Source organism: Megalobrama amblycephala, linkage group LG17 (assembly GCF_018812025.1).
Source record: "Megalobrama amblycephala isolate DHTTF-2021 linkage group LG17, ASM1881202v1, whole genome shotgun sequence".
NCBI classification, from domain to species: domain Eukaryota; kingdom Metazoa; phylum Chordata; class Actinopteri; order Cypriniformes; family Xenocyprididae; genus Megalobrama; species Megalobrama amblycephala.
In genome coordinates this window covers 25674729-25746817 of record NC_063060.1, presented here as the reverse complement: position 1 = coordinate 25746817, position 72089 = coordinate 25674729, and the positions used below count along the sequence as shown (strand labels likewise).

Below are 72089 nucleotides of genomic sequence, written 5' to 3'. Positions count from 1 at the left end.
AGCCCTTAAAATGGCCGACTCCCTGGTCAGTGCCCTGACTACTGAACTAGGGAGCTGATTGAGACACAGGGAGTATTTTCAATGTAAAAGTCTTCACTACTGACTCACACACTCATAAAGACAGTCTTTGCCGCCATCTAATGGCGTAATAATGTAACTTCTGTTGCTGTTCACGGTCAGGGACTATTTTATCCGGCGGAAGGAAGGCTTTTAGTAAGAGTTTACTTCATAAAGGTGCATTGTTACATATTTCTGGCCTTAATATTTGTATTGTGTGGTAACCCTTTTATAAAAGCAATAAGGTACTCGAGGCTAGTGCTGTATCGTGAATAATTCACGGCTGAAGGGGTTGCAGGTACTCCGCCTCGTGTCGTGTCTAACAACGCCCTTCAGCCGTGACTTATTCACGGTACAGCACGGCCTCTCGTACCTTATTGATTACTTAAAATTTACCATGGTCACCAAAAGTTTCCTCCAAAATACCAGTTATACTGCTGCATCTGTATGTGTGCATGTTTATCATTAAACCACATATAAATATTTTCATAAAGAAAATTCATCTGCAATCACAGAAAGGCCAAGAATGTCCTCTTTAGCATGTCACATTATTACTTGGAAAATTATTAAATATTGTTTCAAAAGTTATAAACATGATGTTAGTTAGCAGTGACCTAGCAAGCTTTGACATTTAATATATATTTTCCACACCAAGTGTCAAGTGCAAACTGTTATGTGTAATTACAGTTGCAATCAAAATTATTCAACCCTCTTAACCTGCAAGACATTTTGCTGCTGAGAACAACATTTTATGAAAGCAATTCATCAAAGGCATCAGTGAAGTATTATACAAAGTTTATCAATACACATTGATTCCGAAAATGTGAAGTTGATGAAAAATGAAAAAAAAATAAAAAAAAAAAATCAATCTTTAAACATACGTGTACAAAATTATTCAAACCCCAAAAGTCAAATTTTGTGCAGAATCTTTTATTCTTTATAACCTCCAATAAACGCTGCCTGTAAGTGCTTAGAAGCTTCTGTCACCTACTGCAATCTTGGTCGATTCCTCACTTGAAAAAGCTTCCAGATCACTGATAGTCTTTGGTTTCCATGTTACCACTGCTTTCTACAAATTCCACCAAATATTTTCAATGATATTTAAATCTGAAGACTGTACAGGCCACTCAAGAACATTCTATGACTGATCCCTGAACCAAGCTTTAGTAGATTTGGATGTATACTTTGGGACAGCAGTCCTGCAGGAAAGTCCATTAATCATTATCAGTAGCATCAAAGGCTTTGTCATCTTTTCCAACATGGCTTGATACTTCAATGAATTCCTGATGTCCTTCATACAGATAAGATTTCTACTTCCTGCAACAGCAAAGTACCCACATAGCAATACTGGACCCCCTCCATGTTTGACCATGGAGATAGTGTTCTTCTGAATGCCACTCTTGACCAAGAAGAACATAAAAGTCTGATTTGTATATGCTTAAATTCATTTGGATATACCAGTGGAGTTGTGGAAGAATATTTTATGTAGGGATTTGACCAAACTGGAACTTTTTGGACCCATGGATCAGTGGTACGTCTGGTGCAAAAAAAGGCAAAGCTTATGAGCAGAAGAACACTATCTTCATGGTCAAACATAACTTGCTGCTGAAACTGAATTATCCTTGTTGTTGTTGCCTTGATTTCAACACATGCTCATGGCGTGAGATGCTGAAAAACAGTAAAATGCGATGAAACATTCAGTCTTCATGTTTACATAAACCAACAAATAAGAAATATCACTGCAAAATGAACTATGGACTGTATGCCAGTGACAGGCTTATGATCAATGATATTCAAATAAAACAATATATTGACTTCTAAAGCAAATTTTTGAGATGTGTGCAATCTTTATTTAGGGGTTTTCCCAGGAAATATTGATATAGACACAGTAGTTAAGCGTCAGTGTTATTGAAACTATTATCTTCCATTTCTGACCCTGTGGAGTTCTGTGTGTTCCACTGGACAGACATTGCTCAGCTGGAGGATAAACCCTGTGACAGGGGCCCATGGCTCTAGGGCCAAATCATGCAGATGAACTGATGCATCCTGAAAATGACTACATTTGTTCCAGAAATGTTAAAAATTATGCCACTAAGCAGTGGCCTTGTTCTGTGACTTTAGCAAGCTGTGACATTTAATAAACATGTATGCTCACAGATATTAATTATAATAAAAAAATATTTTAAATGAATAAAATTCAGGAGGATAGACTCCATCTAGTGATCAACAGTGGCTGAAATTCAGTGACAAACAATACAGTTTATGCATTTTACACTTTAATACTTTGGTGATCCCACAACTTTAAATATGTTCTTGCATAAATAATGACTCAAAATATTTCAACTAAAATGTATTCACAAAAATGGAATGTCTACTGAAATATTACAATCATTTACATCTTTACATCACGTTGCACTGGACAATCAAACTATTCATACAGAACAGTTACAAAAACAGTATACAATATGAAATGCAAAAACAATAAATTAAACATAACTACACACTTTGAGCTTAATTAGACCTTGTGTTATTGAAAGTAGTGCAACTGTTAAATTATTCTTTTTACCCTTTACTAACTGAAAAGTCTGTGAATGAGAAAATACCTAATATACATGTGACTGAACTGTCTTTTATTTTGTTAGACACTCTAAGGATGAGTGGAAAAGAGGGGTGTCTAGCGGCGGAGCCAGACCCAGGAGTTGACCAGCCAGAATGCAACAGTGAGGGAGTACATGACCATTTCCCGCTTGGCCCGCTCTTTATTCTCATACTCCAGTAGCTGCAGTCTTCGATTCAGCTTGATGATCTGTTCAGTAAATCAAAACACATGACTAATCATGCATGTGATCAGCTAAAGATAAAAACTGAGAAGGAACATTCCTATAATAACACTATTGTACTGTAAAATAAAAAACTAAAATTTAATATAATAATAATTTATCATTTATAATAATAATAATAATAATAATAATAATAATCTTATTTTGCAAAACATCAAATTTTCTCTTGGAAATTATGTGAGCCACACTTCCTAGGTTGGAAAATACAAAATATGGAAACATAACATGCCTGACTTGAGAACATTTTTATGAACACAAGAGTTACAGGCAAAGTAGTGAGACATGACCTGTCGTCGCAATGATGCAGCGTCCGTTAAGACAGCATCATCAGCAGTGTTCTCCAGACTAGGATCAAAAGTCACAAGAGCTGTCCGACTACACGAAAAAGAAAAGTAACACTTAATTAGAATTTTTTGTAAATTCCCTTAAAAATTAAATGAATTATGATGATTTAAAAAAACTTAAAGGTGCAGTAAGCAATTTCTGAGAAACGGTTGATATTTGAAATTAACCCAAACAAACACACCCCTCCCTTCATTGCTCCTCCCCAAAATGCACAAACATGCAAGAGTGGATGTCTCTATCATAGTTGAAGCAAAGCAAAATAATGCTTCATGAAAAATATAGCGAAGATGACGAATGAACTACAAGTAAGAACAAAAAAATGAACATACAGTACACAAGAGCACATACAAGCAAGAGTAGGTTGTTAGTCGGCAGCAGCACACCAGCTCCAGACAAACAATGACACTCAAAACTGTCCTGTTACTAACATTACAACAACAGCATATCTTGGTTCTGTGAAACATAGCAAAACCGATGTCACTCATGTATGGAGCAGAAACAAAGCAACCTCTGCGTCCATTTTCAGGCGTTCCTGCTTAGGTCTCTCCAGCGCTGAAAATCTTTTTTAATATTAAAGGGTTAGTTCACCCACAAATATAAATTCTGTCATTAATTACTCACCCTCATGTCGTTCCACACCCGTAAGACCTTCGTTCATCTTCGAAACACAAATTAAAATATTTTTGATGAAATCCAAGAAGTATATGACTCGTCCATAGACAGCAATTTAAAGGGATAGTTCACCCAAAAATGTTTCCATGATTTACTCACCTTCAAGCCATCCTAGGTGTATATGACTATCTTCTTTCAGACAAACACAATCGGAGATATATTAAAAAATATCCTTAGTACTCAAAAATGAACAAAATGAATCCATATGACTCCAGGAGGTTAATAAAGGCCTTCTGAAGCAAATCGATGCATTTGTGTAAGACAAATATCCTTATTCAAAACTTTATAATGTAAAATAACGAGCTTCCGGCGCGACAGCCATACGCATTCGACATACGTCCAAAAAGTGTTAACTTCCACAACATAGTACACAATGCCATGACGTACTACACTATGCCCTATGCTATAACGTGTAGTACATCATGTCATTGTGTAGAACGTCATGGCATTGTGTGCTACATCGCGGTAGTTAACGCTTTTTGGACGTACATCAAATAATCAAAAATATCTTAATTTGTGTTCTGAAGATGAACAAAGGTCTTACGGGTGTGGAACGACATGAGGATGAGTAATAAATGACAGAATTTTTATTTTTGGGTGAACTAACCCTTTAACTTGCCTGATTATAACCCTTCTTCTTCCAATTGTATTCCTCTGACCTTATATTCCTCTTTTGTAATGTCTCTCAGCCATCTGCCTTTCTACAGTCTATCTTCAAATCTCCCTCTTGCTCACTCTCTCTCTTCCCCCATCATGAGTGTATACGCCCTCTACTGCTGATTGGCTACAAGGGTGTTGTGCTGCTCGGTCCGATCCACTTTCAACAGCGTTTCTCAGAAATCGCTAACTGCACCTTAAATTAGCCTGCATTTGACTTTGTCCTACTATTCACACACATCTTTATTTACCTGCGGTGGCTGTCGTCCAGCACCTCAAGGACCTGTTGGTAAGCCCTGCGAGTCGTGCTCTTGATGTAGGAGAGGACACCAGTGGCACTGTTTAAGTTCTGACTACTGTCCTCAGGGCTGATGAGAGGGGGACAGGCGCGGACAGGAGCACGGGATGGAGATGGGCTTGCACTAATAAAGAGAGACATGATTGTGATAAAAAAACACAAAATGTCTAAATGTGTCAACATAACATGTCCAAAGCACAGAAATCCACAATATATATATATATATATATATATATATATATATATATATATATATATATATAGAGAGAGAGAGAGAGAGAGAGAGAGAGAGTAGTATTTTCACCACCCAAAAAAGGTTTTATGCCAGTTATTTATATCTTTTAGGGTGTCAATAGGAAATATCCGTTCACATTTCCAAACATTCATTTTGCCATTAATTGTAATAATCCAGTGAGATTTTTGAATACACAGTAAGACTGATAACAGCCAGTGCTCCACACAGTGATCTGATCTCACCATCATCGAATCCGTCTGTGATTACATGAAGAAACAGATGAAACTGAGACAAACTAAATCCAGGAGAACTGTGGCCGTATTTGATATATCAGATATGATACTCAAAAAAACACATGCTTTTAAAGAGTTTACTATCATTTCATCATTTCATATTTACAGGGTTAAGAATTCAAATGTGTCGGAAAAAGTACCAATGCTGTTAGTGAGAGGGTTAATGCATGTTTGTTTACTCACAAATCCTGTTTGTTTATCTGTCCATTGCGACGCATTGTTGAGTTCTCACTCCTACAGCGCTCCCGTCTTGACCTAAAGTGAGATCTCATCTGTGAAAAGACAACAGCTCTCAACTTCAGAAGTCACATGTCAGGATGACAGGATTATTCAAAGTTTTTCATTTTCCTGATTTATTTATTACCTCGTCTCTTGGCTGGGCAGTGGAGTTGCCTGCTGGCTCTGGCTCTGGCTCTGGCTCAAGGAAGTCCAAAGTTTGATCATTGAGGGTAAGAACCCGTGGTGGGGTCTTCAGTTCAACCGTCTCTAGAGGCGTGGACTGGATCAAATCCAGATCTCTGGGTCTCCCGAAGCGAGCATCATTGCCATCTCCTTGATCAGTTAAAAAAATGGGCATTGGTTAACTGCTGCTCTCTTTAACATTTCTTTAGATTTAATTTACTTAAAAACCACAACATAACTTTGCTAATACCTGCAATTACAATCCTTTCTGGCACATGCATCATAGTACTGTGGGATGCATCCAGAGGGAGACCAGGCGGTTCCTCTGATGAGCTGGAGGCAATCTTGAGCCTCTCTGGGATCCGCATCTGTTGACTGATGCCCTCTGTATATTCTAGCTCATAATGGATGCGGTTTATCTCTGCCATATCAGCAGAGGGAAAGAAGTCAGCCTCGCTCATTCACCTATAGACAAGCACAAAGATAATGTATCCACCCTTCTCAAGATTACTAACAATGTTTTGGTCAGGAACAAATCTATACAAGAACTTGACTGCAAAGATGCAACGGAAAGTGCATAGAAAAGGGATGGTAGAGACTGAATTGGTGGAGAAATTAAGCATACAAACAATGATGTTTCATATTTAATAGACACACAGTCAGTTGAATAGATGCATGCATATTTATAGCACGTGAATATCATTCAGTCATGTTTCGTGGTATCAAAATACTAATATTTAGTGATACAAATCACTATAAATCTCGAATATCTTCAATGATATCAAACTAAAAATCATTATTTCGAATGGGGTTGCAGATAGTCTGTACAAAAATCGCCTCGAATTATAAACAAATACGTGCGGATAAATTGAGAACCACATTTAGAAAGCTCTTTTAATATTTTACATAACACAAATTGTCTGATATCGCCAACATTATACATGTTAAGATCAATATTACGGACCTTAGTGAAACCACGCTTGCTGTTGTTTACATTTCAGACAGACACCAGTGCGTTTGTCGAACCAAAAATACTGAAAAGCAGAGCAAAAACCTTGGATATTTACCCGTTCACTCTATAACTGTCTGCACCTCAATTGCAACAAATGTATCGGATTCAAATTACAGCCTCGTCAGGCTGTAAATATTTCCATTTAACCAGTGTGTGAGCCGCGTTGGTAAGCAACATTAAATGTACAGCTGTACAATGATGTCCTCTCTGCTAACTGACATCTGCCTGGCTAATTAAAGCCCTCACTAGTTTTTAAAGAATTTCATTGTTGCAAGTGATCATAATTAACTGCATTTATTTGTTTAATTTTGTCAACACACTATCGGAAGCATATTTAATATGACTGTGATATCTTTATTTCAACAACGTTTATCGGCTAGACATTGCTGGTTTCACTCACTTCCGGTTAGCATTTTCACGTGCTGTGATGCGTCACGAATGTACGAATCCTGGGGATGTGGAAAGCTTGGTTTACAAGGAAGACGTGTCATATTTTTTAAGGAATATACCGTTTTTTGATTAATGAATCAATGGTTTGTACGCTCTGGCATGTTTTTGTGTATTAATATGTACATTTCTGTATATTATTGTATATTTGTCTGGTTAATAAAAAAATGAATGAGAAGTGCCGTAAACGGAATCATACAAAAGAAAAGGAAAGCTTGGCTTATGAATATTAAAGTGATGTGACTAAAAGATTAAGCAGGTGAGGTTACCAAGCAACGTCAGCAGATCCTAATTAATACCAATGCCTGCCCTGTGCCATAGTTTGTTATGACTGAATGTCATAATGGACAGTAAACAGTACTAAGTAAGCTTTCCGCAATTTAGATTTAAGATTATTTATTTAGTTCGTTTTTTGCATTATGTCTTTATGAATGTATAGCTAACAACTTCTGCAGCACAAATGGGCACATATTTTTCCCCATAACTGTTCATATAAAAAATGAATAAGGGTGAATACACTTCTGTTGTATTTCACAAATGTGTAGTGTTGTATTTATCATGTCAACTTGATTACTGTGTTTAGTATAATGTCACTATTAAATCCTGTTCTTAATGATCTGTTTGTTTTTATTAAACAACATCCATATTTACTTTAATTCATATGTACTAATGTCTTTCTGACATTACTGAACATGCTAGCTCCTGATATCCTTGCCAAATATAATACCTGCATTTCCACTGCCCTTGATACTCATGCCTCCCTTAAAGGACTAGTTCAGTTTCAAATTAAAATTTCCTGATAATTTACTCACCCCCATGTCATCCAAGATGTTCATGTCTTTCTTTCTTCAGTCAAAAAGAAATGAATGTTTTTGATGAAAACATTCCAGGATTATTCTCCTTATAGTGGACTTCACTGGACCCCAAACAGTTGAATGTCAAAATTACAGTTGCAGTGCAGCTTCAAAGTGTTCTACACGATCCCAGACGAGGAATAAGGGTCTTATCTAGAGAAACCATCACTCATTTTCTAAAAAAATAAAAAAAAATATATACGTTTTAACCATAAACGCTCATCTTGAACTAGCTCTCTTCTTCTTCTTCTCTATTAGAATTCCAGCAGTGTAGACACTGCTAAGTGTATTACTGCCCTCCTCAGGTCAAAGTTTGAAATAATTGTTATATACTTGCACTAGCATATTGTATATGACAATGACAATCAAACTTTGACCTGAGGAGGGCAGTAATACACTTAACAGTGTCTACACTGCTAGAATTCAAATAGAGAAGAAGAAGAAGATAACTAGTTCAAGATGAGCATTTATGGTTAAAATGTATACATTTTTTTTTTATTATTATTATTATTTTTAGAAAATGAGTGATGGTTTCGCTAGATAAGACCCTTATTCCTCGTCTGGGATCGTGTAGAAGTACACTTTGAAGCTGCACTGAAACTGTAATTTTGACATTCAACCATTTGGGGTCCAGTGAAGTCCACTATCCATGGGTTTCAAAGACGTCACTTCCGCTATGCCCGCCGCCATATTTGTGTCCGGTCACAGCTGCGCGCTCTGTTTAAGTCTATGGTGACAGCAGCTACAACTACCAGAGGAAGGCCAACAAAACACTCTCAGAAGGTTCACAACAAATTTACAATATGTCTGGGATATGTGGTGCTGTTAGCCGTTTTAACAGTCGTCAGAACTACAAATTTATTTGATTCCAAATGAGTTAGATCGGCGGAATTATTGGCTTCATTCAGAAAGGACCACGCCACTGGTAGCCAAACAGCAACGCACAACATTAATAACTGCTGGGACTGTAATTTACATAACTTTATAACGAGAACACTTTTGTAATAAAATGTTGTGAATTCTCTATGTTGTTGTTTCAGCGTGTTGTTGTGGGAAGAGGGCGTCTACTGGAGTTAAACATTGATTACATAACTTGTTCAAACTTCACTTGTGCATTCACGTCATTTTGTTCAGATAAAACTTGTAATATTAATTTTATGAAGTATAAATATCTGATTATTCTCATGAAGGATGTGTTTCGTTGAGGTAAATAACCCACAGAGCTGAAAGTAAGGCAAAACATTACTAATATGATTGGGACTGTCTTCTTATAAATTATATTATAATCGTATATACTTGTAACATAACGTTGTGAATTATTTGGGCTTATTTGCTGTGTTTCGGAGTTCCATGACGTTACTTCAAGTTCATATATGCGTGATTTTGTGCAAATACTAGTTGTAGTATTATTTTAATTTTGTATAAATATCTGAATTATTTTATATAGGATGTGTTCCGTTGAGTTAATTAACTTTCAGTTTATGAGTTTTTATTCTCTTCAACTTCAGCGTGCGCAGCTCAAACAGCAATGATTAAGTCATTAAAATGTTTACAGTAATATTAAAACTTTCATGTTTTTTTTAAAAAAAAATGAATGCATTATTTTTAATAACTAGCTCTTATATTGTTCTCGTATTATATTCAGCAACACATGGTTTGATTAATAAGGATCACGAACAATAACAGATTTTTTTCTCAAATCATCTCATTTTGATAATATTATTTGAGCTGCACGCGCTGAATGAACACCCGTAAAATGAAGCACTTTGCTAGAAGGTTAACTCAAAGGAACACATCCTATATAGGTTAATTCATATATATTTATACAAGATAGACATAAAATTACAACTTATATTTGCACAAAATCATGCACGCATGTACTTGAACTAAGTAATGTAGTCTTCTCGTGTCGTGAATTTGTTCATCCTGTAATAACACGCCGAAACACCATTTTAATACAATATTATATACAATTATAATGTTATGTAAATTACAGTCCCAGCAGTTATTAATGTTGTGCGTTGCTGTTTGGCTGCCAGTGGCGTGGTCCTTTCTGAATGAAGCCAATAATTCCGCCGATCTAACTCATTTGGAATCAAATAAATTTGTAGTTCTGACGACTGTTAAAACGGCTAACAGCACCACATATCCCAGACATATTGTAAATTTGTTGTGAACCTTCTAAGAGTGTTTTGTTGGCCTTCCTCTGGTAGTTGTAGCTGCTGTCGCCATAGACTTAAACAGAGTGCGCAGCTGTGACCGGACACAAATATGGCGGCGATAGAATACAGTGACGTCACATGAAACCCATGGATAAGGAGAATAATCCTGGAATGTTTTCATCAAAAACATTCATTTCTTTTCGACTGAAGAAAGAAAGACATGAACATCTTGGATGACATGGGGGTGAGTAAATGATCAGGAAATTTTAATTTGAAAGTGAACTAGTCCTTTAAGGGAGGCATGAGTATCAAGGGCAGTGGAAATGCAGGTATTATATTTGGCAAGGATATCAGGAGCTAGCATGTTCAGTAATGTCAGAAAGGTGAGTTTGTACATGTGGAAAACAATAAAGGATTCACAGAGTTGAGGTTACAGCAAATTAAGATGGATTTCAGCCTAAAGGGCAAGGAAGAGGCAATTCACAGTTCAATGAAAAGATGATCAGACTGACCAATTTGAGAAACAAGTATGAAACATTATATGTAAACCAGCAGTACAAACCAAGTCAAGCGTGTGACCTTTTGAGTGTAGGAAAATCCATGTAGAAATTAATACATTTGAACCCTGACACAAATTCACGGGAATGGATTCTGCGTAATCAGTATCAACATGAATTCACCAAGTAATAAAACAGGAAATAGCACAGGTAAGGGCTAACAGTTCATTCAGCTCACTGAAAAAATTAGAGAATGGTTTTGGCAGACGATTCAGGAAAATCACAAGCATTGGAATTGAACTAAAAACATATTCAAAAGTCAAAGTCTCATGAAAATCAGCAGTCTACTGAGATGTTGTTGCAGTAGGCAGCAGACAGGCCACCAACCCTAGATGTCAGACGAGGTTTAACCATATCCAGAGGGAGTTCGAAGATTTCGATGGAATAGCCATTTGGAGTTTGCCAAGTATTAGTGAGTAGAAGGAGGTCTAGGTTTTTCTCAGTTACTAACGCAAAGAGTACAGTAGCCCGAGAGAACAACCATTAAACAGCGCAATTGCCGAATCTAGGCAGTCATTGCATATAAGAGGGTTAGACAGAGACGGATCACAGGGAATAGCAATCAATGAGTTAGGATTTCTTCCACGGTGAGACACAATAACATAGTGACTGAACTCCCTGTGTCCTCCAGATCCTCTAAAATAGGAGTGCATGTGGATCACAGTGCATGAACTCTGTCCTTCTACAGTGTCTGTGACATCCACACAGTCTAGACACATTCACTCAGCCTCTATCCTGGGTTTGGTACTGGATCAACAGTGAAATTGTAGACGATAATTGCAGAAATGTCTATTATAGAGCTTTTTAAATTGTATATAATAGAACGTAAGTTAATTTTTTTTTTTTTTTGAAATCTCACTTACAGGGTAAACATATTTTATTATTATTGGTTAAAGCAGTAAAGATGTAGACTTTAAATCTAACCTCCAGCAGTGGGCGCTGTATTCTCGTCTATATGAAAGATTGATCAAAAGATTCTAATTTATCAAGTGGCCCTTGTATTTGATTAGCTGTTATGGTTTGATTTTATACCAATATGATTATTACTCAGTTGATATTCCTACCACATATAGCCTATCATGATAAGAATTTGGTGTATATTGTTTACCTACCTGATTTAAGATTCTGTCATTTTATGAAGGGTTTACTGTATGCAAATTTGCCTGGTGACAGCGGTTTATGACTGATTTGATTGATTTTGATTGTTTATACGCTATAAAAGAAGTATCATCCATAATTAAAAGTTTTTTTTTTTACAGTTTGTTAGTTGACAAATAAAACAAAACAAAACAAAGCCACCAGAATTTGTACACTCATGAATTATTTTTTTTCATTTTGTTTAATGCATTTTTTTTTTTTTTTTTTTTTTTTTTTTTACATTATTACATTCCTAAAGCCTAGTTAACAATTGAATAGTTTGTCCTCAGCTACTCACAAACTGTTGTTTGTCTAGTAAGTGCACTGCAGGCTACTAAAACGTTCTAGTTTGTTATTAAAGCAAGACGGGAATCGGGAATCATTGATAGCTAAATTATGAAAGAGGCATGATTATTTATTTTACTTTATCGCATAATTAAGCACAATGTGTTAGAGCTTATTCAAGTTTATTGTGATTTAAAAATGTGTGTAGCCTATTATCCATTATCCTTGGAGTAACTCTTATAAAACCTCAGTTTGTCCCTGTTTGTTTCATGGAGCTGGTCGTTTTGGTCAGATATACACACCGAAAACAAATGGTACGTGACGTGACAGAACGTACAGTCAGTTCTCCTGACGTCACGTCGAGCTTCCCAGCGGCAGTCAGTGCGCGAGAGCCAAAATGAAGTGAAATCTGCTGAAGAGAAGCGAAGAGAAAGCCGAGCTCCTACATCTGGACGAAACCGCTCATCTGCTCACAGAGTTCGGTAAGTTATCACAACCCCGCTCACCGGACAGAGTCAGAGACTATTCAGAAACTGTGCTATTTCATTTTTTCATGCGTGATACATAGGTTCAAGGTTGAATCAGAATTGATGCCAAATAAACTGAGTTTGGCCAAAAGATACATTCTTACTGCTGTAGATTCAAATAAAAACCTTGATTCTTTTATTCCGAAAAAAATACCAAAAATTACGCAATTTGCTAACAATCAATAAAGCTTGATAGCATATCTTGTGGCTTTAACTTTATCGTCATCTCAAAACACTTATTTACAGATACTTACAGGACCGAAAAGATAAAGATTAATGTAGGCTTTTACTCTAAAGCCTCTATTATTGCTAAACTTGTATGCTTTCTCAATGAAATAATCTTCATGGGAGTGAAATAACGCAGAGTTTATAAAACGATCACGTGTTTAGGGCTCATACATCAAATTAAAGGGTCATAAAGTTGTAGAAAATAAACAGTCTAAAATAAACTGTTAGGTGTGCTTGACTGTCGTCAAAACAGAGCTTGCTGGACATTTGTTGTTTGTTTATCTCGGGCTCTGCTTGTTTTGGTTCGCTCCTGTCATTAATATATGGGTGAGCTTTATTTTTTTAAGACTGTTGAAAGTCGTAAAACAGAAAAATTAGCTTGACAAATCGCTGGAAACCTTGGACATTAACATTTTTTAAATGTCAAAATTTGTATGAATAATATGTAAAGAAAAGTGTATCCACTCTTAAAAATAAAGGTTCTTTATCGGCATCAATAGTTCAATGAAGAACCTTTAACGTCCATGGAACCTTTTCACAAAAAGTTCTTTATACTGGAAAAAAGGTTCTTCAGATTATTAAAATATTTTTGACTCAAAGAAAAATATGAGTCTTTTAAGAACTGTTCAACCCAAAATGGGTCTCATATTTCATTGCTATAAAATAACTGACTTTTTAATCACTTTTTTAAACCAAATATTCTGTATATTTGCCCAATTAATATGAGGACACATGATTATATCTGCAGTGATTATTATATAAAAAAATTGAAAATAGTATAGCATGTCACATTGCAAGGTACTGCTTTCACTCTACTCTCGTTTGAGTTTTTGTAATGAACAACACTGATGATGATATGATCATTTGATTGGATTGGATTGGATCCAGAATTAAACCTAAGACTTCTAGTCAGAGCGTTTTTGTATATCAGCTGTCTGTGATTGTCTCTTGTTAGCTGTAAGTAGTTAAAGTCATGAACTGAATGATGTCTTGTATATGAAGGTTGTATATTCAGTTAGTGATCCTCAGGGAAGGTTGCATTCCTGGTGCAGTGCCTATGAACCAGTCTATCTTGACCACATTCCCATCTAAACTGGACATTCATCTGATGTCCTTCAAGGTCCTATGACCTGAAGGTTTAAAGGCAATGTTTTGGTCACATTCCTGTGTCCTCACGGTCTCATTCTTTCCCACCCCCTGAACATTTCTGCTTAGTGGCCTTAGAGGTCACAGACACTTCGGAGCCTAAGTCAAAAGCCAGCTATGAGAAAGCTGGACTCCTAAACATGCATTTGGTAATGAAACTGAAAGTACACTTCAGAAAGCTGTTATTGCTGTCATACAGCTGACTTCTTTTTCATGAAGTCAAGGTGAAGAAAATTCCACTATTTTAGATTAGATAGACTATTTTGCTTTTTTTTTTTTTTTTTTACTTTTTTTTTTTTTTTGAAATAATGTAAATACAATAAAATAAATCACTGCCAGTGGAGAACATTTTCAACCAATTTTGTTTTTGTAAAATTGACCATATTATTATAACTATATATATATATATATATATATATATATATATATATATATATATATATATATATATATACATCCACCAAGGCTGCATTTATTTGATCAAAAGTACAGTAACATTGTGAAATACAATTTAAAATAACTGTTTTCAATTTGAATATATTTTAATGTAATTTATTCCTGTGATGCAAAACTGAATTTTCAGCATCATTACTCCAGTCTTCAGCGTCACATGATCCTTCAGAATTCATTCTAATATGATGATTTGGTGTTCAAAAAACATTTCTGAGTATTATCATTGATGAAAACAGTTTTTGAGAAATCATGAGAAATCAAATTTGCCTTCATCTTTTGACATATAAGAGGTCTTTGTACCATTAAAACGTCCTGGGATTAGTTCACTTCAAATTAAAATTTCCTGATAATTTACTCACCCCCATGTCATCCAAGATGTTCATGTCCTTCTTTCTTCAGTCGAAAATTAATTAAGGTTTTTGATGAAAACATTCCAGGATTATTCTTCTTATAGTGGACTTCAGTGGACCCCAAACAGTTGAAGGTCAAAATTACAGTTTCAGTGCAGCTTCAAAGGGCTTTAAACGATACCAGACGAGGAATAAAGGTCTTATCTAGCGAATCGATCGTTCATTTTCTAAAAATATAAATAAAAATGTATATGCTTTATAAACACAAACGATCGCCTCGCAAGTGCTTCTTCCAGACTCCCTTCCGTATTCTTCAAAAAGCTTACGCTGTATGTCCTACACCTTCCCTATTCTACTTACGGAACGAACGCGGCGCCAGTTCCGATATACATCGTAAGCTTTTTGAAGATTACGGAAGGCGGTCTGGCGGAACCACTTGCAAGGCGATCGTTTGTGTTTATAAAGCATATAAATGTAAAAAAATTTTTAGAAAATGACTGATTGTTTTGCTAGAAAAGACCCTTATTCCTCATCTGGTATCGTTTAAAGCCCTTTGAAGCTGCACTGAAACTGTAATTTTGTCCTTCAACCTTTTGGGGGCCATTGAAGTCCACTATAAGGAGAATAATCCTGGAACTGAAGAAACTTTTCAACTGAAGAAAGAAAAACATGAACATCTTGGATGACTTGGGGGGTGAGTAAATGATCAGGACATTTTAATTTTAAAATAAACTAATCCTTTAAAATGTCTTTCTTATTATAAATAAAGCATTTATTTAATCAAGCTCCAAAAACAGCTTGTTCTTATATTGGGTGACCTGTGACGTCACACTGGCAAAAAACATTTGCATATGACCCCAGAACAAGACAGCAACGTATAGTTATGTCATCGTACCATAGGCCCCGCCCACTGGCGTTTAGTTGCTTAATGGCTGACATTTGCCAACACTCAATGTGAGCGTTGCGTTGCGTCAAAAGCAAATAGAACCGCTTGTAATCACTGACACTGGATACAGTATACAGATGCACATTCATTTTCTCAAGGAACATATTAAAATAAAATAAAAAAAATCCCTTTAATATTTTTTTAAAATATTTTTTAATAATAAAATAAATGTAAATTAAAAATTTTGAATAACAAATAAACTTTTGCTCAAAAAAAAATGGGGAATTCTGGGTGCAGGTAACACGGAGAAAGATACTGTTCATTTACATTTACTAACTCGACATTGTAACACATACTGGTTGAAAATCAGCAAAGTTGTACTGTACTCACCCTTATGTCTTTCCAAAGCTGTATGAATTTGTGTTCTACAGAGGAAAGAAAGTCTTGGAAGGACATGATAACAAAGATGACAGAATTTTCTTTTTTTTTGGTTGAACTTGCCCTCTAAGGAAGCGAATATTCACTAAGCAAGAGTGACTGCTTTATATGCTTTATATTTACACTCAGGAAAATTATTTTAAAAGCCACATTAAAACAAGATGTGCTCGTTGTACCTGTTAAACTAGTCAATTCTTTTCAAATTTATATAAACCATTCCCTTAAAATCAGCTTAAAAAAAGAATAGTCTCTTACAATCCCCAGTATGCAGCCAGACCCCCCTAAGGTGTTTAGATAAGATGAAGAAGAACCCTTGGGAGAAACGGAGGCTCAAGTGAGGTCAGGTTTTAATCAAGTTGGCATTGGTCAGGTATTAAGTTGTACACTCTCTATGCAATCAGTCTTTAGTGGTAATTCAATCTGGTTCCTCCTGCTTCTAATTTACCACTCTTGGGTGATTAGTAAGCCAGACCAACTGGCTAAGCTGCCACTTTATCAGCACAAGCTTAGAGCTTGTGAAAGTGCGATCCCTTGTTTGATTGGCTGAAAAGACAAAGTTTGCTGGGTGGCCTTGTGGTGCTGGAGGCATGTGCAGTTGTGTCCCCTGGCGGAGCCTTTAGGTCAGGGGTCTTGGACGGTGACCATCTGGACCTTTAGGAGGTGGTTTCCTAAGATGCAGCCTTTGTTTGCCCAAAACAATTGGAAGTTAATCTGGAGGAGATAAGAATAGCCTCTGTTACATTGCTGACATCAGTCAGTCTTCACGTAGTGTGTAAGGAGACATCTCTTTCTGCTTCTTTCTCTTACTTAAAAGAGGTTTTGACTGACTGGCTTCCCTTTTTTTGGAGGGGTGGAGGGGGAATAGTGTTACTTTCCAGGAGTCAAGGTTCTGATCTGGTCCTGCCCTCTTGGTATGTTGAACTACCAACTATTGCTAGGAGATTTAACTGGAAAATTTTTGATTAACGAGTCTTGATATTTTTTAGACCCTTTGGTGACACCCAATTTTAGTATTTATGTATTCACTCTGAAATGACATAAAATGGTGTTTTTTCTCCCAGAGGAAGCAAAATTTACACCAAACGCCACTGTAGCCAAATAAATTCACTGTTTAAAGTCTTTTTAAAAACAGAAACAGAAGCAGTAACATATCTTTTCTTCTGTGTCTTTCTTTGTGACAGACATCTGAGTGAAATGGATTATTGAAAAAGAAAAAAATATAGGGCAAGGACTTGGTTTTGTTCATTGGTTGTTGACTAGATGGAGCCAGGTCTGAATGTGAGCTTACAGCTGATTGTTAGAAAGAGACAGGTTTAAGCAACTAAATGATTAGAGAAGTCTGGCATTCGTCAGAGAAGTCTGTTGTTTTCACCGGCAGGTCGAGTTATGAAATTTTGATTAAATATTACGAGGTCAAAACTTTTTTTAAATGAAATATGCATGGATGAGTCATTCACAATAAGATGAATAAAATGCATTTAGAAAATGTATAGATTGCATTTTCATTTCATTGGAGTGTGAGAGTGTGCAAATCACAAATCGATCTAATGGAAAACGTTTGGTACTGTGTCTAAACAAAATCTTACTGAAAGTGAATTTTTTGAGATATCAACTTAAAATTTGGGATACAGCTTGTTTAGATTTATGGTTTTGATTTTCAAGCAGTTTTTGAGTTTAACATGTTTTATTAAATATGTATTTTATATAAAATATTGCTCATAGATAATTTTCATAAATTAAAACCTTTTTTTTTTTTTTTTTTTTTTAATTTTTGAACTTTTTAACTTCAGCAATAATCTGCCAAGGATCTCAGAGTAATGTTTTTAAATTGGTGCACAAGGGTTAATTTCATTAAAGCATTAACGTTGTGATATTCACAATGTTGCTCAATTTTGTAACATTGAAAATCATTGTGAATGGGTGTAGATATATACAACATCATCCAGCCTCACCAACTGTCTAGGATTTTGAAAAGCTTATGTTATTCAAATTCAAATTAAATTAGTTGCTCAATATTTTATCTATATTTCACGCATTTCACAGTCCAATATTCTACACACAGTGCTCTCATATCTTCATGGTTCATGGTACAGCTAAACAGCTTCCTTGGTTCCATTTTGGCCCATCACCTTTTAAGACAGCATCTGTCATTCCTCTTCCTGAAGCCCATTCATTTAACTTTAAATTCTACATTTGGCTGACATGTTTCCAAAGGACTGATTGAAAAGAGAGCCAATGATTGTTTGCTGTTTGTTGGTTACCAATAATTAAGCACTCCTTCACTCTAAAGCTCTTATCCATGGTTATACATGAAACCCCTTTGTCTCTGTGGGCCAGGAACCTGCAGGGAGGACACAAAGGTTCTGCTGAAAGCTGCTTGACATCTCCTACATAGATAACACAGCTGAATGTGACTTAGACACTTCATTGTTGATTGATTTCTTATTTTTAGTTTTCCTGTTACCACGGTAACAGTTTTACAAGGCCTCCTCCTTAGAGATATTACATATACTCTTCCTTTCTTCTAATATGTTTTGACATGACCATGTGTGTGCTGATCTTCTTTCTGTCATAACAGAAGGGGGTTGGAAGAAAATCTAATATAAACTACATTGGATATCAATAAAGTCAAGAGGGGCTGGCTTTCAGTATCCAGTATTGATCTGTGTAACACGATGATCAATCACTGAACAAAGATAAGCAAAATCAGCACACAATTAAGTTGCTTAAATTACCATTAAAATTAAAGATGGCGTTTTCTTACTGGTGTTGATTTATAGTGTCACTTTTCAATCAGTTAATCAGTTGATGCCGAATGCTTGGTGTTTATGCAGTTGTTGTTGTTTTTTTTTTTAGATGGCTTTTATTAAAAATAGTCTGGTGAATCTCACAAAACCTGTCATGAACATGCCCATGTTATAATTCATCTTAAAATTAAAAGGATGTATAATAAAAAGAAAATCCTTTGCTTAAAGAAATTGATGCTTATTTTAGTTATGTAGCATTGTGACATTATTTTCATGAAAATTTGGCACATTTTCTCCTCGATTTTCCATATATATATATATATATATATATATATATATATATATATATATATATATATATATATATATATATATATGTATTATTTTTATACATAATGTTTTCATTTGTTGTACTACCTTTAATTCATGTCTAAATTACTGTATGAGAATCACTATTAAGTATAATTAAATTACACACAAAACAAACTTGCCATATGCGATATTTTAATGAGTATTTGGGTAGAACTGTCTTAAAAATAATCTTACAATGCTAAATATCTTAATGACCCTAAAAGGCTTAATTTTCATTCGATTAAGCTTACTCAAAATTCCCTCAAAATTGTAAAAAACGTTAATCGGCAAGTCTACCTGAAGATAACACTTATATTAATTGGCTAGCTGGACACTGTCTAATGTTGATAAATTGAAAATAGCCAAATACTGTATAATGGTCTATAATACTCATTTTCAGTATGAGTATGAGTAATATAAGAAATTAATACTATTATTCAGTAAGGACACATTAAATTGATTAAAAATGGTCAGTAAAGACTCAAAAGATTACTATTTCAAATAAATGTTGTTCTTTTGAACTTTCTTTTCATCAAACAATCCTAAAAAAATTATCATGGTTTCCTCAAAAATATTTAAGCAGCACAGCTGTTTTCAATATCGATAAAAAATGCTTTGTGAGCATCATATCATCACATTAGAATGATTTATGAAGGATCACGTGACACTGACGACTGGAGTAATGATGCTGAAAATTCAGCTTTGCCATCTCAGGAATGAATTACATTTTAAAAAATATTATTACTGTTTTTACTGTTTTTTCACCAAATAAATGCAGCCTTGGTAAGCATGAGAGACTTCTTTCAAAAACATTAAAGGTGCTAAAGAGGATGTTTTGTTTTATACATTTTTGCAATATTACTTGAAACTGTCTTTACTAACTGATAAAAGACTATTTATTAGGTGCACTGAAAGGAATAATATTAATATACATCATCTGTGCATGAGGTAGGGCCTTAAAAACATCAGCCAATCGCTTACGCGATCATCGCGTAAACGATTGGCCCTCTGGCTTGTCAATCACTGCCATTACGTTCCTTGTGAGAGACGTGCGGCTGCGCGCTCCAGTAACTTTCCACACTCCACAGGCGCTGCATGCAATGTTTTTGTCAGGAGACAGGAGTAATAACTACAGATTATGAGTTACCTGCGGTGAGTCCGACATAATGAATCCACAAACACGACACAGCGAATGCCGGTGGTAAACACTCGTGTTCCAATACTCGAATTGAGCTGTGAAGGAGGGGGGTTGTTCTTACGCATGCGCTCATTTCAAAAACTCACTAACAGTCTTTGGTTTCTCAGTCGACAGAAAGATCCTCTTTAGCACCTTTAATACATTTTACCAACCCAAACACATTAATGCACATTCAAAAGAGATGGCAATCATTTCAAGGCCCTATTTTGTTGTTCCCTGTGTATTCATCATCTCTGTGATACAGTAAAGCAAAAATCTCACGTGTACAGATGGCAAGATAAAAAGATGCCTATCTAGCTGTTAAAATCCCTTCTATTGTTTGAAACGCTTGGAATAAATTCACCACAATCTCAGGCAGCAGGTGCTTCTTTCTCTAGACAAACATCTTGGTCTTTCTTAAGCAGCCTGTTCCAGTGGATTTCATCAACAGTGCATCAGTCAAGATAATTATAGCTACTTTGAGCTCAACAGGGAATGCAGATTTTTGTTTGCTAGTATAGAGCTAGTATAGAGCAGTATAGAGTATAGAGCAGATCAGAGACAAGTTTTGCACTAAGTTTCAAAAACCTGAACCTATAAATATAATATGTGGGTGATAAAAATGTTGCCTCATTGTGAAAGAAGCAGATCTCAAGGAACACAGATAAATGTTGCTTCCTCTTCTTGTGGCCATGGTTACCAGGTGAAGGTCAGAGGAAGAGGTTCAGCATTCAGCTGTCAGCTAGTGAGCAGGAGAAGCAAATTGATCGCTGCTATTATGCTGTTAGTTGATAAAAGTAACTTGAAATACTCCATTGATTCAGTAAACTGCTTTTATTAAATGGTGCTCATCATTCTGTTCTGCAGCATTTCTGAGCATTTATTGTAAAAAGATTTCTGGTGAAAAGTGAGAGGCTATAAATGTTATTACTGTGGTGCAGTGTAGTGTTTCTTGGCAGGCAGAATGTTTGAAAATCCATTTGAGTTATTATGTGTTTATATAAATGTTTCAGGACACACTGTTCGGTTTGTACAATTCCTGCTCACACACAAACCACCACTTGCTGAGACAAAAAATGACTAGATGCTTAAATTATTTTAAAAAGGAATAAGAAGTGAAGTGGGGCATAATGTTCATCCAGTTATAAGGGTGATCAGGACCCCGATGTGAAGCAGTATCACCCTAACTGCGTATTAGCCCTTTTATTATGTCATTGTACAAAATATTTGACTACAGAATGCTGCAATTGATGACCAGTCAGAATCAAGTAGTCCAGAGAGTGGTGAAATAAAGCACTTTTAGTTGTGTTTCTTTGTGTTGTTTTATATCAGTGTTGCATTTCTTAATAGGATTTTTTTTTGTCTGTTTGGCCAAAACTAGTGGAACTGCAGATTTTTTTTTTTTTTAAAGGAAAGATTTTCTATACTAAGCTATTTCCCAATAATTTGGTTAACATCTTGTTTTCTTAAAGTCCCCATGTAGTAAATAATTTTATCCCTTAAAACTCATCTTTGATCACCAAAATTACATTTTTTTTTTCCTGTGAAAAAAATTTCTTCATACCTAGCTTGAATGTAACTCTACACCCTCATTTCGTATATGCAGATCAATGACTATGCAATTAGTCCCACCTCCACTCGCTCACGCCAGCTCAGAGATCCACTTGGTTAAATTATTGAGGTAAACGCTGCACAGTGGTATCGCTCTTTACAGCATCGGACACATAGCGGTAATTGATATGATTAGCCTTTATCAAACAGCTAATAATGTGTGTTGCTAATGTTACACAAACCATATTTCTGTTTGCCATGTCAGAGTCAAACAGCTGCCTTCAAAAAGTATCCTTAAAAACGCTGCAAACAACTCAGAACGTCGGTGGAGAAAGGCATATAGTTCATCATAACATTGTAATATACATCATACACATGCCATATTGCTAAATCTACTTGATTTTCATATCAACAGAAAAATACCTGGATAACCTGGCTTCTCTCGAGACTCCCCTGCCGTTAATGATATACTAATACCCGCCGGCACCCTGACGTGATTGGTTACAACGTAGTTTGTGACGTCACAGACACCAGTGATTTCAAGCCGTGGGTTTGAGACTGTCTTTTTTTTTTACTGCAGTTTTCAGGAGAAAATACTTATCACTGGTGTTGACATGAATTTGCACATGGCTTGCCTTAAAAACACCACATATACATATAAACAACATTGATTTTCACCACAGGGGGTCTTTAAACAGTATATTTATTTGGGTTTTACATGGCTTTCACATTTTTTTTATTTTTTTTTTATTCATTTTTTTACATATTTCAAAATATTCTGAATAAAACACCCTTTCAAATTTACAATGTTCTCTTGTAAGAGTATGCAATATTTTGCTTTGTCAGGCAAAAGGACACAGTCTGTTCTTTATCTCTGCGATATTTAGACATTCCTCTAGAATATATGGTTCTGGTTCAGATGAATTACTAATATATAAACTGTGTTCTCTAGGAATATAAAATTTGGCTGCTTACCATTATTGACATTTTTTTTTAAATTTCCCACAGTCCTTTATGATTATATTGGGCTATATATAAATCTTATATAAAAGAGGAATCTTTATTCCTCCATATATTTTTGTACCTCAACGACATCTCATAATCCATTTACACTGATTATGGTTAATATTGAGCTATCACTGACTAACTGAGTTTTAATGCCTAATTTAAAGGTACGGCAGCAAAGTTCCTTGATTATTACGCCGGAATGAGAGTATAGTTCCTAGCTATATCGGCCTAGAAAATCGCAACTTTCCATTTTCCGTCGGTCTTAGTACACAATGTAACTACAGAAGAGTCAAGTTTTAAATAGGAAAAATATTGAAACTCTTTGGTCATTTTCTAGTGAGATGCTACTGGTCTAATCAGATTCAATTAACTATGCTAAGCTATGCTAAAAGTATACCGGGTACCGCCAGACCCAGAGATCGGCTGAATGGATTAGAAAATGGTAAAACTCAACTCAACTTGGAAAATGAGCCTATTTTCAAAAAAAGTGGAGTGTTTCTTTAAAAAGTCACAAGTGCTTTGTAACAAAACTTGTGCTTTGTCACAAAACTTTTCTGTGTTTTTCTGTCATGTTTTTCTGATGTGTTTTCAACACAATATTATGTGAAACAGTCCAAGGTGGTAATGACAGTGTACAAACTGACCATTCCTTGACCTTCAGTATCTGTCATAAAGTGTTCATGGTGAATCTGACCATCTGTCCATGACAGTCAAAGGCCTCCATGACCTTTTTCACTGATTTTTTTTTTTTTTTTTTTTTCGTCTGTCATAAACACGATCTGAGGTTAAAAAGTATTCTCTGCTTAAAACTGCATGCTTAATTTGTAGTTAAGTTTACCTCCGCCTTGAAGTTTGATGTTATCCATTGGTCCATGCCCCCACCTGATGGCTCTGGGAATCAGCAGTGACCCATGTCCTGTTGCAGCAGAGACCTGACTGTCTTCTGCCTGGCCGCTTGTAAACTTTTAACCTGTCCCCTTCTTAACGACAGGGCAAGAATGCATGAAACTCTTCTTTGCATTGTCTTTCCCTCCCATGTGTAATAATGACAGAGGAAGCTGGATACTGATTAATTTAATAAGTGCCAAATCATCAAAATGTTTTCTCATTACTGTGACTATAAACTCAATGATAGTAAACATAAGTTAGAGATTAGTTTAAAATGTTATTTTACAATATTCACTTTGATATAACAAAATACAAGCTTTTTAATGAGTCTATTAATTAACGAAGCATTTGGGTATCATTATTTAGCTCTGGAAAGATACATTTCAAAGAAGTGTCTGCCGCACAGTCTGGGGTTGGATTTGACAATATCACACAATTGGATCAATGTAGCTAATTTTACAAAAGATCACATCCCCTCCCCCCTCTGAATGGAGATGTCAAAGGTTGGTGACCTCTTGCTTTCATGTGCATTGATCGTTTCTCGGGAGGTGGGCTGCTCCCCTCCAAAGCCCTTCACATCAGCTAATATATCTTTGTTTGGACCTGAAAGCTGTTTTCTTACATTTTGTCACCCTGTTTTTTTTCTCCCCACATGGCAAGTTTTACTGTACAAGATAAAGCAGCACCAATAGCAAAATAAATCATGTGCAGCCTTGGACAGAAACGATTTTATTAAATGTTCTAGTTTTATTAAAATTTTAATAATAAAGAAACAACCATATATTAGTAGTGCACTAACTTTGTTTTATTCAACATTGAGATTTTAGGCTAAAATTTACATATATTTAAGGAAAAGTATATATCTCTGGGTTTTTACCTTTTAATCACTTTTTTTTTTGCCTGCAGATGTGACAAATGATTTTTTTGAATGCTAAATAACAAATATCACATGTATTCTCTCAGCTTAGAATTGACAGATTTTCTTTTAAAATAGTTTTACTTAAATTGTAACATGTCAGTCCACAGGACAGTGGCTTAAAAATGTAATCTCCACTACTCATAAGTAAAAACTGAGATTAAAAAGATTATTTGCATAATTGAAAAATGTTAGTATGTTTAAACTAACAATAATTATTTAGAGAACAAGGTCCCCTATTTAAAAGTGTTTTGTGTTAAGTAACAATATATATCTGATCATGATTTTGAGCAAGGATGTCACCAAATATTCAAAGTTGGGGTTGGGGGCAATGTAATGTTTAAGAACTGTCTGTAGTGGTTATGGCCCTGATATTGAGTACAAGGCTGTGAATGTGTGAACTGCTCCAGCATTTACAAAGAGAGCAGATTTCAGGTATGAAGTATGTCTAGAGGTAAGTGAACTGTGTTTGTACAGTTTAAAAGGAAGGAAGAGCACAGATGATTGTGTTGATGTGTTAGTGTTCTGGGATGTGGCACAGATGGATGTGCATCTCCTTGTCCTGTCATGGTTATCCTGGGCGCTGACGAGCAGGATGGCTCTTATCTGGAGCAGATGGGCCCTGGACCTCCTCCTCCTCTCCTTCAAAAGGCTAATGTCTTCAGTGCATACAGCTTATCTGCACTAGCCTCCAGTCATTTGTTAGGAAACATGTCTGGAAACAAATCTAAGAGGTTGCCAGCAGCTTGGCTGGAAGGAAGACATGTCACGATGAAGGACGAGGTGTCTGTGTGTGAGCTCTGTCCTACATAGCTGCAGTTCCAAACTTGAATAGCAACACTGATCTCAGCATTTGAGGCAGGAACTTTTAGATTAATCATAAAATAGGTACTTCTCATTATATCATATAATAATAGCATCTCTATTATTCTAAAAAAAAAAAAAAAAAAAATCACTCAGAATACAGAACCAACATAAATGTATTACAGATTTAATAAAGATACAATAAAGTAATGTAACAACATAAATCAAGATAATCAGCACATATGGACCACTTAACCCAAGTACAAAGGCTCATATGAAAAGGGGCATACCACAAGTTCCTCTGTCGAACTTGGCCACCGATGAGGGCTTGAAGGTAGAAAAAGGTGTCTTGGGTTCACCAGAAGACATGGGGAACTCTCCTTGACAAACTAACACACATTATCAAATTAGAGAGTTGAAAGGCTCTAAATGCAAGTGCTACACCCAAGACGAAACTGGCTCTACACAGAGATTATAGAATCTTACAAAGGTGTTGGGTGTAGCCCAGCCTACAGCTCTATAGATGTCTGCCAGTGAGGCCCCATTTGCTAAAGCCAAAGTGGCTGCAACGTCCCTGGTAGAGTGAGCTCTCACTCCCAGAGGGCATGGTATGCATCGGGCCTGGTAAACCAGAAGAATGGCATCCACAATCCAGTGGGCCATTCTCTGTTTAGAGACAGCCTTCCCCTTCTGCTGACCTCCAAAGCAGACAAAAAGCTGTTCAGATCATCTAAAGCTCTGTGCACAGTCCAAGCACACACTGGACACAACAGAGACAGGGCTGGGTCTCCCTCATCAGGAGGGATTGCTTGCAAGCTCACTGCTTGATCCCTGAAAGGAGTAGTGGTACCTTTGGGCACATAGCAAGGCCTGGGTCTCAGGACAACATGAGAGTCTGCCGGACCAAACTCTAGGGATGTCTTGCTAACAGAGAGGGCTTGGAGGAACCCAAGCCTCTTGACGGAGGTGAGTGCAGTCAGAAAGGTCCGTCAAGAAGGGATGAGGTTCGGTCTCAGAGGATTTAAACTCTGTGCGCCTCTCAGGAACCTAATTAGGTTGTGCTTCCCCAGAGACCTGCCACCCCCAGTGGCGTGGTTTGTTGCTTTCGCAACCATGTACACCTTAAGGGTGAAAGCGGACAAGTACTTCTCAAGCCCATGACCTTGGGGTAGCTGTGTGCCAGTGCATCCATGCCGAGGGGGCCCCAGTGGGAAGATTCATAGGAAGTAAACAGGTCTACCTGTGCTTCTCAGAATCTACTGTATATCAGCTGGGCCACCTGGGGATGGAGTGTACACTCTCCATGGAGAAAGCGAGTCTGCTGCGTGATTAAGGTCACCCGAAATGTGAGTGGCTCGCAGAGACTTCAATTCTCGGCGATGAGCAGGCAGGGCTTGGCATCTTGGGGGTCTAGAGGTAGAAGAGGACCCGTGCCTAGGCGATGTGTTTGATGGCCTCCATCTGCTTCTTTACTGCTGAGAACTCCTGTGCAAAATCCTTGAATGTGTTGCCGAATAAGCCATCCTGAGCAATGGGGGCACTGAGAAAGTGCACTTTCTCGGCATCCCGAATCTCTGCAAGGTCAAGACACAGATGGCGATCCTGCACCACAATTGTGGACATTGCCCGACTCGGTGCCTGTGACCTTCATAGCCCGTAGGGCATAGTCGGTCGCCGAGCGCAGTTCCTGGATTATCTCTGGGTTGGAACTACCCCAGTGTAGATCTTTCACTGAGTATGTTTACATGGACAACAATATTCTGATATTAACCTGATTAAGACAATAATTGTGTTCTGGCAAAGAAAGGTGCCTTCCAAGCATTGTTGCCAATTGCTTTTGTTTGAAAGTAGCTAAAACTGGTCATACTGGTGAGTCCACTAATCTATATTAATATAAATATAGACAAGTGGGCGAGTAACGGAATCTAGATAAGGTTTGTCCAAGAAGTTGCTAGATTTGTTGCTAGGCTTGAGTGTGGCTGTACATCATGCCCCGACCCCAGGGACCAATCGTCCAACCGTGAGCGCTCGGGACGGGGTGGAGGAGTCCACTCGAGCCCAATGCTTGTGCCCCCTCCAGTGTAGTACGCCAGCCTCCTTTTATGCCTGTATGTCCGTGGGACTGGCTGGCATGCTAATTCCACTCGCCAGTTTCATTGGCCTTTTCTGAATACGTCAGAGGTGTTTGGAACTCCCAAAAGCAACCCACAGTGTCAGTACATTCCACTGGCGAGTGGAATTTGCATGCCAACCAGTCCCACGGACATACAGGCATAAAAGGAGGCTGGTGTACTACACTGGAGGCGGCACGAGCATTGGGCTTGAGTGGACTCCTCCGCCCTGTCCCGAGCGCTCATGGTTGGACAATGTTGAAGTAACTGACAGATAGGGAACTTAATTTTCTTGCCTTAACAGAGTAGCGAGTGTGTTTTTCATGAGCTGTGCCTTTTCTGGAAACCTGCTGCTAACTAATTTGTTGGATAACACTTTTTTTATTATTTTGCAGGGCACACAAATGTCTGGAGTAATCATTATTCTCTCAGATCACCATGAAGCTCTTTAATTTGTTCTTATTTTATGACTTGCAAGGCCAAATCTACTATAATTGTAAGTAGAGCTGCTCTCTGCTTTTATATACCTCACATTATCAAACACATGCACAAAAACTCCACAGCATTTTTTTTAACATTCTTTGGAGGTACTGAATGAACCTGTCAAACTTGGCATTTTCTTTTGGAAATGCTTCAGAGATTCCTTCACTTTGAGAATGCGATGAACCTCATAAAAATCACACTCTGTTTCTTTTTTCCACACTCTGTTTTGATTAAACCTAAAGCTCTATCCAAATGTTTTAGCAATCTTCGACCTCTTCTGTGCTCTGCATGAAGCCTCTCACACACTCGGCTAAGACCAAGGTCACCACAACTGGCTCAGGGGAGATGGGGTGAGGGGTGGGGAGTGAAAGCTAATGGGGGCGGGCTGGCCAAAGTCATGGTGACCACAACCAATGCTGGACTCCACATTCTAGCTGAGACAGAGAGAGAAAAAACTGTTGGCTCGAATCCTCACCTGATCTCAGAAGAATACTGTCTCTACTGCATGAATAAATGGATCCTGGTCAAAACAGTGATCTTTTACCAATAAGTTCAGTCCCATATCTTTCCTTAGACCCCCACTCATTTTTATTAGAGGATCAGATAGCTACTGAAAGCATTAATTTAAAACTATTTGATACTGTTGGATATTGTGCACCTGTGTTTTACATAGACTAGTCTTATTAATGGTGCTTTCTAAGGCTTTAATAATTATTATTTTGGCTCATAACTCATCATGCTCTTAAGGACAGTTGTGCTTTTACTTGAATGATCAGATTTACAATTTTCACCTAGCAGATGATAAAACAGAAGAAAAGAAATCCTGAAGATTCATACACTTGCATAACAAGAGACCAGAATACCGTAAAGACTTAAGGTGTTGGTTCATCCAAAAATTAAAATTCTGTCTCCATATACTACCCCTCATTTTGGCTTAAATCTTTATGACTTTGTTTAATCTTCAAAACACAAATTAAGGGATATTTTTTAATGAAACCTGAGAGGTTTCTGTCCCTCCATTGAAAGTCTAACTAACTAAAACTTAGGAGATCCAAATTGCTCATAAAGGCATTATAAAATAAATCCATATTAATAAGTGGTTTAAGTCCTGTCACCAGTCCTGTGAAGAGATACAATCACTTTATATGAAGAACAGATGTAATTATTGATTTTTTTTTTTTTGTGCATCATGCACACATGTTTGCGCTTCCATGTTTATCCTATGTGATATGCTATATATGTGTGTGTGTTGATTATTGTTTAGATGTAAATAAAAGCCTATGGGCCAGATTTACTAACAGCTTGCGCCAGCGCAAACCCTCTTTTGGCATTAAAAAACTAATGTCGAGATTTACTATAGACGCAGTGCAAAAGGCATGGACTGAGTTGTTTTTGCTGAGGACCTTATTTCATATGCATTTGTTGGAGTTTCCCTTTCAGACGCAAAATTTATGGGAGGAGAGTATTTAAATGAATCAACACGATTTACTAATATTTGCGCTAGTCAAATTATTTGCGCCATTATTTAACGCCCCCAAAAAAGCATGTCTTAACCCATTTTGCAACATGGCTGCAATTGTTGCTGCTAGGAGGAGACACCCCAGAGAACAGAGAGTGCATGATAGAAGGGAGAAAATATTTTCCACTCGTATTAATTTCTTTAGGACGCCAGAGGAAGACGTTATCTGTATATTATATGTAAAAAGTTGCGCCTGTATTGACCCAATGCTAATTTGCACTTCTTTTGGTAGATTGTGTTGGTCATTATGTAAATGATTTGACTGTGTCTGTGTTTTTTGTTTCAAATTTTGTTTCAAAGATGGATGAAAGTCTCATGGTTTTGAACAACATGAGGGTGAGTACATTTTTTGAGTTTTTTTTTTTTTTTTTTTTTAATTTTGAGTGAACTATCCCTTTAACATTGAAATTAACAGTACATTTACAGTCCCATTTAGAGGGTCTCTCAGTATCAATATAGTAATTATGAATTCAATGTACTTTTGGAGTTGCTGTGTTTTGGCTGACCTCAGTAAGCATCTTGTGGCCTTGCCACTAATGATAAGTCAGAGGGCAAATATTTACCCATGAGGAACATATGCTACTGTCTTGATGGCTGCTTCTTCTCAGATAAACTCTCTGTATATTACATTAGAAGTCTTCTTTAGACCTGTTGCTGTAAGATAGTTGAAATTGTGTGCCGCACATGCAGTCGGGCAAGTGTTTGATTTCTTTAATTGCTTTCTTGCATGTCTAAAGTCTATGGCTCGATCAGTGTTCTTTATAGTTGAAGTATGTTGTTTTGGAACTATTAGTGGCACCTAGCTGTTTGAGGCATATCAAAGTAAACATTATAAACTGGTAAATTTGTCTTTCTTAAATGGGTGCATCATGATGTATTGAATCGTGCATTGTAGTGCATTGCATCGCAATGCCCCGCAATGCCCCTTTGACGGGTTCATGACCTATTTAATCTTTGAAGGTCTAAATTGAGTTTGGCTTGCACTCCTGTACCCAAAGCCGTATGTCTTTCCCATGTAACGCATCAGTCGTGGCTCCACACTGCCTAAACACCCTCTGGCTTCGCCTGCTACAGTAGCCACACCCCAAACTCAGTGTTTACACATTTTTGGGGAGATAAACCCATGAATGGCATGTAGTCAATGAATGATAAACTAGGTTAAAAGAATATATTTTAAAATTAAAAATCTTATATACTTCACCTTTAAGGAACAGTTCACACAAAAAATACAATTCTGTCATTTACTCACCCTTGTGTCGGTCCAAACCCAAAAGATTTTCATCCATCTTCGAAACACAAATAAAGATATTTTTTATGAAAACTGAAAGATTTCTGTCACATTGAAAGTCCATTCACCCAAAACATTGACAATTAAAAAAGTTCATAAAGCTCTCGTAAACAAAATCCAAATGAATTTGGTAGTTTAATCCAAAGCTTCGGAACAGACATGATTTCTTTTTATGATGAACAAATTTAATTTAGGCTTTTATTCACATATAAACATTGATCAACACACATCAAATATGGTCAACGGCAACACAAACATGCTTGCTTGACACCAATGTACAGTAAATAAATACATGCTGTTTGAAAGAGATTTCATATTCTCACATTGTGGTTTACTGTTAACAATTATTGTTTTACATTTAAAACAATGGATCCCTGCATACCAAGGGATGACTTAACTGTTTGGCTGGTATAACGTGTCTTCATAATCAATTAGAGTAACTCGAAGCACATCACAAAACAAATCTAGAGTAGTCATTTCAGATCTGATAGATTAGAGTTGATTTGAGAGGAGTCTGACTGTTAGGAAAGGGTTTGTGTCTGTGTCAGCACTGGACAATAGGTTGAACCTGCTTTTGTTACATCGCAACAACAAAAAAGAAGCAAAAGGATTTAAATTGTCGACCCTATCACCGTAGGCAACTCACTCGGCTTTATCAGCATGACACTACTGTTACCCACCACACACACACACATAGCAGTCCTGATGCGGCAGAGGCTGCCTGGGGTCAGGAAGAGGAGCATGATGGATACAGTTGAGCGCTCCGCGAGGAAGCGGGGAGGGGGTCAGGACAGGGGTCTTTCCTGAGAACATTAAAGACCCTCATTGTTCATTTGTCACTTACTTTTCCAAGGTGGCTTTGTGACTCTCAGAAGGGGAAAGCGCAGTTTCTTTGCTCTGAGTTACAAACGCTTTTATTTGAATCATTTAGTCTTTTTTGCCTGGATATTTATCTTACTCTGGTCATTGAGGAATTCAACTAGCCATGTCTAGGCATAACTTGCCATGTCAGTGGCTATGTCAGCTATCTACTCAGTGGCTAGTACTGATGTCATTATCAGTTGTTTTCACTTTGTTATAAATATTGTGACTACTCTGAGATTCTACTCTGAGCTGTTAATTTTCTTGGAAATTATTTATTTCTGTTGCAGTAATTAAAAGGCATCTATGTGTTGTTGATGACAGCAAAATATTTCATTACAGTAATATATTCATATTTTGGCATTAAGTGGCATCTAACAGAAATGTACCTTTTAGACTTCTGTCATTTTGGTTATCATCACAGCAGTCTAGTGAGAGATTTAAGAACTTTTTAAAAAAAATGTATAACTTGAAGAGTTTCAAAGAATCACAAGGAAGAACATTGAAATTATTTTTTTATGTCATTCATGCTCATTTCCCAATTTTTACATTTATTTTTGCCGACATCCAACAGCCACTTAAAGTTAATCTTTAAAAAACACTAATTATAAAAACACTAATAATTTAATTAGTTAGATGTTTTGCAAATCTCATAATGAATATCCATTTCCATTATCATACTGTACATTATAATGTTGTGATTTATGATAGTTCTCTAAACTTTGTCTCTCAGTTACATCTGGTTGAATTGGTGTCTTGACCAGCACTGCCATTCTTCACCTGAATAATGATGGATGAAGCGTTAAAGCATGAGGAATTGTGTCAGGAAACACATCTGACCTCTCTTTGGCCCTTGTCACCTGATAAGGCTTGTCTGTTTTGATAATATGTGCTTCATGTGACACAGAGCCATTAAACAAGAGCCCTTTTTATACTGTAACAAAAATGTCTGACTATAAAGGCCATTTAATCCAGAAAACAAGAGCAGGACAAACAAACCATTAGGAACCAGGAGGTGAATGTGTGAGCTCACCAAATGTTTAAGCCAAAAAGAGCACTTACAGTGGAACATAAACACTTAAATTTGTCTATTTCCAAATGTCCACCAGTTTTCAGTGCATAACAGCAAACAAATAACAAATCATACAGCAAAAAGAAATGCATTTAACCCGTTAGTTGAACTATTATTGTCCCTAGTGAATAACAGCTGTGGTCTGTGTTGTAAAATGCAGGGTTGGGTTCATCGGCAGGTCTCCGGTTTATTGGCCAGAGCAGCCTTGCTGTTCTTCACCCAGATTGAGCTCTTTGTTTGTTGTCATGGTATCAGGACACTTGATTTTCCCATGGACACCATAGATTTTGGAATAAAGATTAGGTCTTAATGTTTAATTGCTGAGAATCTACTCCTTATCTAGGAAAACTGGTCATATTCATGCACATAACTTCCAATATTGTTGTCCTCATTGGTTGTTTGAGCATGTGGCAGCAACACTTTGGCATTGAGGTGTAAAACTGTAGTTGACCTTTTCCAGTTAACCAGATGTGCAGGATTGCTCAAAGATTCACACACAATCTTTGAGAATTTATACTTGAGCAGATCATTTTGGGTGCCTTCTAAATGAAGCTTTTCCAAAGCTCCAGTGTGACTCCAATTATGGTTGATAATTATTTTCAGGTTTTGGCCAATAACTGTTAAATGGCTAATGTTAAAATTCTATTATAATTTGTCAAATTAAGTTAAACACTAAAAACTAAAATCAGTAGTTTTAAATGATACGGGTTAAATTAAGCGTGACAAAAATAATATACAGGATGAAAATTGGATATTTGTTCATTCACATGCATCATTTGTGAAAGATTGTATTTAACAGTATTCATGTTTTTAAAGTTTAACTATAAGTGGGAGTTGTATGATGGCAAATGTAAGCTAAATGTGAAAATAGAGAAAATGAACATTCACAATTAAATATTATTGATATTTTGACCAAAATTGATAAATTAAAAAATCTCTAATATAATTAATAACTGATATGGTGCTGTAAATTCATATTCTTCCAAAGTTTTCTTGCCTGTATTCTTGAATTGCACTAATAGGAGGTTTTCCAAAAGGGTCTTTGTTAATTACTGACATAAAGCATTTTGTCTAAGTGCAGGATTTAGTTGAAGGTTAAATTAAAGCCATTCACTCCGGCTGAATGTATGGCAAGGTCAACACTCTAATCAGTGCCTCGGTCACACAAAGACCATTTTTAAGTCTAATAAATGAGCCCAGCACTCCCACAATCCCACCCCGCTGCAGTCTACTGACCGTATCTCTGGGGTTGCCCTCTTGCCCCTCTCATTTTCCAGTCACTTTTATAACTGGACAGTAAACTTCCAGTGGCTTAATGATGATGACTTCTTCATCTGCCCAAATACTCCTTTTGTTGAACCTCCCAGGCCTCCACCCCCTTAAACCCTGGCTAACCTTGGCCCACCACTACCCCCGTTCACTGCTGAACTAATCCTCTCCCCAGGCTGTCACCTCCACCCCCCTTGAGCCAATCCCTAGCTGACCAGTCAGGGTTTTCTCTCTTCTACTGATTTCAGCTTTGGCTTTCAGCTTGTTGTGTTGCCTCCCCCCAAGCCTCCCTTCCCCCCCTTTGGTTCGTGTGGCCAAGTGGAGGAGGTTATCTCCACAGCCCTGGTTATGTTGGCCACACTGGAAAAGCCCCTATTTGCACTTCAGGACCCCAGCAGGAAGTCTGTGAGAGGGCTTTAATAGGCAAATGAGCGCAGGGCTTAGGGAACAACAACCTGCCAGCGGTGCGACAAGTGGCGTGAGACCCCACGCCTCATGCCCGGAATAGACCTTATGTGGTAAGAGAGGCCGAATGTGCCGGGATAGCATTGGCTTTCACGTGACAGAGACATTGTCAGGCTGTTGTAATTGGCCTGTGATAGGGTGGATTTGTTTTTTCTGACACTGAGTAGATAGCTCCTGAAGACCCTGATGGGCTGTGGCAGTTGCCACCTCGATTTCTCCCTCCTACCCAGCTGATGCTCATTTGTCACTACGTTAAAATCACGTTCTGCTCTCACCTCATGTATGTGATGCTCAGTTGGTTTTTTACAACCATGCGAGGATGAGAATTTCATCACACTTCTAAAAACCCACACTCAATAAGACAGTCAAACAGTTCTCTTTTCAAAGTTTAGATATAGCACTCACAGTCTATGCCCCAATCTATGCTTTTGTTGGTCCAACTTCAAATTTAGATTAGGTTGCTCCATTTGGATTAAGTTTGTGGCATTGGATTTGGATTGAGTGTTTCTGAGAAAGAAGCCAAAGAAACCATTTGTTGGTCCAGATTCAGATTAAGTTGCTATATTTGGATTAAGTTTGTCCAGTTGGATTTGGATTGAGCAATTCTCTGAATGAAAGCAAGGAGCAAAAGTCACACCTCTAAAACTTACATTCTGAACTCAGAACTTATGCTCTGGTTGGCCTCACACTGTGCTTTTGTTGGTCTAAATTTAGATTAAGTTAGAGCCTCTTTGGATAATGAGATTTTTTTTTAAAGACTTGGATTCTGTAAGTGGTTAGTTCTTAGTTCTACTGTGGTTCACCTCAAACTGGGCTTTTGTTGGCCCAAAAATTCACCAAGTTGTATTTGTCTCACTAGATGTAAACAATGGTGCTGTCTTTCTGGAATGAGGCAGTTTTGCTGTACCTCAAGAGAATAGAGTGCTTCTCAAAAGGAAGTAGAGAACAAGACAAAGCAGAACTCCAGAAGATGTTGAAAGAGCCACCACCACATGACTCATCTCTACTCAGGTAGCAGTGGAAAAGATACTTCCCATTGTCAGTGCCCAGGGCTGGAGACTCAAAGCAGCGCTGAAGGATGGGCGAGAGGAGGGCTAGCTCACTCACTGACTCTTTTGTTCTATCCACAAGCTCAATTGAGCAAAGGAAACCTACGCTTTGCTCTCTTTCTTCTTTTCCAGTGACCTATTAAGGTCTGATAGTGTTAAAGCCAGAAACTTGAATCAGCACTTTGGTTTCCTAGAAAATTGAACTTGTGCAGCATTTTAATATACTTTTTTTTCTTTTCTTTTTGCAATCTTGACACAAAATCTGGCTAAGAGCCTTTCAAATTTATTCACAGAAATACGTAGTTTCAGATATTGAATATGAAGCATTTGTCGATAACAAATCCTTGGGGACATTGTGTGGTCCAAATGGTATCTGAAGGAGAAACCTTGCAATTAAAATAAACAATGTTTAGACAAAGCCTCCAGATTAGCTGGAATGACAGCATAAATGACTCTGGGGGGCTAATAAAGCCCTCTGAGGGTGGGAGGTCATTGTTTAAAGCTGACTCCTATACTGCTTTAGCCCCTATCTACTAATTCTTATTAGGGTGAGAAGAAGTATATGGCTCGATTTTAGACCAACTGTTGTGTCTTTGCTACAACAAGAGTTGTGAAAACAAAATAAACTACTCATTTACTGTACAGCCAGATCAAAAATCATCTATAATTCAATCTACCACATTTCCTGCAAGGTTATTTAAATGTTTTTATTAAAAAAAAAAAAAAGTATTCCGTACCAAGCGCTTGCCTCTAATGGATTGGTTTGTTGACATGGCTGTTTTGTTGTTTGCCTGACAAATTCTTTGTGTTTTTAACTTTGACAAATGCATTACACTGGTACGGTTCTCAGCACACTCTTTGACCATTTCATCAAGTCACCTTTTTGTTCTATGGACAAGGCTGTTATCAATTATTAACAAATCCTACTACATGCTGCAGACAAAACAGGATCTCGGCTGTGTTGATTAAATCTACTGTGTATATTTACCCTTCAAAGTCATCAGATAGGGTCAGGCTGATGAAACTTGAGGTAACACTTTATGTCAGAATAGGGCGAGATTATTATTAGAGGTGCATATTGGATCCATAATAAGTCGTAATGAACCAGTTCACAAATAGAGCAGTACTGCTGTATTTAAATACCGCCTGTTACTCTTCCTGTTTTCAATTACTGCCCCAAAATTAAAGAGTGAACTGAGTGACAATATTTTCCTATTATCTTGCGAGATAAGAAGAGAGATGGAGTCATTGTTGGAGAGAGCCTGAAGCACCAGGGGAACCCGATCCTCCTGTATTTGCGTTCAAATCTCCTCCACTTCCTCTGAGCCACTTCTCTGTGGCACACGGTAGGAAATGATCAATTCAGTAAAGTGCAAAACATCAATCTCCTATCAAGTTATTTTGACCAGATGAGTCCTCGCCATTCGGCTATTTACAATGGGCCTAAATTCTCAGTTAATCGTCAACCTTCAGTGAGGGGAGGGCCGTGAGTTCAGGCAAGGCCAACGGACAAACTGCGGACCGACCCCACATTCTTTAGCAAGTGTCCCTAGTTTGCCATTGGTGTGTCCTATCAGTAAAATGGCCCCAATAAAACAGGGAGTGGCAGAAGGGGAGGAAAACGATCCCTTGCCTTACGTTGTACCCCCATCTGCGAGCATGGAACTTAGCAGTCTCCGGTGTCATGTTGAGAGAGGGGCATCTGCGCATCATGCATGGCGAACACAGCACGCGTGTGGCGTGCAGAGGCGCCTTGCCTCTATTGTGCCATGCTCGGCGGTATGGCCCTCTCCACAACAGCATCTGTCACCTTAGGGGGTCAGCAAGGGCCAAGATGAATGAGTCCTGAGAGAATGCCCCTCTCGCCCCACAGAGCAAATGGCCAAGAAGAGGGAGGAGGCAAAGGGAACAGGGGGAGGGCCTGCTGATTGTGTATGTGAGTGTTGGATGGTTTGTGTAGCCAGAACCACTGAGTGCAGGACAGAAAGGTTGGCCTGCTGGAGTACCTGGAATCATTCTTTGCTACCCCAACTCAGGACTATCATGACCAGGGAGCTCCTAGCTCGCAACAAGGACAAGGAATACTGTCACGCTGTTTTTGGATATCCAAAGGACATTTCCTATGGAAATAGGCTGTGTTTTAGTCATCTGATTTAAGGTCTTCAGTGGGAATCGTTGAGGCACACTCCACACCCTGGCTGCTTATGAAGGTACAGAAGCGTCATGTTAGATTCTTTGACACTCTCCAGCTCCTGCTAACATGGTGTCAATGACCATGGCTCTTAGCGCCCCGTTTATTTAAAGATATTTGCATTTTTGCATTAGCTAATCTCTGTCCCATCCCCCCCAAGCTTGAAGTTTTGCTTTTTAAACCGTCTTTCCTTTAGTGAGTATCTCTGAATGTAATATAAACTAAGTGTGAACTGGACAGTCATGAGGGCTGAGCAAACTTTACAAAATAGAGTGTTACTCTTATGTTTAGATGTACATAAAGATATGAATCATTGAAAACATGCAATTGTGTGTTGCTTTAAGTTCTTGTTTTTAATCTGTATGTTTGTACTTTATACATTTTCATCAGACATTTTTGTGAAACAACAAAAAAGAGAATTTGTTCATTGAAAGTTTGTTGAAAGCTAGCTCTCCTCTCCCATTGTCAGCAGTTTAATGTAATTATGCAGATAAGAGAGGAAACAAAAGAGGGAGTGGATTGAGAGAAAGGCTTTTAGTGGTACAGTGCAGTGTGGGACTGTTGCCACATTTACTGCCACATATGGCACATTCCATCTAAACCTTTTTGACCTCCACCTATTTTAGAAATATATTATAAATAAAACAGAGCTTTCCAAACATGTTCAGGTACTGAGGCCAAAGAACTTTTACAAGAATAAGAAATCAAAAAGGTCTGCACTCTGAAAAAAGTCCATAAAATTGCAGAGACATAAATATATTTAGCATGTTGTTCATTATTGAATGAAGCATACAAATTGCTCCACCAACTAATAACGGCCATGCTAAATGTATTCATTCTTCTGTTGTTATTAATAAAAAGACATTAAAATCTACGTCACAAAATTAGGTCAAGAAACTAATGCATCAATCTACATGTGGCACCCAAACAGTGGTCTGAAATCTGTACTTGTTGCGTCTGTTGGAGCACACTGTTTTAAAATTGTTAATCTGTGACAAAAACAAACATTACCAGCAAAGTAAATTAACTTTTGCAGCTTTGCATAATTATGTCTGCGGTTTGGTTTGTTTTGGCTGTGTTTCCCTTCTTGGCTATTTCAGGATCCCCTTGTTTGTATTTATAGAGCTTTTGATTTCTTTAGTTGGTATTGGAAAATCTTGAAACACACCATTTGAGTCACACTAACACGTTTTGCTGAAAGAAAGAACGTAGCCTATATGTTCATTGCTTGTACACTTTAAGTGTCATATTTGTTTTTATCAGAATTTAACTACATTATTTTTCTCTTTTTTTTTTTTGTAAATAAAAGGGGCTTGGTGTCATTTTAGATGTAAATCTGTGTCTAGTCAGATTTTTGTGTTTAATGTATTGTAGGGATAATCAGACAGAATTAGAAAACAATATAAGAAGCAGTAAGAGGTGACTTAAGCTGAAACAGCTCTTGGCCTAAAGGCAGGGCTCTCTGCAGGCATGTCCACATTAGCATTTAACACTCCTAAATGTCATTAGCAGTCAAACTGGACCCTGAGAACCCTGAAGGCAAGACCGAACTATGCTCAAGCGATGTTATTTCACTTTTTCTCTGTTTACCACAGTACAAAGATGAGTGATTAGTTGAAACGTGGCCCAACAGGCCTCTAGTGAGCTGTTTGTAAAAAAAAAAGTGGGTGCAATTTGTTGTCCACATGACCCATGCATAATCCCACCAACAATTTGCCATGTTAAAAATCTTTGTTTTCTTTGCTTTTATCTGAAAAAAACTGATCCAAATCCATTGTGGAGTCTCATAGAGGAAGGTTTTTCAAGTGGATCTGATGGTAGCGTGCCTCTTAGGAAATTAATTAGATTAGATTAATTAGATCTGATTTTCTTGGTAATCATTCAAAAAGCACTTAATTATCAAATAAATGCAGATATATAATACTATATTAATTGTAATTGTATTTATTTTAAAGCTAATCCTGGTGTCACTTGGTAGAGGTCATTATATTTAAATAGATCTATCCATCTTGTAATCTAGATTTTTAAAAAAACTAATAATAAAAATCCCCCATATATTTTATTTTCTGATTTTCAAAAGTATACAGGTCATATATTCTTTGCAAATTTGGGATACTCTTGACAGAAGTATTTACCTGATTGATTGATGGCTTTACTGCATTTCACTCTTGTTTTAACCAGGCCAAAAGAACAAAACCTGTCCCATCAGTCTTTGTGTAAGTCTGGAAGTAAGAGACATGGAGGTTCTTTCCCCTATGCGTTCCACAAACATTCCCTTGAGGTCATAGTGTCATATAACTCATCCCTCAGTGTTATCAGTTAACAGCTACATATGTTGAAGATCACTGCAATCTTTTATACTTTACAAACAACTGTCTGATCTGAGATAATACATGAATTAATACTCACTACATATTATTCTTATTGATTAGTACCATAATAAATTCTTCATTCAGTGCATTTAAATCATAATAAACCCAGTCTCTGATGCTGGAATAGTTGAAATGATCAGTCCGAGCAGCTCTGGGAATATCTCATGTATATTGGCTTTGTTTTCCCAATATATTCTCAGTGTATTGCCCAAACAAAGTTATGTACCATATGTTAATTTTTATGGCATTTATACTCTAAATGAAACTTGTCTTGTGTCTGACCATTTGCCATATGTCTGTAGGTGCAGGAGTACTGCGGTTCAACATTGATATACCATGGAGAAGAGGTGATCCTGTCCTTCTACTGCTAAAGAAATATAATCAAAGGTATAGTGGCTTCCTGTGATAATAGGCAATCAAGTCTTTGAACAATGTCATTTATTGATAATATTTTCTAAATGTGATATTTCTGTTGTTACAGTTCTATTGTTATATACACATACTTAATTATCAAATATGAGAACTCTTGGGCCCTGCTGAGTCATTGATGGCGACAAACTCATTTGTCATAATTTGTTTTCTTGATTGTCATCCGGATCAAAACAGCAAACAATACAGAGCTTTTGTTTGTTTTGTAACAAGACAAAAAATGTAAAAAGAGTAAAGGAAATGGAATCAGAAGTGCAAATGAAAGCGTTAATTCAGAGCAGATGGTCTGACAGATAGCTCAAAGGTAAAAGTTGCTAGTTACATGCTAACAGCTGTATTACGTGACAGGTTGTCACTTGTCAGGGGCTACTTTTAATAAATGGCTACAGTTATTAATAATTATTTGTATTAAAAAATGTATTTCATGGCTCTCTGGAGTACCCAATTGTTATTGGTCAACTGTGCCTTTCTGCATTGAAATATTTCTGGGATAATGTACAGTTAGCTTTGTAATTATTGCTAAATAAACCCTTTAAAGGCGATGTAGGACCCTTCAGATTAGCATCAGGGACTTGTTGATCCCATCACAGTTTATTTTGTGATAATGTCTTACTGACTGTACCCTTATCCCTTATTTTTCTTTTTTATAGTTGAGTATGTCTGAACAAAACAAAACAAATCAGAGTCTGCAGAAAATTCCTAAGGATGGTTGTTTTAGTCACATAGGCTACCTTTTACTTGATTGTTGTTGATCAGACCTCCATTACAATTTGATTTGCGTAGGTCCCACTGTTTGAAATTAGGCCTTGTGACACTTCTGATACAGTATAGTGTCTGACTGTCTCAAAAACCTGCTCATGCTCAGGAAAATGTGCCTGGACTGTTAATACTGCAGCAAAAGTTTTAAGAACTATTCTACGAAAGACTAAAAATAGCCTTGTTCAGGGTGATATTAAAATCTCATCCATGCAGTCCATCAGAACATTATATTAATGTCTCCTTCCTTCTCATCTTCCTTATAAATGGATTTCCTTGAAAATGAAAAGTTCTTTTTTCAAGTTTAAAATAAAACTGAACCAATTGTGATGTGTGTGTATGTGGTATTTATATAGGGCAGATTTAAACAAAATGAATTTGTGAATAATGTGCTGTTTCATTTCAGACCATGGGGAATTCATACGCAGGGCAGCTGAAATCTGCCCGCTTTGAGGAAGCTCTTCACAACTCTATAGAGGCCTCATTAAGATCGAGCAGTGGTGATCCACAGCCTGTATTCACACAGCTGTATCTCGAGCCCGATCAGTATCCTAGCAACCTGGAAGGTAAGCAAGACATTTTGCCTTCACAGGAATTGAGCATGATTTGGTATTAGTCATAATTTGCATTTTATGAAGAGACTTACTTTAGCGATTTTCTACAAATTCATCAAAAAGCTCATATGTGCACACGTATATGTAAAGCTCATGTGTGTGTATATGTAAAGCAACAGCACACCTGTTACTGATTCTGCCCTCCAGATATTAAGCCCAAAATGAACCTGAGTCTGAGGTCCGACCCATCCAGCCATGTGCTGGTGAACTGCCAGTCCTCCAATTCCATTGATGATATGGATGACGAGGATGATTCAGACACCAGCAGCCCACCGTTGCCTTACCTGCAGGGACCTCCTCCTGATGGTTGCTGCACTACTGATGGTAATAACATAAAAAAACCCAGAAAAAAACATGTTGTTCCAAACACATATGACTGATTTATTAACCTTATTTTTAAAGTAAGAGTAGGTGTGGCCGTTCTTAAATTGAATGTGCAAGGCTTCCGGTGTCATCCACTTTCAGTTAATTTAGTTGTACAAAATCAGTCTGATATGCTGCCTGATATTGAAAACTGGTATTTGTTTTCAAATTATTTTTTATTTATAATCATAAACACATTGGTCACAGTAGCCGTGTTTCCATTACCCTTTAAATTGCACAAATTAAAATTGCGAATTGAACATACGCCTAATGGAAACACGTCAAAAACTTCCACGTATCGCAAAAAATGTTTATGCTCGCATTAGGTGGATTTTCAGGCAAATCGAAAAAGGAAAGTTTTGCAAAACTTTAATGGAAACAGTTTTTCCGTATTTACAGGTCACCTGGCGTATGTAAAAGTCGATCATTCTTTAAAGAGGGAGCAGTATGTTTGGACAGAAGACAAGAGTTCTTCATTAAACTCATAAAAGACAAAAGTATTATGGGACTACTGCATTCTAAACAACAAAGAAATGCCACAATTTGAATTTAGATCCTCAAAGCAGATAGGAGGGGAAAACGTGGCCGCTTCCAAGTATAAGAGGCTTTCCTTGCCTTAAATGCTTGGATAACATGCCTATGTTTCCTTTGATTAAAAATAATGGCTAGTGCAGTGGCTGGGATATAGGCTACGTAAACCTACCAACATCCGTTGCCATGATTTTTGGAATGACTTCTTGTGAGAGGAAAAAAAAAGATGTTTTAGTCGCATAACATTGGTTAATGGAAACGTTGTCATTTTGTTTTGGAAGTTTTTTATAGATGTTTAGAAAATATCGCAAAAATTTTGCACAAATCTATAATGGAAACGTGGCTATTGGTCCATTTACTGCACTTCTTCTGGTTATTTACCTAATGCAGCTAATGAATTGGAAGTCTTGCACATTCACGGAAAATAGATTACGTCCGCTATGCAAAATATGTTGTTAAAGGTGACAAAAAAGCACAATAAAAAGTACAATAACAATAGTCAATACAACTTGTATGCCATATATTCCAAGTCCTATGAAAGCAGGGTGTTATAAACAGAGCAAACTTTAAGGGTATGTTCATACTTGTAGTTTAGTTCTTTTGGTCCAGATCAAAAAAGAAAATGATACATTAGAGTTTGTTTGTAAATGGGCCAAGAGCCATCTTTTTGGTCCACTTGTTTGGTGCACAACAGTGTTCGGCAGCATTCACGTTTATTCAAATGAACAGTACTAACAAAGCATTTGCACCAGAGTTTGTTTTAATCAAACCAAATCTACCAAGTGTGAACACACCATAAGTGTCAACTCAGTGTCAAGGTGAAATTTATGGTAATGACATTGCAAAATTTGAGACACTGGCATTGAAACATTGTGTAAACCGTGAATCATTGTACATTTAGCTATAACAACATGGCCGATCTTCATTATAACGCTGACTCAAGTCATCTGTGCCCAGGGTTCTGTCAAGCAGGAAAGGATCTACGCCTGGTTTCCATGGCAACAGAATCTATTGAGGTTCCCGCAGGTTTTGAGCTGGTTGGTGCCAAATCGCCCAGCATCCCAGAGCACATCCTTGTCTGTGCAGTGGACAAGCGTTTCCTGCCAGATGAGAATGGGAAAAATGCACTTTTAGGTTGGGGTTCCAATTCAATTTCACAACCTACTTCAGTAGGATGAAGTTAAATAAATAATTTATTCTACAAATCTGTGAAATGTTACGTCAAAAACTTTTCAAAATACTTTGTGTAGTCTTTCAGTCTTTCGCAAGCATATTGATGTATTTTTTTGTGAATTCATGAAGGGTTTTCAGGGAACTGTGTAGGCTGTGGTGAGAAAGGGTTCCGCTACTTTACCGAGTTTTCCAACCACATTAACCTGAAGTTATCCACTCAGCCGAAGAAGCAGAAGCACTTAAAGTACTACCTGGTGAAGAACTCTCAGGGTGCTCTGTGCAAGGGAGCCCTCATTTGCTGGAAAGGTACCCACATGTTGCATGATGGCACAGATAATGTATAATGCCTTGTTTAAATTTAGTTTTAAATTCACGATTAACTGTCCGAGCAAATGGATTAAAGGGTTAGTTCACCCAAAAATAAAATTTCTGTCATTAAATACTCACCCTCATGTCGTTCCACACCCGTAAGACCTTCGTTCATATTTGGAACACAAATTAAGATATTTTGATATTCTGAGAGGTTTCTTATCCTCCATTGAAAGCAATGAAATTAGTAGTAAAAGCATCGTTAAAGTAGTTAACGTGACTACGGTGGTTCAACCGTAATTTTATGAAGCGTTGAGAATACTTTTTGAGTGCAAAAACAAAACAAAAATAATGACTTTATTCAGCCAATTTGTCTGTCCTCTGGTACGCCATTTTCATTGCAGCTTCCAGGTTCTATGTCCAAACAGTGGCTCAGTATTGGCCGATGCCTCTTCACGTGAGCAGCACGAGGCACGCATGTGATGCTGATGCAGGAGACGGCCAATAAAGAGCCAAAAAGCATTTTCGTCGCTTCATAACATTAAGGTTGAACCACTGTAGTCAGATTGACTATTTTAAAGGTGTTTTTACTACTTTTCTGGACACTGAATGTGTTAATTTCGCTGCTTTCAATGGAGGATAAAAAACCTTTAGGATTTCATCAAAAGACCTTAATTTGTGTTTCGACGATGAACAAAGGTCTTACGGATGTGGAATGATGTGAGGGTGAGTAATTAATGACAGAATTTTAATTTTTGGGTGAACTAATCCTTGTATTTAAAGATAATTTCCAAATTTAAATTTTTGTTGAATTTTCTGCTAAATTTTTAAATGTTAAATAACTCAAATATTAAAGTAAAAAAATAATTGAAATAATTTAAATGTAATTTAATTGCTAATTCAAATTTGCATTTGTGTGTTTATTTTCAAATTAATAATAAATAATAAAATTTAAATATCAAAGTTATTACGCAATTAATTGAAATTTCTATTTAATTGCAAATTCAAACTTATTTGCAAATTGATACATTGATAATTGATGATTTCTTCCACAGAAATTACAGAAAAAATATAGAGTTTGAATGTTCACTGAAATTATCTGCAGCTTATACCAGACCTATAACATGGAGAAAAACAAAAAACAAAAACATGAAGTTGTTACTGAACCTGTTTGATTTGACAATGAGAAGGACGGTTCACTCAACATTAACTTAGAATTTAAAGATAAATGCTGTTTTTCACAGATTGTAAGACACGGCCATTCTCAAGCAGTGCTTCTTCATCCAAGCCTAGTTCTTCATCCTCACTAAGCGGCAAGGAAAATGGAGATACAAATGGCCACAGTCCATCTCCCTTCCCCCTCTCAGGTGAGTGTAGGTGTGGACCATCAAATATCGTGTGCCAAGCTCTCTAGTATTTAAAAAAGGGCCTGCACAGAGATGTTTCTCATTGTGAAAACCTCATAGGAGGTCCAGTGTAAGACAACACATGCTGCATCTGTCCAGGGGAGGATGTCCATCTTCTGTTGGTTTCTGCTTAGTCCTGCATGCACAGAGGTCATGTTCTGTTCTGGGGGAGGGTAGATATGGGGGTGGGGGGTGAAACCTAGGGTTAAAGAGGGCTGGGGGGGCTACTCAGCATTTGGTGACATCTGGCTGGAGGCCACACAGTGTTTACCCAACAGTGTTTGGTGAAAGAAAGCAAGTCATTGTCTCATTCTTCCTCACAACACCATTCAGAGAGCCGGGCAGCTGGCCACAGAGTGCGTTCATTAGTGACGATAACAGTCTTTTATAATGCACAAAATAGGAGAAGAGCTCATCATTATTGTAACCAAATGTAACAAATTTTGGTCTTTTAACTAAATATTGTGCCAAACCTTTTAATTTCCATTTTGAGTAAAAAAGTAAAGCTGCATTTATAATACGTTGTTCTTTGATCCACAGACTCGCCTCCTGCTCGCATGCAATCTGGCTCATCCTCAGGGATTTTTGGACCCCCAGAGATGGGCTTCCTCAAACCGTTGAACACACCGACTCACGGGACCAAGACGTTACCAATCGGTACAATATATTTGTCCACATTTTGAATTTAAAGTAGCATTGATTGCTCATAATACCAAGCTAAAAAGCCATATATGGAAGTACAACTTGCTTTTGCATTAAAACGTTCAACTTAAGCAGCTGTTAAAATGGTTTTGAGGGGTCAGTTGAATTTGACAATTCAATGTGCTTCTTGGTCATAATTTCTCATATTTTGAATTAGAGAACAAACCGAACCGTACATTCAGCCTTAGCATTAAGCTAATTACCGTCAACTTTGTGGTTCAAATGTTGTTGGCTGCTTCATTGTTTGTTTTTCTCTGCAAAAGGACAGAATTAATCTTTTCTCAGAAGGTCATTTGTATTGGCTGCTTACACATCACAACCTCTGTACACACTTTTGCAAACACACACATATAAACGCACTCCAAGTCATCAATACAAGAACAGAATTCTGTATTAAGGGTTTTAATGTCAACCCACGCTTCAAATTCCCAATGATTTATGTTTAACACATGTGTCCTATTTGTGAATGTGTCAGGAATAATAGATGTAAAAGTTGCCTAGCAGTTCATTATCAATATGCCATGAGTTAAAGGTAATCAATAAACTGTGCTCCACAGGACCCATTCTCCTTCAGAAATGGCAAGAATGCTTTCCTCCCTATTGAATTTGTGTGCTTGTGTGTAGGTAGGGGAGTTTGCATAGTCTGTCACCAGAAAAGTGGACATTAGCCATTAGTGTGCAAAACATGACACCCCTCAGGGCACTTGGGAAATGCTTGAAAGCATTTTAATCTTAATTGTTTTTCACTATTTGTTTTATATATTTGTAACAAAAAACGCTTTTGAAAGTGGTTAATCTATATCCCATGTAGGTATGATTTGTGTGTGTGTGTGTGTGTGTGTGTGTATATATATATATATATATATATATATATATATATATATATATATATTTATATATTTATTTATTTATTTTTTCGCACTGTTTCTTAAATTCCCAACATGTATTTGTTGTTTAGTTCCCACTGCCCTGCGAGTAAACGGTCTAACTAATGGTCTGAGTATGGACGGGCGGTCCAGTCTACTGAGCCCCCCTCATACAAATCCACTCGCCACACCTAATCATGGCTATAGGGCCACAGAATCTGGAGACAGTCCGGGTAAGAATTAAACCAGCCAATCACAATGCTGCCTCATGCATGTCATTAGTGGTCAAATCATCTCGCTGATGCACAACAGCAATAGTCTATTTTAACTCAGCAGATGTTTTTAGATGGCATCTTCAAGAAATTTGCATTTGGTCAAAATATAAAATGAAATGATTATCTTGATGATAAAAAAACATTTACTATTCTATATCTGCTCTTTCTTGCAGCATCCTCTATGTCATCAGGACCACCCAAAAAGCGCCACCGTAGCTGGCACCCCACCTCTCTAGTGCCCGTCCCAGCCACGGCTGTCCCTGTGCCAGCCATCCGACCGCTGCCGTGCAGCTCTGGTGGGTCCGACTTAATTAGCTTTGTTGATTTGTTGTTATTCTTTTTCTACGCTGTTTGTCTGTGCAGTCAGTTGATTCCAACTGTTTATGCGTGTCCCAGAGCAGAAAACAGACATGAATTTGATTACCTTCGCTTTTTATTTTAACAAGTACCAAGGGACATGACATATTACATCCACAAGGATGATTTATTCATTGTTTCCATAAAAACAGGGGTGAAAGATCACGTTAAATTAGGTCCTGAAGTGTTTAGCAGAAGCTTGGAGGGTTTATGCCTTGAAACAACAGAAGGATTGGAGCTTGGAGATCCCTGTAGCTTAGTTTTCCTGTCCTCACCAATGATTGGAGTGTCACATTAACAAAGCTTGAGAGGCTGAAGAGATCCATCCAAAGTATTATTAGGTTTCCACAATTGCACATGCTATATGTTCCAGTAAAAAAAAAAATACATTTAATGTTTTGCTCCTTTGTTCCAGGTTCTTTATTGTCCCTGCCCAATCAACAGCCTCCATCAGTGTCAGGGGTCATACAACCCCAACCAATCACAGCAGGAGAAACTGTCATAATTCCTGACAACCTTCTGAACTCCTCCGGGGTCCGGCCAGTCCTTCTCATTGGTCAGTGCTCTGTCTTCATAACACTGTTATAAAATGTTTTTATTTTATGAATTAATATTTTGATATTTTTAGTGAGCATAATTAAAAATGTCAGAAGGATCCAATTGTCCTGATATCATTATAAATAGAATGGAATTCTTGAAAAGAAAATCTTATAAAGCAGTTAATCTATATCTTGTTAAGTCGGCATCATCCTTTATTGTTACTTCTTTGTATTTCTTCATTCGTCTTTTTTTAAAGTTGTTAATTTATATCTTAAATAGGCATGAGGATTCTTAATTATTATTTCTTATTTTATGTTGAACTAGCATGATCTGAAATAAGAAATAATAATGCATGACATTTTCAGTTTTACAGAAATAGGTTCATCACACCAGCACACAATTTAACCAGATCTCTTGAGATCATCTTTTCCCTAATAACTGTTTGGATGTGTGTGTGACTGCATGGTTTGTTTGAATTTCCTCTCCAGGTCAAGGCACTTTACCATACTTCTTCGGCAATGTGGGTGATCTGGTGGTGAGCCCCCTGCTGGTGAGCTGCTATAAGGGCAGAGAGCTCAATGAGAAGACCCTCGCCAGTCTGGGCATGTCGGCAAGCCAGTTACTCACCACAGAGACCATGATACTGCTCACACTGCAATACCTCGCTCGACTGGGTAAATAATACCGACATACAAACATCAGAACACAGATAATCATTTTTGAAAATAACTTTTAAAGGGGTCATGGCATGAGAAATCAAATTTGCCTTTTTGCCGTTTTGATATTGCGAGTTTGACATTTGCATATGACTGCCTCCAGAGCAAGACATCTTCGAACAGTTATATATCATCGCACCACAGGCCCCGCCAACTGGCATTCAGTCACCTAACTGCTGATATTTGCCTACACTAGATGCGAGCGTTGCGTCGCATCAAAAGCAAATAGAACCCATTATAATCACTGATGCTGTCTACACTGGATATAGGATATATATCCATGCGCTTGAGTCTGTCAACAGGACAGATGGAAGAGTGAAAGAACGTTCGCTTTGATGCGTCCAGTTTAAACGGCTAGTTTGCATCCCTGTACAGACTTCAGTAAGATCCCAGAGTCAGAAACAAGTGTGTCGGAAGTGAGTGGATGGTTTATTTTAATGGCATCCCAGATCGCGTCAGAGGATTTTTTGGTTGTCCGGAGCATTTTGTTTTGTACATAAGGCACAGTGTAATGGAGAGTTCGCAAAGAAACATTTGTTGACAGATGAAGCAGTCAGCTGTACTGGATCTGACAGCAGCTGCATTATAAACCGTAAGTAAATGATTTCATAATGCTTTGTCTGTCATATAGTGAACCAAAAGGAACCAGAGGTCCCGTTCTTCGTGATCCCATGTTTCAAACTTTAGTTAGTGTGTAATGTTGTTGTTAGAGTATAAATAAAATCTGTACATTTTTAAAGCTCAAAGTTCAATGCCAAGCGAGATATTTTATTTAACAAAAGTCGCCTACATCGAACGGCCAGTTTGGACTACATCCCTCTACTTCCTTCTTTAATGACGTCACTAAAACAGTTTTTTGACTAACCTCCGCCCACAGGAATACACAAGAGTTGTGTTTGTAGAGTGTGTTTGTCGCCATGTCGTTGAAACGCTGTTATTTTCATCCCGCAGTCCAATCACCGGGTCTGATTCCGGCTCAAATTGATAGGGTAAAATTAAAGACATGTTTACAATAACACTGAGCGCGTGCATCTCCACGTTATGGTAAGAGGCGTGACCTTTCCGGGCAAGATGCGCTAAACTGCTGTCGAATCACAACACAGGAACCGCTGGCACAATCAGAACTCGTTACGTATTTCTGAAGGAGTGACTTCATAGAATAAGGAAGTCATCAGCCCGTTTTTATGACAGTGGAAACAGCGGTATACAGATAAGTAAATTATGTGAAAAATACTGTGTTTTTTTACACGCGAAACATGAACTCATGTTGTATTGCACACTATAAACACAATCAAAGCTTCAAAAAACCACGAAAAACGGGACCTTTAAAATAAAAAATCCATGTTGTGACCCCTTTAATGCATTAGTACCGTGAATTTATCAGTCCACCTTTTGTACACTTATGATACATGGATAAAAGTGCACAGCTTGTTAAATACCTTATTTCAAATGCATCAAGATCAAGTGTTATACAAGAGCAATTAGTACTTGCTTTATAGTGAGGTGACCACAGTTTGTTCTTTTTTTTTTTTTGTATTTAATGCAGGTACGGAGCAGATCCCATTACGGGAAGAATTTGAGCAGATCGTACTGAAAGCCATGCTGTGCGGCCCGATTGGCCCTCCCATGTCGCCGTCCCAGCTGCCCTGGCTAGCTCGAATGGAAGCCAGTGTGTCAGGGGGCAGCGTTCAGGTTCTGGCCACCCACGGCTCCCTGGGGGAGGGCATCTCTGAGTCGCTGCGCTCTCTGAGTGAAACGCCACCGCAGCAGCAGCAGTGTCTGCCCAACTATGTGCTCATTATCTGCACCTCCAAAAGTGGAGTAAATGAGTTCTGCGTGCTCGTGTTGGGTAAGTTCTGCTGCTCTCGAGACTTATTCTTAGTTATAGTTTCATTTTTGTCCATTTATGACCTTTACATGATATAAGAATGCCATTTACAGGGTTAGTTGACCCAAAAATAAAAATTCTGTTATCAATTACTCACCCTCCCGTTGTTCCAAACCCATAAGACTTCCATTCATATTTGGTACACAAATTAAGATATTTTTAATGAAATCTGAGAAGTCTTATGTGTTTGGACCAATATGAGGGTGAGTAAATAATGATAGAATTTTTATTTTTGGGTGAACTAACCCTTTAAGGAGTTCACACAATGTCAGGTTGTGCATGAAAACTCATTCGATAAGCTGTACGTTTTTTGTTGTTGTTGTTATTGTCTTATATGTGAACACGTGCTGTTGTTTTTCTTAGGGAAATATCAGTCTCGGGCCTTGGCAGAGAGCATGCTCACTACAAATGAGTTTCTGAAGGAGATCAGCTATGAGCTCATCACAGGGAAAGTTAGTGTGCTTGCCTCGCACTTCCAAAGCACCTCATTAGGTGAGTCTCAGCGCACAAATTTAGTGGAATCCATCAAAGTTTTCATCAACTTATTAATGTCTTCTATTTAAAAATTAATTTACACACAAGGTTTAAAGGTGCCGAAGAACATGTTTTCAAAAGATGTAATATAAGTCTTAGGTGTCCCCTGAATGTGTCTGTGAAGTTTTTTTTTATTAATTTTTTTAACTGCATATCATTATAAATGCACCGATTCAGGGTACGCCACCCCTTTAAATCTTGTGCTCCACGCCCCAAGAGCTCGCGCTTGCCTTAAACACCATAAACAAAGTTCACACAGCTAATATAACCCTCAAAATGGATCTTTACAAAGTGTTTGTCATGCAACATGTCTAATCGCGTAAGTATAGTATTTATTTGGATGTTTACATTGATTCTGAATGAGTTTGATAGTGCTCCGTGGCTAAAGCTAACATTACACACTGTTGGAGAGATTTATAAAGAATGAAGATGTATTTATGCATTATACAGACTGCAAGTGTTTAATAATGAATATAGCGACAGCTCTCTTGTCTCCGTGAATACAGTAAGAAACGATGGTAACTTTAACCACATTTAACAGTACATTAGCAACATACTAACAAAACCTTTAAAAAGACAATTTACAAACATCACTAAAAATATCATGATATCAATATCAATATCATGTCAGTTATTATCACTCCATCTGCCATTTTTCGCTGTTGTCCTCGCTTGCTTACCTAGTCTGATGGTTCAGCTGTGCACAGATCCAGACGTTAATACTGACTTGTGTAATGCTTTGGCATGGGCTGGCATATGCAAATATTGGGGGCGTACACCCCGACTGTTACGTAACAGTTGGTGTTATGTTGAGATTCCCCTGTTCCTCGGAGGTCGTTTAAACAAATGAGATTTATATAAGACGGAGGAAACAATGGTGTTTGAGACTCACTGTATGTCATTTCCATGTACTGAACTCTTGTTATTCAACTATGCCGAGGTATATAAGGTGGAGTAGATTTGTGTGGTCAGTGCGCCCTCTCTGGTGATTTTAGGAACTAGTTCAAAGGCCATAACTTAGGACGGGTTTGAAAAATTGATGAAATGTTTTCGACTAAATGTAGCACAATTCAAGGAATCAAGGGAGAAATTAGGTTTCTAGACCACACCGTTCAAAATTTATATGCTGGAAGCTAAGTCAAATTTTGGATTGTTGCTGTTAGTCCAGTTATTGCACAGTGAAATTGACTTGATATCAGCTGTACACTTCCATTCAGAAGTTTTGGTCGGTAAGATTTATTAATGTTTTTTTAAAGAATTCTCTTTTGTCCACCAAGGCTGCATTTATTTGATCAAAATTGAGTAAAAACAATAATATTGTGGAATATTATTGTAATTTAAAATATATTATAAAATGTAATTTATTCCTATGAATTTTCAGCAGTCATTACAGTCTTCAGTGTCACATGATCCTTCATGTGAAATCATTATAATATGCTGATTTTGTGCTAAAAAACATTTATTATTGTCAAATATTTGTGGTACTTAATATTTTTGTGGAAACCATGATACATTTTTTCAGGATTCTTTGATGAATTGAAAGCTCAAAAGAGCAGAATTTATTTAAAAATTGAAAAAAAAAAATATTTTTTTTTGTTAGATTTGACCTCAGACTTTTGAAAGGTAGTATGTGTATGTCTTCATATATTTCAAATTGATTGCGGTTTTACAGGTGACAACATGGACAAACAGCTGGTTCGGTACCAACGAAAACGCAAAGACAGGGTGGTTCAGCCCTTTCAGGGACATCTCACCGAATACATTCACTCCCAAGAGGCTGCAGCCATGGTACCAGAATCAGGGCCAGGTGAGCCTTTGCTGTCTCCGTTTGTCTCAAACCCTTCAGATTCAAAATGCTTTATTGGCATGTTTGACTCTTTTTCATTTTCATCTGGACACTCAAATCTTGTAAATGCTATTTGACTTTTGATGTGTGTTACAGATTTGCTTAGTGATGGCTTTCAGATACACCCTCCTCAGCTGAGCGTTGCACGCAGCCTTTTGTCGCAGGTGTGTGCTATCGCTGACTCCGGGAGCCAGAGCTTAGATCTGGGCCGCTTCTGCAAGGTAGACTTCCTGATTCTGGTGCCGCCCTCCCACGTCCTGGTTCACCAAACAGTCCAGCGAATACGACTATCAGGTACGTCACAGCAGAAGAGACTATATGGCCGATTTGAGCTCTTTCCCTGCCAGCGGTTTTTAAAAAAGTTGCCAGTCAGCGCCAGCGTTTTTTAACATTTTCACAATAATTTCGTAGGCCCCAGAATATTGAGTTGTATGAATATCTACACATTCAACATGTCAAAAGAAAGAACAGAGAATCTGCTTTTACGATAGAAAACCCATTTTAGCTTCATGCATTCTTTTTTATCAACACTTGAATGTGGGTTGGTTTTATAAAAAAGCAACATTTTGAACAAAAAGAGTTTTTTGTCCGGATCAGATTTAGAATGATGATCAAAACATAGATGGAGTAGATCGAGTCCATCAGCACCGCCAAAACTTGCACAGTCATGTACTTGTGTAACATTAGGCATTTTTTATTTATATTTTGTTGAATGTATGATGATCGCGTTAGCTTACATCGTGCCCCTTACTGTATAACAGTCAAAAACTGCTGAAAAAAACTTGTCAGTGGCTAGGAAACGTCATAAATGATTGAAAATCTTGTCAGTGAGAGTTAAGGAATATTTAACTTGTTTTCAATGTCAAGAGCACTGTTTAAAAAAAACAATGACCTTGCCAGGAAAGGTAATTTGATAAGAGTCATTGCAATAATATTATATGTTGCTGTTGTCCTCATGTCTTTGCTAGGCGTCCTGATAGATCTGGGTATAGAGGACGCGTCATTAGCTCTACAGAAGTCTGAGAAGTATGTGGTGCGTCTGGACGCGGAGGTCCACACAAAAATGGAGGCCTTCATGAGGAAGGTCAAACAGAATCCTTATACACTCTTCGTCCTTATTCACGACAACTCGCACGTTGACCTGACCAGGTAAGAAACACAATTACGTTGTTTGTAATTGTTTGGATCTGTCAGAAATGTCACTTAAATATTCTTGTCTTTATTCTCTCTCTCCGTCAGCGCTCTGTCGGGGTCGGTTTGTCACGGGGAGCTGCAGGGATTGGCCGACCGCGTGGTGAACTGTCCAGAGGTTCTGGAAGCAATAAACTTGCTGGTGCTGCAGGTCAGCTGCTTCCCGTTCACCCTGCAGAGCCGTCAGTCACGCATCAGTACCCAGAATGAAGTGCACTGGCCCAACACTGAGAACCTGGTGAGTTTCACTGACCCCAAGAAGGTCTGTAAAGGAATTTATGGAGGACAGATAAGATTTCAGATAAATCAGATGTTTGACAAGTGTATATGCATACATTACCGATGAAAAGTTTGTAGTCAGTAAGACTGAAAAACAAAAAAGAAATGATTACATTTATTCTGTAAGGATGAAAAGAGTCCAAGGGCCAGATTTACTAAACAGGGTAAATTAGCATGAGAGCGCAATTACAAAAAAGCAGCGTAGAAGTGGAAAGCTCTGTGCTTGATCTACTGACGACGTGCAAATTAAAGAACACAGACACAGCCGGATCATTTCCATAATGACCAACGCAATCTACCAGTTAGCATCAAGTTTAAGACGTGCTTTTTTTGGCGGTAAATAACGGTACAAACACCAGTAAATTTATGAGTGCAAACCTTAATAAATCACCTTGCATGATTCATTTAAATACTCCTACAAATGCATATGCAATAAGGTCAGCTGCAAAAATAACTGTGTCTATGCCTTTTCAGCACTCATTTTTCACTGTGTGTCTTCTGACAGTAGTTTTTTAACACCAAAAGAGGGTTTTGCGCATGCTGTTAGAAAAATCTGGCCCAAAAGATCAAAAAGATCAAAAGTGATAGTTCAGTCAGGACCACTTTTTGAGAATAGTAAATTTATTGACAAAATGAATTTGGCGAAAGGCTTAGGCATCAAGGGGCTCAGCTGCCATACTAGACAGTTAAGATACATCCTTAGGCATACATCCCCCAGCCTGACAGTAACCAAATATTTCTTAGCTATACACAATGCAGAAGAGATACAACAGTTACAAAAGATTGACAAATAGTTGTATGTTCTAAGAAGATCCAACGCTGTATAACGGAGGTACTAGGAGGTGAAGGGCTGGTGGTGGGTGCAAATGTCTGTGCGACACACTGAAGGGAGTACGTTTGACCGAGCATCAGCTGATGTAGTTAGCAATGAGTGGTCTGCCTGAACTACGCTTGAATTCATTAAAGACATTTATAATGTTACAACAGATTTCTGTTTCAAATAAATGCTGTTCTTTTGAATTGAATTTCATTAATCAAAAGATCCTGAAAAAATGTATTGTGGTTTTCACAAAATATAAAACAGTTTAACTGTTTTCAACATTGATAATAATAAAATTAAATGTTTCTTAAGCACCAAATCATCATATTAGAATGATTTCTGAACTGAAGACTGGTGTAATGATGCTGAAAATTCAGCTTTGTCATCACAGGAATAAATTACATTTTAAAATATATTAAAATAGAAAACAGTTATTTTAAAGCTGCAGTCCGCAATTTTTTTGGTGTCAAAAATTTACAAAAATGATATAATGAGAATATACAACATGAATCCATTTTCCAAACCGTGTTTTTGTCTTATCCTGAATCATTATGGTACACTTATAATTTCAGACCCGACTGGTAGGACAGAAACTGCGTGACTCGCCATAGACTTACATGGAGAAAAGTAGCACCGGCTAGAATGTTCCTCCACAAGACGCGTGCAGTTCTCTTTATTAACCGCTAGAGGGCCAAAAATCATGGACAGCAGCTTTAAATCAATGTGAAGTGGTCAATTAGTATGTTTTTTTTCTCCAATAACTGATATTGAAACTTTAATATTTCATGCCCCAATCTTAAATATGTATTTATCCTTTTTTTTTTTTTTTTTTTTTTTTTTAATGGGGTGTTTTCGTAAAGAGTAGTGACCCATTAATGTTTATTTTTCTTCACTCTTGATGTCTTTCCAGCACATTCTGTGGCGCAGATTAGATCCCAGGAATTTTAGAAGCAAATTACAACATTGTTAAAAAAAAAAAAAACTTCACTTCAGCAGTTTTTATCAAAGTTCACATAATCGGTTAAGCAACTCACAAATTTTTAACACACTGCAGTATGATATTCATGCCAGAGATTCATCCATTCATCAGACACATTCAAATGAATGACCTAAACGTGTTCATAGATGCATTTTCAAGCAAGAGCTACGTAAAAAAAGAACACTATTGTAATTGTGCTCAGTAAAGTAAACATTTTACTGTTTGCATTTACCAGCAGGGTGAGGCTTCTCCTAAGGACCTGGTCTACTTTGGGCTGAAGGACTACAGCAAGTCCCTGCAGTGGGGAGTGGCAAGTCCAATCCTTCGATGTGACGACGCCTTTGAGCGGATGGTCAAAACCCTGCTTCAGAGGTCAGTCTGTTTTTCATATTCACACAGCTGAATTCTGTATGTCTAAAATAAAAATAAAAGTACAAAATGAGACTTTAAAGTGAATTACCTTCCCTTTCAAAGGGTTAGTTCACCCAAAAATGAAAATATTGTCATTTATTACTCACCCTAATGTCGTTCTACACCCGTAAGACCTTCGTTCATCTTCGGAACACAAATTAAGATATTTTTGATTAAATCCGATGGCTCAGTGAGGCCTGCATAGCCAGCAATGGTAGTTCCTCTCTCAAGATCCATAAAGCTACTAAAAACATATTTAAATCAGTTTATTTGAGTTCACTGGTCCTATCTTAATATTATAAAGCGACGAGAATATTTTTTGTGCTCCAAAAAAACCCAAAACGACTTTTTAACAATATCTAGTGATGGCCAATTTCAAAACACTGCTTCAGAGCATTATAAATCTTTTGAGTCGAATCAGTGATTCGGATCGCGTATCAAACTGCTGAAATCACGTGACTTTGGCGCTCCGATCCACTGATTTGATTCGTAAAGCTTCGAAGCTTCAAGAAGCAGTGTTATGAAATCGGTCAACATTAGATATTGTTAAAAAGTTGTTATTTTGTTTTTTTGGCGCACAAAAAATATTCTCGTCGCTGTATAATATTAATATTGAACCACTGTACTCACATGAACTGATTTAAATATGTTTTTAGTACTTTTATGGATCTTGAGAGAGGAAGTACCATTGCTCTCTATAGAGGCCTCACTGAGCCATTGGATTTAATCAAAATTATCTTAATTTTTGTTCCGAATATGAACGAAGGTCTTACGGGTGTAGAACGACATGAGGGTGAGTAATTAATGACATTATTTTCATTTTTGGGTGAACTAACCCTTTAACTGTACACTGTAAATATGTCATTATAGCTTTAAGCTCATCTCAGACTCAGATCCATGTCCAAGTTTATCCCTCATTGTGACTTCCTCATTGTTTTCAGGCACCCGCATTTGCACAGCATGGTGATCCGCAGCTACCTGTTGATACAGCAGTACACAGAGGCTCTAATGGCCCTCACAGCGGCCCCCTCACTGCGGGATCACGTGACCCCTCAGACCCTCGCCATGGTGGAGGATCTACTGAGTGTGCCAGGCCGCAGCAGGCACGGGTGCGGGCACATGCTACTGGTGCGCGTGCCCTCGCTGCAGCTGGCACGGCTGGCGCAGGAGCGGCTGGAAGAGGCCCGGGACAAGCTGGGGCTACAGTACCGCTTTGCAGTGCTACTGGGAAGCCCTGCTGCGGAGATCAGCCTGCCAGTCCACTTCTGTGCCCGTCTGCGGGTAAGAACTAGATCCTTTTATGAGGATGTGCTCCTTCAAAATTTGTTCTAAATTAATAATCTGTGCATTTCAGGCTTGGAGGGGCTGTAAAAATGAAGAGTGGGTCCCACATACTTATGAAGATCTGGAAGGACTACCATGCATTGTCATCCTCACAGGAAAAGATCCTCTAGGAGAGACCTTCCCAAGGTATTCCATGCAAATTATGTGATGTTATTCTTTATATATACATGCGGACACATATAAATACTGAAAAAAAAGTATTACAGTTTCAATAAAAATATTAAGCAGCACAACTGATTTCAACATTGATAATAAGAAATGTTTCTTGAGCAGCAAATCATCATATTAGAATGATTTCTAAAGGATCATGTGACACTGAAGACTGGAGTAATTTTGCTGAAAATTCAGCTTTGATCACAGGAATAAATTACATTTTAAAATATATTCAACTAGAAAACAGTTATTTAAAATTTAACTTTTTTTAACTGTATTTTTGATCAAATAAATGCAGCCTTGGTGAGCATAAGATGACGTTCAAAATCATTAAAACTGTCAAAAAATATTTTTGGTAAAATTATTTTTATTTTTTATTTCTTCATTAAATTGGTCTTAAATAAATTAAACAAACATTAATTAATTAAAAAAGTAATGTTTTTGAAGCTGTAAAAAGAAAATATTTTTGCTTACCTAAAAATATTTATTTTTTATATTTATAATAATAATAATGCATTTTTTTTTCATGAATTACATCGCTTAAAAGCAATCCTGAAGCTATACATGAAAAACTGCAACCTTGAAACCCGTCAGTTTGTTGAGTATCTTCAGGCTTGATTCAGGTGGCAAATCTCTAGTTCAAATATGAGAGAGACATTAATATTATCTGTCATTACATGATGACCTGGATAAATTAAATGATACACAGTGCATTCCAGTCTTTTGGTTTCCTTTTTATTTATTTTTAAAAGAACACCACCTTGTGGTTACTACAGTTGTTACAGCTACAGTTCTAAAATGTTCATTATTAGATGAAGTTATTTGGATTGAAATGTAAAGAAAATCTTTCAGGATGTTCTAGAACCTCTTTCCCTGTAATTTCATTTAACCGTCCAGTAGCATTATCCCAATACATGTTTGGCTTTTTTCAAGATCCTGCACTATCCAAAAGATGAAATAAGATTCTACTAGATAAACTAAACTCTGCAGTGACTTCTGAAGGGTCACATGAAGATTAAGCGTGTTTGTGTGTGATTTTGTTCAGATCACTGAAGTACTGTGACTTGCGGCTGATTGACTCCAGCTACCTGACACGTACAGCACTGGAACAGGAAATGGGTTTGGCCTGTTCGTATGTGACACGCAGAGTAATACCTGAGACAAAAACTGCATCAGGTAGAGAAGAGAGACAAAGAGATGAAGAGAGGAGCTCAGGAGAAATGGCAGAACATGATGATCTCCATATGGAGCTGGAAAGACCACCCAGCAATGCCAGCGCTGCTACCAGGACCTCTGGTGAGTGACACTGTAAACAAATTGAGCCTGATTCTTGTCTTGTGTGGTCACATGACCTCATATAATTCATAAAATGTTCTCTTATCTTTCAGGCTCTACCACAGAAAATGGCGTCAGTTCTTCAAGTGTACTCGACAAACCCTCCTCGCAAAGCGACCCGTCCGGTAGCAGAAATACAATGGACTCTTGCTCCTCTCCCATTCGCTTCAAACAGGAGTGTGACTCCCAGGCACCCTCTTCTTCCGGCACGTCCTCGTTCTCCTCTGCCTCCTCGTCCTCTTCCTCTTCCTCCTCTCCAGCAGCTCAGAGACCGAGCCAGTCCACGCAGGCTCCACGTGAATGTAACAGGACACAGGTCTTCCCCCGGACGGCGGTGCTGTCCAGGGCGGCGTACACCCTGCTGGCCCCTGAGTCGCTGGGTCAGCCCAGTTCAGCATCTCTGCTGCCTCACGCTGATGTGGCATGGAGCAGTCCACTCAGACCGCCTGTTCCTCACGTTCTCGGAGGAGCAGAGCAGTCCCTCTACTATCGCCAGTGGACCACAGCCAGGCAGCACCACGCAGATTACGAAGGGCCGGCTGTACCCCATCCCAGAAGACTCCTGCTGAGTGGGCCACCACAGGTGAGAAGTAGCTTAAAAAAGGTTAAAAGGGAATCAAATATTGTACTTTCTGGATTTTCTTTTTACTGTAAATACTGTATTTTTCTTTAGTTGTTTCTGTGTTTGTTAAGGCAGTCATCACTATTACTGGTGTTTATTGACAATAAAGTGATCAAAAATACATGTAGGATACACAAAATATACAAAATATTTTAAAAGATATATAAATATATATATATATATCAGTAAAAAACAATAGATAAATATCTATAAAAATCTTTTAATCTATAAAAAAATAGTTAAAATATACAAAATACACAAAAATTATTTTTATAATTATTAAAAATTAAGTGTTTAAATATAGTTAAAATGTAAACTTAAAACTTAAACAAAATATATACAAATCATTTTACAAATTAAATATTTTTTAAAAAAATGTTAAAACATATACAGTTAAAATAGACAAAATGTGCAAAATTATCTTAAATTTTTAAGTGTAAAACAATGAAATGTTTAATATTTTTAAACTGTTTTGTTTTTACTGTATTTTTGATCAAACAGACCTTTAAAAAAAAGTTTAATATTTTAAAAAAAAATTTAAATATACAAAATACAGTTAAAATAGACAAAATGTGCAAAAATAGTTAAAAAGCTAAATAGTTAAAATATACATAATACACAAATAAAATAAAAAATGTACAAAAATAGTTATTTATATACTTAATATCTTAAATATTTATCCATAAAATCTATTAATATATAAAAAATAGTTAAAATATACAAAATACACAGGTAAAGCAGACAAAATATACAAAATTATTTTAAATTTTAAAAATATAAAAATTGTGTAAAAATAGTTAAAATGTAAACTTAAAATATATACAATTTTACAAATTAAATATATATATTAAAAAAAAAAAAAAAAAAAATATATATATATATATATATATATATATATATATATAAATAATATATACATATATATAAATAATATATACATATATATAAATAAATAATATATACATATATATAAATAATATATACATATATATATATATATATATATATATATATAGAGAGAGAGAGAGAGAGAGAGAGGGGAGAGAAATAGGAGAATTATTATTTATCGTGTCTGACCAATTAGAGGCAAAGTCTGTTGCTAAGCCACAGCCATTTACAATGACCTCTGTTTCATGCTAATTAGCCTCTTTGCTGAGCATCCAGTTTCTCATTCTCATTCTGCCTCTGTTTTAGGTTGGAAAAACAGGTGCGTATCTGCAGTTTCTACGAATTCTGTTCCGTATGCTGATTCGCCTTCTGGAGGTGGATGTGTATGATGAAGAAGAGCTGGAGGAGGGTAAGCTTCCTTGTCCTTTTTTTTTTTTTTTTTTTTCCAGCCACACAAACGGCATTCTCCATGCTTCTAAATACACTTCTATTTTTATTCACGCAAAGAATAAAACACTTTATTGAAATACTCCACCTGATGGTCCTCATCTTGATCGTTTCACTAATGATCTTGAACTGAATTCTCTAGATCTGCAAGACAAATCAAAGTTTCCCCCTGCTAGTGGGCCGCAGTGGCCTGACGTGGAAGACATCCGCAAACTGCCATTTGACCTCTACCCCCGTGACCACAAGTTCAGATATGCAAGTCCAGTGTATACAGACAGGATGCCAAAGACACTAAACGGTATCAAACTGCTCTTTTTATTATGGCGTGCCTTGTTTCAAAGCAGATTAAAAATATTGTGCAAGTATGTTTATGTGCTGTTTTGCATCTGCATGTGAAACACAGGGGTTAAAGTAGAAAGACTAGAAGCAGAAGTTGAGCCACCGAAGAGAAACACAGTGTCTGTTCGACTCAGCCTGTTTGCAGCCCACAATGCATTTCACCACTGTGAGCAGTGCCACCATTACAGTGAGCCTGCTCCTGCCGCACAGGTGAGGGCATATGTGATCGATCATGTGATGCATCAACATATTTTAAAAACACCTCAAATATAAAATGATGAATCAAAGTAATAGCAAGTCTAGAAAGGTACATGGCTATAGTAAGATGTTCTGCGTGTCTAATTCTAGCTGTCGGACTGCACCTTCCACGCCTTCACGTTCTGCTCATCCATGCTGGGAGAGGAAGTCCAGCTGCACTTTATCATTCCTAAAGCCAAAGAGCCTCATTTTGTCTTCAGCCAGCAGGGCAGTCACTTAGAGAGCATGCGGCTCCCACTGCTCTCAGACAAGGTAAGTTTAGTGTACTTACAAATAACAAATGAATAGCCTTTTTGGGTTGGTCGCTTTAACCAAAAATGAAAATTCTGTCATTATTTACTCACCCTCATGTTGTTATTAAAAACCTGTAAGCTGTTTTTTTTTTTGTGGAAAAATAAAATGAGAAATTGTGACCACATATGTCAAGCTCCAAAAAGGACCAAATAATAATAATAATAATAATAATAATAATAATAATAATAATAATAATAATAATCCAACACAAAAACCACTGTAAAAGTATTGCTGTCTTCTGAAATCATATGAGCATACAAGTTTTGTAATAATATATGGGCAAGTTCATTTTGATGGAATATTCATTTTTGTGTGAGTTGTCCCGTTAAGGGGGGTGCAAGCTAATATATATGCTAAAAATTCAACTTTGCATCACAGGAATAAATTACATTTGAAAAATATAATAAAACATAAAACAGTTATTTTACATTGCAATAATATTTAATAATATTTCTGTTTTTATTTTATCATATAACATTGATAATAGTGAATGTTTCTTGAGCATCAAATCATCATATTAGATTGATTTCTGAAGGATCATGTGACACTGAAGACTGGAGTAATGATGCTGAAAATTCAGCTTTGATCACATGAATAAATTACACTTTACTGTATACTGACATAGAAAACAGCTGTTTTAAATTGGAATATTATTTCACAATATTACTGTTTTTGTTTGTATTTTTAATCAAATAAATGCAGGCTTGGTGAGCAGAAGATACTTCTTTTAAAACATAAAAAAAAAAAAAAGCGTGCAGACGGGTGTCAGATTGATTCGAAGCCTCGACACATCACGGCACATTTGCTTCAACTGCTTCAGTGTTTCATGAAGCCTCGATCTGCCCATCACTACAAAAACCATGACACAGGAGAAACCAGATCCTAAGGCACAGAAATGCAGCGATGACAGACATGCAAGACCTAGCAAAGAGTGACTGAATTAACCAGGTTTTTATAGGCAGAAACTGACAAGCTAATGAGCAACAGCTGAATGTAATCATGGCTGATTAGTCCAGGCAGTGGGTTATGGGAAATGGAGTCCATGTGAGGCAATAGTCCAGGGTGGAGCGCCCTCTAGTGGCTACCAAAGGCACTCCAGCTGGTGATCGTGACAAATATTTAGATAATCATGTAATTAGCATAATTAGAAATAACAAAAAGGATAGCTTATGCCTAAGAAATATAAAGACAAATACATCTGAACAGTGGACACAGGACGAAATTCAAAGATAAACTTTCAGAGATAGACTTTCAAAGGATAATAGTTACTAAATGCCACAAAATGAAACCTACAAAAACTGTTATTTGCATACGCCTTGCATTCAGGTCAATACAAAATAAATTTAGAGATATATCCTGAATTAAGGAGCACCTGGATATCTGAGTGATGCAAAAAGTTGTGTGGTTTCCGAGTCATTGCTCGTGTTTTTTTTTTTTTTTACATATTGCACAAGTTGTCTTAAAGTGACTATGCTGCTCTGTTTGCCGCCTCAGGAGTCTGGCATGCTGAAAAGTCCGATCTTCACACCCACAACGGGCCGCCAGGAGCACGGGCTTCTCAACATCTACCATGCCATGGAGGGAGCCGAGCACCTGCACATTTTGGTGGTCAAGCAGTATGAAATGCCCCTCTACAGGAAATACTGGCCCAACCACATCCTTCTGGTGCTGCCCGCCATGTTCAACAACTCAGGAGTGGGTGAGTACCGCCCAAAATAATGAAGAGGATTGCGTTTTATTTATTTAATTTAGATAAAATATTATAGAATTTTAAAAATCTAAATGATTGACTGTATTTATGTGATGTTTCAGGAGCGGCTCGATTCATGATCAAGGAACTGTCCTACCACAACCTGGAGCTGGAGAGGAACAGGCAAGAGGAGCAGGGCGTCAAACGACAGGATGTGTGGCCCTTCATAGTTATGATGGATGACTCCTGCGTCCTGTGGAACGCCCATCAACCTGGACCCGAGGGCAACAGGTATGTAATGATGGAAGGATCCATATACGGATTTGTTCATTGGAATGTCTTCAATATCTATCATCCATGGATTCTCTGTCTCTTTCTCAGTGAGGTGATGAACGTGTCGCTGAAGAGCGTCCTACAGCACATGGAGGCCACTCCTAAGATCTCTCTGTATGCCATATGTGGCCTGCGGAAATGGAGCAGTAGTTTGTCTTCTCAACCTCCCACAAGCCCTTTCTCTCGCTGTCACCTGCATGACCTCATCATGCTGAATGTTGACCTCACCCAGAACGTCCAGTATGACCTCAACCGGTGAGTGTTTACATTCTGAGGGGGAAGAGCATGTAGTTCTTGAGTACTGCTACATGAATATAGTTTTTTTTTTCCCTAACTGAGGAGAACTTTAGGGTGTTTTATGGTATAAATTATGACAACTAGTAGAGTCTGAACCGAATGTGTGCGTTTGTGTATGTAGGTTCACATGTGAAGAGGTGGACTTTAATCTGAGGGCAAACAGCAGTGGTCTTCTGCTCTGTCGGTTCAATCACTTCAGCATCATGAAGAAACACATCCCCATCGGAGGACATAAAGACTTCCTCATAAAGCCCAAACTTATGGTGAGCTTCATTATGTCCCTTCAAAACAGAAAGGCCACTTCAAACTCATATTACATACAAAACACTAATATTAGCTTGTTAGCATAGCTAACGGTAACTGCAGTTACATTATATGCTCACTAGTGGACGCTACGAAACCAGTTTTGCCATTTTTAACATGGCAACTTAAAGAATTTACCTTTTATATCTCCTTAAAATTTACATTCACAATGTTTGCCTACATTTGTGCAGTTGCTATAATTACATATAGGTATAAATCAATGTAATGTATTATATATATAAAAAAACTGTTATTAAACAATAATGGAACAAATTGATCAAAAGTGACAGTAAAGGCATTTATGATGTTACAAAGATTTCTATTGTAAAAAATGCTGTTAAGTTGAGCTTTCTATTCATCAAAGAATCATGAAAAAGCATCACGGTTTCCACAAAATATAAAGCAGCTCAAATGATTTCAACATTGATGATAATAATAAGAAATTTTTCTTGAGCAGCAAAACAGCATATTAGAATGATTTCTGAAGGATCACGTGACACTGAAGACTGGAGTTATGATACTGAAAATTCAGCTTTGCCATCACAAGAATAAATTACATTTGAATCACATTTTGGGGCTGAAAGCAAAAAACAAAACAGTTGTTGGTAAAGAACAGTATCATTGTAAGAGACCAACAGCTCTTAAACAACCTCTTCTTCCTCCTCTCTTTTCCTGCAGAGGATGGAGACCCCGGTGCGTGTGTGTGCATCTCAGTATGTGTGCGCTCCGGACAGTGAACACACACTTCTGTCTGCGCCGGCTCAGTTCCTACTGGAGAAGTTTCTGCAGTCCTGCAGCCATCGTCTCTTTCCTCTGGCCCACTGTAACAGCGCTAACCCCGTGCTGTCCATAGATGGCTACCTCAACCTCGGCCCAGAGGTAAAAATATAAATTGGGGGTCTCACACTTCAAGGGCTTGTTCCCCCAAAAATGAACATGTTTTGATTATTTACTTGCATAAATATCACTCCAAACCTGTGTGCTGTTATTTTTTTTCATGGAACAGAAAATTAGAATTTTTGAAGAATGTTCATGCTGCACTTTTTCTTATAAAACAACAGTTAGCTATCAACGAATAAGTATTGACTGGTCAGGAAATGAAAAGAATTAATTGGAGATGCACTTTTGACTTAAAGCAGATTCTGTTGTGCATATTAGTTAATTAGTAGTGTTTGTGTTTACAGATTCAGGTGTGTTACATGAGCTCTCGGCCTCACTCTGTGAATGTGGATCATCAATGCGTGGCCTTCAGTGGGCTGCTGCTCTATTTGTGTGATTCCTTTGTCGTTTCAAGCCTCCTGAAGAAATTCAACTTCCTCAAAGGTAAGGCTGGGTTTCTTACAGCTGGAATATACAAAATATTATAAAAAATTAACTTTTTTAAAAACTCCTAACAAAAGCACCAACATACACTAACGTTCAAAAGTGTGGGTTCGGTAAGATTTTTAAATGTTTTTGAAAATAGTCTCTTCTGCTCGCCATTGCTGCTTTAAAAAATACAGTAAAACTACAGTATAATATTGTGAAATATTATTAAAATTTTAAACAACTATTTTGTATTTCAATATATTTCAAAATGTAATTTATTCCTGTGATGCAAAGCTGAATTTTCAGCATCATTACTCCAGTCTTCAATGTCACATGATCCTTCAGAAATCATTCTAATATGATGATTTGATGCTCAAGAAACATTTCTTATTATTATCAATGTTGAAAACAGTTGAGCTGCTTAATGTTTTTGTGGAAACCATGATATATTTTTTCAGGATTCTTTGATGAACATTATAAATGGCTTTACTGTAATTTTTAATCAATTGAATGCATCCTTGCTGAATAAAAGTATTAATTTCTTTCCAAAAAAAAATCTTACTGACCCCAAGCTTTGGAATGGTAGTCCTTATTTTTAAGCAGTATCTCAAACACAAAACTACGGAAGAGGATTAGGGCCAAGCAATAATAAAAAAATAAAACCATGACACAAAAAAAAATCTCGACATTAAAGTTGTTAAATTTCGAGAAAAAAACTTAACTTAAAAAAAAGTAGAGATAAAATGTTGAGAATAAACTCGTTAAATTATGAGAAAAAAACTTGTTACATTTTGAGAAAAATTCGAGATAAAATGTTGAGAATAAAGTCATTAAATTACGAGAAAAAAAGTCATTAAATTACGAGAAAAAATTCGTTAAATTATGAGAAAAATGTCGTTAAATTTCGAGAAAAAAGTCGAGATAAAATGTTGAGAATAAAGTCATTAAATTAACGAATTCATTCTCGTAATTTAACGAATTTGTTCTCATAATTTAATGACTTTTTTCTCGTAATTTAATGAGTTTATTCTCGTAATTTAATGACTTTATTCTCAACATTTTATCTCGACTTTTTTCTCGAAATTTAACGAGTTTGTTCTCATAATTTAACGACTTTTTTCTCGTAATTTAACGACTTTTTTCTCGTAATTTAATGACTTTATTCTCAACATTTTATCTCGACTTTTTTCTCGAAATTTAACGACATTTTTCTCATAATTTAACAAATTTGTTCTCATAATTTAATGACTTTTTTCTCGTAATTTAATGACTTTATTCTCAATATTTTATCTCGACTTTTTTCTCGAAATTTAACAAGTTTTTTTCTCGTAATTTAACGAGTTTATTCTCAATATTTTATCTCAACTTTTCTCTTGAAATTTAACACGTTTTTTCTCGTAATTTAACGAGTTTATTCTCAACATTTTATTTCGACTTTTTTCTCGAAATTTAACGAGTTTTTTCTCGAAATTTAACAACTTTAATCTCGAGATGGTTTTATTTTTTTATTATTGCTTGGCCCTAATCCTCTTCCGTACAAAACCTTGTTTTTAGAACTAAACATTCTAAAAACAACTTCAAATGGACAGTGCAATCTTATTGGTCCAAAATCCCATTCTGCATATTAAAGGGATAGTTCACTCAAAAATGAAAATTCAAATCTGTGTGAATTTCTTTCTTCTGCTGAACACAAGAGAAAATATTTTGAAGAATGTCAGTAACCGAACAGTTGATGGGCCCCTTTGACTTCCATAGTATTTTTTTTATTTTTTTTTATTATTATTACTACGGAAGCCAATGGGTTCCATCAACTGTTTGGTTACCCATGTTCTTAAAAATCTTCTTTTGTGTTCTGCAGAAGAAAGACGTTCATACAGGTTTGGAACAATTTGAGGGTGAATAAATGAAGACAGAATTTAAATTTTTGGGTAAACTATCCCTTTAAATGTTACTGTCCATCAGAGCTGCTATAAAAATAATAGCACACCTCTCTAACCACTTTGCGGTCCTATAAGAAGCTTAAATTCATAATTTTTTCTTTCACTCATCCTGCAGGCGCCACGCTGTGTGTGATCTGTCAGGACCGGAGCTCTTTGCGTCAGACTATTGTGCGTTTGGAGCTGGAGGATGAGTGGCAGTTTCGTCTGCGAGATGAGTTTCAGACGGCCAACTGCAGCGAGGACCGTCCCCTCTACTTCCTCACAGGCCGCCATATCTAATCTCCACATCTCCATTTCCTTTCAACCATTTGGCCAACACATAGAGAAGATGTTTTCCAGCATCATAACTCTCGAACTCTGAGAGTTTTTGTGCTTATGAAGAGAATAAGACTTGAGATTCTCATGGGCTCTCCAGTCAGCACTACCTCGGATGACGTTTGAGGATAGATACTATGTCCAAATGACAGATACTACGCAGGATACAGATGTTGTGCGTTTGCCTTGTGTGTTTTCCCCTTTTTTTACATTTTGAAAAAGCTTCAGGACATTGCTTGTTGGTGATTTTGTGTGTCCTAACACGCAAGGACAATATGAAGGACATCTTTAGATATGTCCTCTATATATAAATATAAATCTCAGGGTTTTTTGTCTCAAGACAAAAGGACTTACTACTGCTCTTCTTGTCTGCTTTATGTACTTTTCATCATCAACGCCATTTACCAAAGACTTATAAACTCCTCAAGATGGAAGCTCACATGACAGCACATGATGAATTTAGATGCATAATCTTGGTGGAATTTCATTGGGTAATCCCAACCTATGTCATCAAGGTGAAAAAACTAAATATCTTTTATCTTGCCAAAGATATTACCTGATGTTATCCAAAACACCATTCCTTGCTCCTCAGAGTTGTCAGTCATCCAAGTTCGGATGTTTCAATTAACCCACAAAGTTCACTTACTGATATCAACATTCGCTATATCTAAAGAAAGCTATTTATGATCTTCTCGATTCCGGCCTTCAACAGCCGACGTGTGCCGGTGTTCATGATTGTGAATGCTAGTTGGTACATGCCTGATGTATTAACCACCTCATTATGCTTTAACTGAGGTCATTGAGTTAAAAGGTCATTTTGTCTGAAGTTATTAATCATCATATTTCTTTGAAACATTCCTTATTTTGAAATAGCTGGGAATGTTTTGGAGTTGCACACTGTAAATGCCTTAAGATGATGACACAATCCCAAACTCCACTCCAAAAAGAGACAATTAATATTAGTAAAACAGGTAAGACATTCCCATTTCATAAGGATCATAAGGACTAGCTAGCTTATATGGTATGTCTGAGAATATGAATGTTCAGGAATGGTTTATCTTTTGGTGTTTAGGACTTTTTGGATGTTAAAAGAAAAAGCTTTGTTTACATTTTAAGAAATGCCAATATTAATATATATGACAGACTTTTTTTGTCACTTTGGATTCTGGCTAGTTTTACTGAAGAGTCACTTTGAGCCGCATGTGTCACGGATCAAATGCATTCTTTTATTTTTCCATGGCACAGAGAATCTACCTAGAACCCATTAGTTTCTGTTTCGGGTGATTTATTTAAAATTAGAAAAATTGATCCCTTTTTCGAGGGATTGTTTTATTTATTGAACAAGCTTCTTGGACTGATAATCATTGAAATATCAAGAATGTTTTGCTAGGTCAAGTCCTTGAATTCGTCACCAAAAGCTTTGCACACTTCCATTGAAATTATGTACAGATGATGTATTAGAAATTATCTAATGTAAACGAAAAAAGCAGAACAAGTGTATGGATTACATTACTTGCCAGTATGAACCAACTGGAGTGTTTAGTAAAAACTGCATCAGGTCCCATAATGATTGTAATGATGAAGAAAGCCAAATACCCACTGGACAACCTTTAGAATGTGTCTCATTTGTAGATAATTTGATGTGCACATAAATTATGCAATTTGCTTCTTACAATCTTTGCATCTTTCCTGTCAGCTGTGAATATTCTAAACATATGTAGCACCAAACCATTTGAAATCTTCTACCTCATTATCTACTGGCCGGCTTTGGTTTAGTAAGCATTTGATTTCAGAATCATGTTGTTATTGCTGTTGAGATAAATGAATGTAATAAAGTGTTATCATCAACCTTATTCTGTTTGTGTGAGTCTTTCAGACAAAAAATGTAGAAAGCTCAACTAATCATGTGACCTTTTCAACCTTACATAATGCTCTTCTTAATCAAATGACAAAACAGAATCTCAAAATAATCTTGAGTTCCGATCCTCGAATTTGATTGGCCGTGTTCCTAGATCACTAATGCTCATAGATCTGATCATAGATGGCACAAAATCTCATCTCAGCATTTTTGATGAATGGCTACACTATTTTTAATTTTGTCATTTCATTTCAATATCAACATCTGTGAGATTTAGTCAGTTTTGAGGTTAATTGATCTAGTTTTGTGTCTGTAAAATAATCTATGACATTGTATTATGTTGAATATTAAAGTTTTTTTGTGTCTATTTGTTAATGTGGGGTTTGTTGACACAATGGTTTTAGATTTGTGAGTAAAGGTTTTAAGTTTTTATTTTGATGTAAAAAGATAAAAATAGACCACATTATTGTAATTAATGGGGTTATTTAATATTTCCAAAAATTAGACATACATTTCAGACATCTTTGCATGCTTTCATTAAAACCTATTGAATAATTGAGTGAAATCATTCAATTTGATTTCACAATGTTTTTATTATGATATATATTTAATTAACCCTATAATAGGGTCTTTTTGGGCACCAAATGACATTTGCTAAAATAAAAAAAAGTTTGTCCAAATGACATGAAACTTTGTACAGTGTTGGTTAACACTTTCTAGATCTACAAAAACCACAAAAAAAAAAAAAATGGAGTGATATCTTGTTTTTATGTTAGTGTAAAAAAAAAAAAAAAAAAAAAAAGTCACACTCAGGACCCAAGGCAACAAAATGTAATTTTGTAACAAAATAATTGTTTTTTTTAAAAACAAATGTAATTTTACCCTGTTTATTAATGTTTTTACTTCATATTAGTGAAGTTTTTGGATGATTTATCATATCTTTCAAATTTATATAAATAAATAAAATATTTTGTTTA

General features: G+C 37.0%; 2 protein-coding genes across 7 annotated transcripts; one reads left to right on the top strand and one right to left on the bottom strand.

Annotated features, from left to right (window-relative positions):
* Positions 1-2083: 2083 nt before the first annotated feature.
* Positions 2084-7322, bottom strand: mffb (mitochondrial fission factor b). 3 transcript variants are annotated; one of them, XM_048164283.1, is made up of 7 exons: positions 7212-7322; positions 6050-6264; positions 5762-5949; positions 5581-5669; positions 4823-4993; positions 3185-3272; positions 2084-2863 (listed from the first exon to the last, which is right to left on the bottom strand). In XM_048164283.1, the coding sequence occupies exons 2-7, from the start codon at positions 6258-6260 to the stop codon at positions 2732-2734; spliced, it is 879 nt and encodes a 292-aa protein (XP_048020240.1). In that variant the 5' UTR covers positions 6261-6264; positions 7212-7322; the 3' UTR covers positions 2084-2731. The 3 variants fall into 3 exon arrangements, with proteins under 3 accessions (XP_048020240.1, XP_048020239.1, XP_048020238.1); XM_048164282.1 differs by lacking the exon at positions 7212-7322 and adding an exon at positions 6764-7205; XM_048164281.1 differs by lacking the exon at positions 7212-7322 and adding an exon at positions 6867-7205.
* A 5182-nt stretch (positions 7323-12504) lies between these two features.
* On the top strand, positions 12505-71107 carry greb1l (GREB1 like retinoic acid receptor coactivator). Of its 4 annotated transcripts, XM_048163363.1 has the most exons (36): positions 12505-12735; positions 28230-28330; positions 30137-30172; positions 40706-40790; positions 41995-42154; positions 42350-42526; positions 44054-44230; positions 44399-44575; positions 45823-45945; positions 46525-46641; positions 47645-47785; positions 48001-48123; positions 48600-48740; positions 49213-49398; positions 50987-51289; positions 51692-51820; positions 53535-53669; positions 53805-54002; positions 54677-54857; positions 54948-55137; positions 57213-57349; positions 58330-58669; positions 58743-58858; positions 59931-60181; positions 60274-60803; positions 62037-62139; positions 62320-62475; positions 62581-62726; positions 62865-63026; positions 64563-64767; positions 64881-65049; positions 65140-65346; positions 65510-65651; positions 66370-66570; positions 66876-67014; positions 69055-71107. In XM_048163363.1, the coding sequence occupies exons 5-36, from the start codon at positions 41998-42000 to the stop codon at positions 69216-69218; spliced, it is 5823 nt and encodes a 1940-aa protein (XP_048019320.1). In that variant the 5' UTR covers positions 12505-12735; positions 28230-28330; positions 30137-30172; positions 40706-40790; positions 41995-41997; the 3' UTR covers positions 69219-71107. The 4 variants fall into 4 exon arrangements, with proteins under 4 accessions (XP_048019320.1, XP_048019319.1, XP_048019321.1 ...); XM_048163362.1 differs by lacking the exon at positions 28230-28330; XM_048163364.1 differs by lacking the exon at positions 30137-30172.
* Positions 71108-72089: the final 982 nt, after the last annotated feature.

Bases quoted from the DNA above. Each gene is read 5' to 3' on its own strand.
- greb1l (XM_048163361.1), top strand. From the start codon at position 41,998: ATGGGGAATTCATACGCAGGGCAGCTGAAATCTGCCCGCTTTGAGGAA. The intron at 44,576-45,822 runs GTACCCACATGT...TGTTTTTCACAG, and splicing joins AGCCCTCATTTGCTGGAAAG to ATTGTAAGACACGGCCATTC. The intron at 67,015-69,054 runs GTAAGGCTGGGT...CTCATCCTGCAG, and splicing joins GAAATTCAACTTCCTCAAAG to GCGCCACGCTGTGTGTGATC.
- mffb (XM_048164283.1), bottom strand. From the start codon at position 6,260: ATGAGCGAGGCTGACTTCTTTCCCTCTGCTGATATGGCAGAGATAAAC. The intron at 4,994-5,580 runs GTGAGTAAACAA...TCTCTTTATTAG, and splicing joins CAGATAAACAAACAGGATTT to TGCAAGCCCATCTCCATCCC. The intron at 2,864-3,184 runs GTCATGTCTCAC...TTTACTGAACAG, and splicing joins CTGCATCATTGCGACGACAG to ATCATCAAGCTGAATCGAAG.